This window comes from Acyrthosiphon pisum, chromosome A2 (assembly GCF_005508785.2).
Source record: "Acyrthosiphon pisum isolate AL4f chromosome A2, pea_aphid_22Mar2018_4r6ur, whole genome shotgun sequence".
Taxonomy (NCBI): Eukaryota; Metazoa; Arthropoda; class Insecta; order Hemiptera; family Aphididae; genus Acyrthosiphon; species Acyrthosiphon pisum.
In genome coordinates, this window is record NC_042495.1 from 45164197 (window position 1) to 45236285 (window position 72089).

Consider the following 72089-nt stretch of genomic DNA (forward strand, 5'->3'; position numbering starts at 1 on the left):
TCAATAATGGAATATTATGCATTGCGGTCTAGGCGCAGACGCGCAGTGGGCAGTGGAACTACACGGCAGCCATCATTCTACACCTACTGTACTGATCATGTCTAGACTCAGTGGCGTTTCGAAGTTATTATTTAGGAGCAATTGCTCCTTCAAAATTGTTGGTTGGTGGGTGGTCCCCCTGCCACAAAATCCCTTGTCACCTAGGTGACTAGGTATATCGTAGAAATATAAAACCAATTATAAAAACCGTTACAAATGTACGCATATTTTGTAAATTTGCCGTTTATTTGAGTTGGAAATGCCGTTATAAACATCAAGGGGGGTGGGTGGGTGGGTAGCTTGTATACATTTTTGCTCCTCACAAAAAATGAGTTCAACACGCCACTGTCTAGACTAGTATAGTTACCTACGTCTGGACGCTGTTGGAAAAGCTAATACGGCTTTTACGGTACTGAACAACTACCATGTGATCCGTTTTCTCGGTAACTATTTATTACACAATAATATTATGGTCTATTAAAATATATTATCAAAGTTTGATATTATATTAGTACAAGTTAGTGAGTTATAAGTATATGTATTGATAAATGGTAAGGTAAAATTAGTTTATAATATTAGACCTACCTAATAAATTAAACAAACTGGAATTAGATAAACGCAATATTTTAGGTAATTAAGAATAAAATAATTCAAGTTTTTTTATTTTTACTATTATTTTTTTGATTGATGGAATTATTTTTACTGATTATCATAAATGTCTTTGGTCAGCCACGGAGATTTACATAGATGCGGTCGTGGCTGTCTCTCTTGGAAACCAACAACTCTGGTTGACTTGGTAAATTCGATATAGTCTACCGAACCTTATTATTACCTATTTAAAATAAAATAGAATACAGAATTTTGAAATGTAGTAATAATTTCATCCTTAGATATTCAGTAGGACACAGCTTAGAATAATATAACTAACGGCGACGACCCGTCAAGCCTAATAATAACGATTACGGGCAATATCAATCACGACTCTCGGAAAATCTCCATAATATCGGTAATTAACTCTATCGTATCTTTTTCTGGTTATTTTTCGTATATAAAATATACGTGAACGTCATTAATCATTTTTTGAAGTAGATGGTATTGTATTTTTCATTTAATTTCATATTTTTATGCCAGGGTTTTTATAATCAATATTCTATTCTCTTTAATATTATATTAATATATTATTATAATAAGAAATTTCAGAGGTGTTCGACCAAAACAATATTATTTTAGAAGTTTGATTATGTATGAAAACTATTTTACGTAGCATTTGATTTTGATTTCCTACAAAAATGTAATTAAAATATTTTTCTCATTGATAGTTTGCTCGTGTTTAAAAAATTCATATAACCTTAATACACTTGTAACTATTTAATCTAAACATTTTTTGTTCAGTAAACCGTAAGACTAATTTTAATTACATAATAATTTACTATACGCACCGCTAGATTCAATACCTTTAATTTGCTGGTTATATTTTAGAAGCAATATGTTAGCATTTTTTTACATACTAGAAAGTGTAAAGAGTCAAACTTTAGTGCTAGAGTGCTTTAAGTTTTGACCAAAAAATTTAAATTGTTATGAGAATGGGTTTCTTCACAAAATAATAAAATATAATTATAATATATTCTCAATATTTTGATACAACACAACAGGAGATTTAATCTTCTTACAATTTTCACGATGGATTGCAAGTAATACTCTGAACACTTCGAGCTGCACGATTTTCGGCCAAAATGCGTTATCGAAAAAATAAGACAGTATCCAATCATAGTCCACTGTCTCCGAATCCAAGTCAACATAATATTATGTTAGTTTTTACTCGCTACACAAGTTATATAACATAGTACCTACTACCTAGGGTCCTAATATTATTATAAAATATAAAACGTTCGAAACTATTTTATTATATACCTAATATTATATAATAATTAATAATTGACAAGCTTGCGATAATAATAATATTCTTAAAAATTCTAGTTACAAGTATTAGCAGTTCGAGTGTGATGTATAGGTACTTAGAATTAAACCTTTGGCGTGCCTATATATATTTAAATAAATGTATTTACTATACACTCAGTTGTTCACGACTTTTACCAAATACATGTACTTATATTATAGGCACATACATGTATAATATATTATGTATTGTTATATGTGTTGACGGGTATTGATAATAATGAGAAGAGTTTATCAGCGTTCAGTCCATTATCGTTTACATTCGGCAAAATGTTTATCAAGTTCCCATAGATAATAGAAAATTCTTCTATTATCTATGCAAGTTCCAATAAAATATTTGTGTTAATATTGTATTATTTTATATTATTTACATAATCATAGTTAATATTGTTTTTTTTTATATCCCTCATTTGGATAGGAGGAGATGTGGCGGAGGTTATACTATTTTTCAATGGTAAGAGTGATGAAAACAAAAAAACTACGAAACATTTATCTCGCTAGATGAATATGCGGCCGCAACACTAAAAGTCTCGTTTAATGCGGCTTCCTCTGAAACGAACACACTTATTGGTCTATAACAAAGACAAAGTCAATCATTTATTCCAATAAGTTTTCGTGGAGCGGTGCGGTGTACAGAGATAAATAAAATCAGTGCACCGGGTTCGTAATCAGTCAGTCGTGTTTCGTCGACCGTATGATTACGATCAAACTTTGATTATTATCATTACATAATATTATATAGGTACTATACATAAACATCTTTCCGCTGATTTCATTATTTATATTGATATTTAAATTTAAAATAAAGCTCAAACGCTTATGACGTTCTTTCGATCTCATTAATCTATATAAACGAACAATTTGAGTCTAAACTTTTAAATATCTGTGTACGAAGATGCTGCCCTTGAAGATTAATCTAATCTCCCATTATTGTAGTATACATAATATACGTAATAAATGATATATTGTATAGGTATAGTCACGATTGAAAATCTATATACCTAAATAAATATGAAAACAAGTTTTTACAGAGACCCAGAAATAAATCTTAATCCTTAATGTTAAATAGTTTCAAAATTATAGTTTTTATTTTCAACTTTTTAATAATCTAAATTCAAGTTGGTGAGCAAAAACTAATAAATGTCTACCAAGGTGAAATTAACTAGCAGTGGGATTAAGTCCATTAAAACTCTGGTAAAGACACTCAAGAAACGTCCGACAAATGTATTGGTTGGATTTAAAAGTTCACCGTTAACATTTTTCTGGTGACTTAACATTAAATAAGTCGATAATGTCTTATGTGTGTTGAAAATTGTTCAGTCAACTGATAAAGGGAAAAGCCGATTTGGCGAACATTCAGTCAGCACCATATATATGTTTTCAAAACACGAAGAATGTCGTTGTCGATTTGTAATTATAGTGTATTATTTTAAAATTGATATCAATCAGAGTTAACTTAAGGGTAAATAACTTAACTATCGTGGTAGTGACATTAACTATCATAAAAACACAGAATTTATTTATTTGCTATTCAAATATTATATTATGGCCTATTAGAGATAATTATTTTTTTAAATAAATGCTATAGCTAGGTGTAGTAATTCGAAGTTAACTTCTTGCCTATATATTCTCATCGATTTATTTACTCAACTACTATACATTGGATAGTAGGATACGATATGACTATTAACTATACCTATTACCTATGATCTATATTATTCAACGCAAGTGCGTCCTCATACGCGTCTATCGGTACGCACTTACCGTATAGGATCGGCTTGAAATCTCACGCAGTCGAGAGTAAAAATTTAATAACACTGCAGAACCACAATACCCTGCGTATAGATTTTTATCATTATTATCATGGTGGACATCACATGCGTTGAAAGACCGGTCAACAATAACACTATTATTATTATACTACAGCAGTTGTAGGTCTGTACACGAAATAATACATTATATTGTAAAGGCGTCGCGTGCTTCCATTACTATTATTATTATTTTTTTGTTGTTATAATATATAATACTGTATGTCTGTCCAACATAATATTGTACACACCAATTAAGTCTGCACTCACAGACATAAAAGTAAACGGACACAAGTGCGGATTCGTTTGAAATCACCGTCGATCCGTTAAATATAGGACCATTGTTGGTTACACAGGAAAATAGGACGAATATGTGTTCCTCCAAGAATAAAAATATCACGAAATCTTCTCAGTAAGTTAGCACTTTGCATGTCATTACAGTTTTAGGCGTACTTACAACATTTTTACTAAGGCCTAGACATTTAATAGTCACGTTTAACGTACAGTAAGTGGATTAATTTCCAAAACTTTTAATTTATAAAACCACTCACTTGAGTGATATTGATTTGATTTCAACGAGGGTATTACCATTACAGTACCTATGTACCTAGTATATTATAATATATTAGCTGCCCGACCTTCCTCCGGAAGAAATTATTTTTTTATAATTTAATTTAGAAACATATGACTATTTTTTGGCTATACAAATAATATAATATAATTAAATATTGTAGTTTTTGTTATTGCTAATTTCTGAAAATTATATACCCTACATTTTGAATTCAACCACTTGAGTGGTAAATTGTATTCTTTTTATTATAGTACAGAGACAAGGTTAGGTTAGGTTGTGGAGACGTCCATAACAGTAGAAAAAAATTTAACAATAAATTATTTGTTGAATAAATAATATATATTTCAAATGGAAAAATGCAAGTGCAAACAAATAAATAAATTAATAATAGTAATAATGACTAATAATAATAAATAAACAAACAAACCTTCGTCTCCTTCGTCTCCAAAATCAAGTTAGATTCTTATATACCTATATAGATTATTATAATCTTGATGTCATAGATATTGCTAAACAACATTGACGTAGGTACATCTTTAATAGTTTAATCCCGAAGTTTGAATATGTCTGAGTTTCCGACCACGGTGAATACAGCCATAATAATATGTTAAATATTATTATTCCACAATGCTGTGCAAATATTTCGAGATTCCAGTAGATTGATCAACGTGCGTAATGGTTACAAATGATTGACATTAATATAACTTATGTGTATCGTGTGTACTTACGTAATATTATGTAATAATATACCATCACGTTTATTATAATTTATAATGGTATAATATTATAATACATACGTACTGTAAACGCGTTTCGATATCAATATAATTATTATTATCACACTATCTTATATAATGTGTACAACAATATACGAGTTTAGATTATATTATAGTAAATAAAAAACTAGAAATTATACATACTGTACTATATTGATTAGTGTTTGTATTGAAAGAATTTAGTATACTTTATTATTATAGTGATTAGTGGGTATTATTATTTATTAATATTTTTATCTTATTAATACGGCATACTGTAGTTGTTGTTCAATACAAAATACGGGCGATTATTCCATTTTCCGCACTTAACCGTTCTTCTTGACGTAATTATAATATTATACCTAGTTATTTCGCAGCTATATGCAGAGCTGCATTTAGGGGGGGGGGGGTCCTGGGTACAACCACCCCGGGCGCCAGTATTTTAGGGGCGCCAAAATGTTGTAGCCAGAAATATTTTTTCTTGTGAATTATTAAAATTGTATAATTTTAATTATTTTAATAACAGTATTATGTATAAAGTTTATTAGTATTATGCTGTTTGGCATTTTTTTTAATTAATATTAATTTGCATAGTTTTATATAATTTTATTTTATTTATTCATGAAATACCTACAACCTACTTAAATATGTTGAAAAAAAACAATTTATATGATGAATTATAAGCAAGGTTTAGGTGACATAAATTCAAATGTATCTTTGCGGAGAGAGAATCAAGCAATTACTAAACAATATTTTTAAAAAAAGCACACACTGTAAAACAAATATTCTTTTCTGTGCTCAAAATCTAAAAGGTTAATGAGGATCTAGCTCCCATATTTTCCGTGGGTAGGCCTCTTAGGGGGAAGCAATTTTTTTTCACCGGAGCTTAGGGGCGCCAATTTTTTTTTTTGCACCAGGGCGCAAAATGTCTAAATGCGGCACTGGCTATATGTAGCATCTCCACGACTCCACTGATTGGTATACAGCGAGTAAATAAACAACGCAATATTAATTATTCTGTATGATGTATAATATTATGCTGTGGTAAAAAACTTTGTATATGGATCACGCTATTAACTAGTAAAGTATACCTGTATATCAATTCGCGAACCAGAAATTATTATAGTTATTATCGTTCAAGTGTTTTTAGAATCCATATTATAATTATTATATAAAATTGAATTTGATAAAAACTACTCATATTATTATATTGCATTAAATCTCTGGAATCTATTAAGTATTAATTTAAATACCTAGTATCAAAAATTGATTTCTTGTCAGGTTACACTGCTGGGAGCCTTCCTACTCTACAATTAATGTTTCTATGTCAAATATTATTTTATATCACCACACTTACATATTATACCTTGTATAGATTGTATATAAGTATATATTTTTAATAAAAAAAAGTATAAAAATACCTATAGTATCAACAATGTTAATATATTATACAAAAAATATATTAATTATATGAAATTAATCGAATGACGGTCAACCAGCGAAGGTTTAGCCGTCGATCTATTATTTTTCTCTAGAACAGGTCGCCATATGAAAAAAAAAATTAATTATATAGTAAGACGGCAATACGAATCTATCTATATTATTTAACTATCATAGATTGTTTAGGTTATAGCACTGCCTGTACTCTTTTTTTCTACATCAATAATTAATTACAATTTATATACCTATTATATACCAAGTCAATATTATTTTATAATTATTATAATTATTATTTTGTTTTATATTAAATCGTTCTTTTTAGTTAATCCTAAATTTATTGTGCACATGTTTGATATTTATAGGTATTCATATGTATTATGCAATATGCTACGTAATCTAGGATGCATTTATATATTAAGTTAAGTAACTACAACTATCTCTTCCGTTAGCCGAAATTTTAGGAGACAAATCATTTCACTAATATTGTTAATTTACATTATATATTTTTTGAAATAATTTATATAGCTAATAAAAAATAAATGCTGTCCATTGGTTCCTGCAATCACGGCTGGACCGATTTGCGTAATTTTTTTTATATACGTGGTGGTCCGAATGAGGCTTTTAGGGAAATAATAATAGGAAGAGTTGCACGGAAAATTGGAGAATTTGGGAAAAAATGAAAGCCCTGAAAATCCTTTATTCTATAAGATTTTTTTAAACATTTTTTTTTGTTGTTTATAAATGGTTACCAGTGGTTAAATGTTAGTAGTAGTCGAAATTAATATTTTTTTTCTATATAAATAGTTGGCACTGATTACATATAAATATATAATATAACTGTAATTTTAATTGGATATAATAATTTTCACTTATAATTTGATATTTGGTCACTATATTCTTATAACCCACGTTGGTTCATCCGAAGTTAATAGACTCGAAAACTACTGGACTGTATTCAATAAAATGTATTTCAATAGATCCCTTGATACTTGGAGAGTGTTTATAGTATAGTATATTATAGTATATTATTATATCTCAATTCCTATACATAGGTACCTAAATGCATTGATTATATTATAATCAATGCTAAAAGGTACCTAGCTCACACATGCATTTTTTTTCAGCTCACGAAAATAGAAAATGTTTTTTAATTTATTTATAGGGTAGTCATTAGGCTTTAGTTACATATTATTATACTAATTTTAGGTATAATTATTAATATTTATTTTAAAATTTAAATTATTTAAAAAGTACTACTAAAATTCATATTGTGATAATTACGTCCACAGTTATTTGGATAATTTAATAATGTTCTAATATAATAGATTTATTACAATAATTTTTTTTTGATTTTTTGACTACTATTTTAGTGATATTTTTTTAGGTTTAAACTTTATTTAATTTCGTATTCTAAAGCAAAATAACTGACTAAAACCATGCTAACTGTTATTACAGAAAATAAATAGTAGTAGTACAAGTGGGAGAGGGGAAATTTGGTACTTCAATCCCCATACTTTCTTAAGTAGGCGTCGAGAACAAGTTGTCGTTTATAATCACAATTCTGGGACATTATGGGACTTAATGCTATTACTGTTGTATTTAGCGAAACAGTTTGGACATTTTCGATGGGTTCTGCGACTTGTTGTAAGCTGTAGAGGGTGACCCGACAGGACTAACAACTAGCCAAAATATTATAATATATTATAATCCCGTACAGGACCACGCAGGACGCCTTCATACGAAAAAAAATCTTAGAGTGATAATTCAATTCAACGATGGTCATGAATCTAGACAGTGGAAGTTATTGTTCCCCCGAGGCCGAACGAATTATAATATTACTATCCGTCATCGGGTCATCGTACTTAGTATTTTTTTATAATATCGAGGCTAATGCGTATAAATAATTCCATCCACAAGCAGAGCGATTATTATCACCGTACACGCACGAAATGGGTATTTAAACGGTCGTAATGTTTTATATAAAAACCTTCGGTACCTATTGCATAACGCCACGTTGCATCTTCATCAACACTTTGACGAATGTATCATAGTTTTAATGTACAAAAAATGTAAACTCGTCTGTACACATTTTGCTAATGTACTGGGAAATATTATTTATATAATAGACCGTGGGTAATTCGATGATTATTGTCGACAACGAAGTCCCATTATAATTCGGGTTTGAACATTCAACCAGCTCGGCTCCTTGCGATGTACAATAATAATTTATTACTATACATTATTCTATCTTTTAAATATCTTTACTTATCAGCTTATATTACTTTTGATGTATACTGTTTATGCATTTTTATCAATAAATTAAATTAAATTTATGATATAACAATATTGTAAGTCGTTAACTTACACACATAGATTGTCTATTGCACAATTTTTGTTTGTTTTTTCCGATTATTTTGAAAATAATTAGAATTTTCCATTTTTACTTCTCAAAAGTACCAACTACATCCAATTTACTGCCAGAAATTACCTCCCCCAATGTTTAAAATCTAAGCCTTTTTTCTACTATAATTTATGTGGGTACACACAAAAAAGATCACACATCATTGTATAATCAATAAAGTAAATAAATGTGCATAATTATTGTTTTCAATACTGTAGACCTATAAATAAAGAAAATTACTGACACTCAATAAAAAAAAAAGCACATTCCAGTTAAAAAATATTGTTGTTTAATAAATACAATTGGTACATTTACATGCCAATCTAGACTGTAAATAAATAGGATACTCACTATTTATTTTGTACCTATTTCATAACATCTAAGTTGTTGTACCTATATAATAAATATTATTATTATTCTATAAATAATACCATATTTACAGTGATATCCGATTGATACATAAGCGTTAAGTTGTATTTCGTTTATTTAAAAAATTGAGTTTTATCTGCGTTCATTTGCCTATTATAATATACGAGTATATAATATTACAAATAAATATAAGTGTGCAAAGATATATAATCCATGAAATATGGCCGCTCATATTAAGACTTGCAGCGATGTATTCAATACAACAGCGATTTGTACATTGGCGGACGTGATCGAATACGATCCCCGAAAGTCCAATATTTACACCGATAAAAGGCGAGTTACCTTATATAATAGTATGATCATAATAATACGAGTTATTATTGTTCATCGTCTATATTATATTTACATAGTATATTATATATATATATTTTTTTGTACAACACAATATGCGCGATCTGCGTATTCATCACATTTATACAATAAGTGACGAGCGCTGTACCGCAGCGGGAATAATAATTATTTTCGTTATAAATAAAACGAACCGTTGCAGCTGTTCGAAGTTTAAATTATAATAATAACATGTACAATGTATAGGAGCTTTAACGAGGTAAGGGTATGTAATATATTACATTTAATCGAAATCACACAATCATTACAACTACATGGATCTTTGAACGTGTGGCAACCACGACAGATTATATACCTATCAATATTGTATTACACGAAAATATATATTATTATCGCGATGGCTCACGGTTGATAGCTCGAAGCGTTCTCCATATTATCACGCATGGACGAAATTATATAACTGCTATGATTATAATATTGACATATTGTTATGGTCATATAATATAAAAAAGTATATATTAATATGTATATAGGCAATGATTTGTAAGTAGGTAGTATAAAATATTGCGTTAAGTAATGGAAATCAATATTTTTAATCTATAATACACATAATTTGTATGAGTTCTGCTGAAAATTGAAAAGATAAATTTATATCTAGGATTTTTAAGAAACACAAAACTCAATTTCCTGGATTTTGAATATAGGTAAGCCAATAAACACTATGTATAATGACTGTGAATCTCTGACCTCTGGTATGCATTGACGATTTTTTTAAATATTAATTAAAACAATAATTATTCGCGGAACAATCCCTGCAGTGAAATATTTCATGTATATATTATATTATACATAAGCTGGACAGTCCGTCGTTGCCCGTGCTATAGATTTAGTCACATATCTACGATTTTATTTACTTGTACCGATAATATGATTTAAACTCAGGATAATCCTTTTATCGTAAATTTGAATACCTTAAGAAATAGGTTTTAATGAATTCTTAAATTAATTCATACTTTTTTAAAATAAGAACATGAAGTATGTATAAGTACGTAAAAGTATTAATTTACAATTATAAAATTAACAGTAATCCTACATAAAATTAAACTTAAAAAAATTGAATTCCTTGTATTTTCTATAATATTGCCAGGTTCACGGTAAAATAATCAACCTATATAGGTTTTGTAAAATATATCAAACATCTACACGACTTATTTATATTATATTATGTATTGTTTTCGAAACCGTTATCAGCTTAACGCCACGTCTTCGTCCTTATATACCTACTCGTATATTATATACTTCTATATGTCAGTACTTCGATGAACACGAATGGTTGACTCGTAATCCTATGCGTATAGTGTATATATATATATATAAGCCCGATGATATAATAATATAATATAATAATATATTCAAGAGAATCAATCGGCCTTTTACGTTCTCCCGTCACGTCCGTTGCTCCTGATCGTCGACGGTCCGCGCACGTAAAAAAACAAAGAGTAACATTAAACGATAATGATTGGAAAAAAAAATGACAAAAAGAACTCGTTTGTCAGATAAATCGTTCACGAATAAAGTGTGCACCGTCACGTGTCGACGGGAAAACCATTTCGAACTAAAGAAAAAAAATGGCATATGTATTTCATTACTTACGGCTCGTGGGAAACTGAAAAAATTATATAACTAAAAATCACACATTATAATGATTATAGTTGCTACCAAAAATGTTATAATGTGTGTATAACGAAAAAGAATTGTGTCTATTATATTTCCACGAATTGTGATAATTTGTGTTTGTTATGTATAGTCATTACAGTGATTTTAATAAATGTTATTCATATGAAGATCGGACGCTTAGTTTATGATACGCCAGAAAATAATTAATGAATGTTTAGTTATATTGCGGTTCATATATATTATAATGATAAATTAAAATAATAACTATTAAGATATAATTATAAATTCGTATGGATCCCTAGCTAAAAATATCGTTGTCAATTAAATGAATAAAAGTTTATTTGTTATGTATCGACAACCTTTAAAATTACTATATTTTATAATAAACTGTACGATAAAGTATAAAATATCTATTATTTTATATTTGATTTGAATTTTTTTAGCCTTGTAGGTATCTATCTATACATAATTTGTATATTATATCCTTTCTGTAGATTTTGTACATGTAATATTATATATTATAAATTATAATGAATAAGATAATCATCAATTTATTTGTTGCGACGTGAAAAATGTAATCAAATTTCAATAATAATAATTAAAAATATATTGGTACATATTATTGTATTATAATGTTCTAAAACCATATAAGCCTGGTGTAGGTATATACAGGGTGATTCACCAAGCATGCTCGCCACCATTTTTTTCCTTTAATAATAAATTTATTCAAATTCTGATTTTTGGAATTTTAAAATATACTCAAAAAAGACCAAATTTTCAAATTAATAAATTTTTTTAACTACCTACTTAAGGAGTATCCTGTGGCAATACAAACTTCTGTTTCAAAAATAATAACCCTCTTTTTAACTGTAAATTATTTAATGAATCATTTTTTTGATCATTCTGATGTGCCTAATTCAAAATTCGAATGAGTAGTTTCTTAGTTATTAAAATATTTGTATTAAGGATAATAAAATTATAGTAAAAATAGTTTTACTTAAATATAAAATAGACATAAAATTGGATTTATTATTTATCATATTTGGGCCATTTTTACAAATTATTTATATTCCTAGATTAATATTAATGTCTAATGACTACAATTTTAAAATCACCATAGCCTCCATATCTTACAAACACATTACCATCGGGAATTGACCTTATATCCTTAGAGCACAAAGTTAAATAACTCAAAAACTATACTCGTACGAGTTTAGATTTTGATACGTCAAAAATTCAGATTAATTATCTACTGTATAATTTATTGTTGAATAGGGAAATTCTCATTTGAAAAAAAGAAGTTTGTGTCTCCACAGAACACTTTTTAAATAGTAATAAAAAACCTCAAGAATTTGAAAACATAGTCTTAAAGTATATTTGAAAATTCAAAAAATCAGATTTTTAATAACTGCATTATTGAAGAAAAAAGGGGGTTAGCATGTTTGGTGAATCATTCTGTATACCTAACATTGCTTCTACAGTAAATCTTAATTGACTACGGTGTAATATTTTTAATTAACTCAAAATGCAAACAGACAATGGCTGTTCCGTTGGTACGGATTTAAGTAAAATATGCATAATATATATTTATATATGTGTGACGTATATGTACATACTGCAGTATTTCCACTCACTAATCAATATTAGGTATAATATGTGCATTGACTTCCTCTCGTCTGATTCTTTTGATTGTTAATATTTCAGTAAAGTGTAAACATATATAGCATCTTTATACCTACTGTAGTTATATATCTATGTAAGTATATGATATACATTATGTATGTTATATCTACACGGTATATGCTTACATTCAGTGTGTTCGTTTTCGAAAGTTTTTAGAACAAATATCTCGTCATGCAAACGAATATATGAATAACTGCAACACCCGGAATGTTTGTATGCATACGGATTTAAAAGTTTTCTACCAAAAAAAAATGATCTAATATAAAATACAATTCTATATAGGTGTATCTCAGTTTTATTGTGTACCTACCTCAGTCAATAAGGCAAATCGGCGTCAGTGTACCTATAGCTTGTTTTGTGAAATAATTTGACCTAGATGGACAACCGTAAATCGTGGTTTGTATTTAGCACTTAAGTATATTTTTAGCGTGGTTCAAACTACTTCCTAACCTTTTTCTGATATTTCTAAGAACAACCTCTTGAGATTTTTGTTAAAATCAGTTGAATAAATTTTTAGTATTTACTATTTAGTATTTTAATTCGAGTATTTTTATAAGCTACAAATATACATTTGGTTTTAAGCTATAGTTTCTTTAATCAAGGCCATATAAACGCGACAATTTGATACGTCATGTACCTGATCTTTCATAATGTTAAATACAACAAAATACTAATCTGTAATCAGTGGGGAATGGGGATAATTTATAAATAAAAAACCATAACACGCGACTCGATATTATTTTTCTACAAAGAAAATCTAATAATCATAAATATGTTTTTATTAATAAGTAACCATCACAACGAAAACCTAACGAAAAATCAGTCAGAAACATTTATCATGTACCTATCCAGCCCAAAAACATATTTGTGTTAAAAACATTTTCGATACCTTTATTAAATGCATATTTTACAAAACCCTTTCGTATACCCTTACATATGGGGATTAAAAAGCATCATGAACATATCAAGTCTCTAGCTATCACAGTTTTTGCTCTATGTTCGACCATATACTATTACTTGGGTGTTAAGTAGTGTTCGCTCAGCAAAACCCTCAGTAAGGGTCAAGATCGGGGGCCCAATGACTCATTTGCATCTAGAGATTTAATATTTGTAATTTAAAATATATGAAAGATGAAATAACTATCGTTCATTTATGTGGTTGCCGTGGAAATTATATTATGTGGAAGAAAAATTAATATACAAAACTTTTTAATATAATATAGAATATAGAATATAGATGTATAAACTGATTGCCTTTTTCGCGTCATTGAAATATGAAAAGTAATGGGGAAGCTAACTACTTAAGTAGCTTGGAATGCAATAAACTCAACAACTATAATGAATCACTTACTGTTTACATCACTATAGTCAATAATATACGCAGAGATATAGATACATATAGTGTATTAATGCATTAATTATCTATGGAACAATAGGTACTGAATGGAGAAAAGTTACGGAAAACCAATTAAGAGAAATATTGCACTCCATCAATATCAGGTCAAATGCTCAAATCTCATTAGTTTAAACCATTCGGAACAAGTCATTAAAGATGCTCAGAATCGGTAACATGAGAATTTATCTTGGGTATTCGAATATCCGATGGTAAGGACTGAATCTCCATTGTGCATCGTACAAAATATGAAAACATATATGGTCAATTTTTCAAATTTTAGATAGGCCAAAAATGAACTCTCAATACTAGAAAATCGGGCATCGCCGTTTTCGACCAAACAAGTACCCTTCCCTTTACGATCAAAACAAAAAGTTTAATAATAATTAATATTAAATACTTTAGATATTTATGTTATACGTCTTATAGAAAATTATTAAATATTTTTTCATTTTAATTTTTTTGAGATTAAGTCCGGCAACTGTCTATTAGCTGTTTTTTTTATTTGTATGTTGTTTGTAGGGGGGAACGGTTGGTTGAAACACGTTGGTATGTGTGGCAAGGATTTGTTGCCAAAAATTCCGGGTGGTTACCCATCCGGGAGCTAGTAACAATGGCCGATACCACTCAGAGCGTCTCCGCAGTTGAGTGTACAGACCGTGCCACACCTTGTCACTATTAAATATTGGTTGTATACCTATAGATTGTAAAACAGAATATAATATAAACATTAAACAATAATAATAATAATTATAATAGGTAATATGAAATTGTTATCAATAATTATTAAATATAATAATAATAATATGTGTTTAATATATTAAAACGTTAGACAAGTGGGTACCGCTCTGCTGTACAGTAGTTGTAATGGATGTGTTATATTTGAATACTATGATAAACCATTGTATACGAAAAATGATTCTGAGCTGTTAGCGTAGTCCTATTATATTTTTTTTTCGTTGCTATGGTGATAAACAAATCGTTAGAAAATTAAAATCCCAATTTTAAAGGTTTTTCGTAATTTGTCGGTAGTTTTTCTCGACGCTTTCTAAAATTACTTGGAATTTTTAATTTTGACCTCCCGAAAGTGCCAACTAGGTTCACTTTTCTATCAGAAAAGATGCTGATCTCAAAAATCGGAACATGCTTAATATCCGAAATGTTGCTGACAGACAAAAAAAAAAAAGCATCATTGTAAAACCGATACATTCTTTCACTCCACTCAGAATCTAAAAGTAAAATAATGTAATTAATATAATTATTGTAAAATTATCGCAAATATATTTTTGAAAATGATTAAAAGTATAAATTAGAAATTGACAATAATTATGTTTTATTTATATATTTTACAAATTGTATGCAACTTATACTTTTAATAATTTTTAAAATTATATTTGCAACTAGCTGATCTCGTGCACTTCATTGCCCATTAAAAAATCCAACTCTATATGAATAATATATTATTATTATTATTATAGCTTTAAAACTCGTGGCAACCATTTATAAACAAAAACTTCCATAGGAAATCTCAAAATCCCTTTTTGAGCACCTCCCGGAGTTAGTCTTCTCCCTTTTTAAATTATCCTATCTTCTGTCCAAAGATTTAATCTATCTCTGTACCAAATTTCATCAACATCGGTCCAGCCGTTTAGGAATGCATAAAGGACACACAAACAGACAGACAACCAGATCGTTTAACAAATATTATATAATATTTTATTGTTTAATATATTATACACATTACTATCATATTAATTTAGGACAATTTTTAGGACAACACAATATAAATTATTAACGACAATTTTATATTATAATAATAATAATAATTTATTTGTTTTTTTTTTTACACAACTTAGGTATAATATATAGTTAATAATTGTCTATAAGTAGGTATAACATAAAATCTTACGTATATAATATTAATGATTATTGAACTTTTTATTTTAGCCGAAAAGTGAATCGGCTGAAAAGGCCGAAAACGTCTTTGGTCGAAAATCGAATCGACCTAAAATGAAAGGGTACGTTTTTGGCCGAAAACTATCTCGCCCCAGAAAATCTATATGAAACAATCTGATCTTTTGCAAATTTTAACTAATATCCTCCTTGAAAAAATCAAAGTATATGAATTACTCTTACTAATATAAATAAATATAGTGTAAACTAGAGAGCCTAGATAATATATAAAGGCTCTGTAATGTAAATTATTAACCTTGTAGTAGTTGATGGTCAAAAAAGAAATTTGCATACCTATAAATCTATATTATATTACGTGAATGAAATTACGAGTATATGAATCTCGTATTATTTTCAGAAACAAAATGTCGAAACCATCGCAAACTAAGTTTTCGGTTCGTCGTGATTTCAACGGTGATAATACTACAAAGTCGTACATTAATTTTTTTTTTTTAATTCAGAAGATTTTGAAACTGCAGATGATGGATCACTATGGTTACATACTTACATTATAATTGTATTTATATTCAGACGAACAGCTGCAGTATTCGTGAATGTCACAACAACATAAAAAACGATGACGGCTCGTCGAGTGGTAATTTAATTCAGTGTGGTTATTTTTCAGGAGTATATGTGAAATCGTTTTCAGTGCAACTTGTCGGCAAAAACTACTACGCTTAATGTGCAAAAGAAAAAGAAAAAAGTTTCAAAATCAATCAAAAGTTTTTAAAATGTGTATTTCATATATATCTATAGTACTTACACAGAATGATCGAGTGCTTTTCCTGTATTATGAGGATTAAACATCGAAATCTTCGATTTCTACGAATCAATTTCTACAATTTCTGAACAACCTTTATGCCCTTTTATGCGTATGCGTGTATTCGAATTATTATTAATCTTTATTTCATCGAAACAATGTGGTTTACAGGTCATTAGATCCATTTCAATTAGAGCTGCAGATACGATACATTTTAATTATTATACGATTATAAATAATAATATTATTAGGCAAGTATCTAATGTCTATCTGTTCTGAACCACATGTATATGAATAATATTATTTACTCATCAATTATCATTTCATCACTTTTAGTTTAAACTGCTGTAAATTGATTAATGGAAATAAATAGTATTCTAGTCGGTTTCCAAGAGTTTATTACCTATTAATAACTACACATCTATTATGAAAAATAAGACCTTTTACTTTTTAGTAATAGGTCTAACCTACTTCAAAAACTGTTTTTTTTTTTAAATTTTATACATAATTTGTACTTGAGACTGATTTTCTCCATGATTGATGAATTTAAAAAAAAATGTATTTAAGTATTATATTAGCTAATAATATACTGCGCGACTAAAATACGAAATTTTAGGATCATTTCCCTGGCATACTCACTTCTAAATTTTGAATTCAAACCATTGGGCTTCCGTTTATATTGGATTGTGCTCGAAAATCATCATTTTTGCTGCAACCCTTCAGGAGTTATAAAGGATAACGATTATGGGGTGCCAGCAAAACAACTGCCCTTAAAACTTCTAAGGGTCGCAACACAAACGATGAAATTCGAGTAAAATCCAGCACAAACATAGCACAATCGAAAGTCCTTGGTTTGAATCCAAATTTCGGAAGTGGGGGTGCCAGGGAAATGCACCTCACAATTTGTAGCCAAAAAAATGGTTTACTCCGTATATTTATATATTTTAAATTGTATTGTTTTATTATGTGTAGACGGATTAGTTATTAGCTTTACTAATTATATGTTGTTGATGAGTTGTTGTTAAAAGTTAAAAACATATTGAATTATGATAGGATAACACAAAAACAACTATTTAGTTTGGAAAACACCAATAATTGAGAAATTTTAATGCACAAACAAAAAATAATTATAATAATTACAAATACATATAATAATCGTTAACAATAATAATAATGGTCCTTAAATATAAACACCCAAAGCCACTTAAAATTTAGTGACTAGAAAGAAAAAAACAATTACATGATGAGTGGTGGATTTTTTTTTAGGTGGGACACATAATATTTGGGCAAATTAATAACTAATACAAATTAAATACATTTTATGAAGTCACTGAAGCATGTGTGTCGTTAGAATATATAATAGTGTTGTATTATTTACATTTAAAAAATAATTATTTGTAAAGTCAATTTATTATTACCGATTCTCACACACACACACACACACACACACACACAAACACAGGCGTGCATTTATCATAGAAATGCCGACCAATTATTTTCTGAGTGTATAATATTACAAGTGTAGGTAAGTAAGTATAATATTATTTTGTTTAATATTTATACGCGATATAGACATGTATTTATGTGTAAGTGATAAAATATAATGTTCAATAACTAAAAATATAGCTACGTGTTATAACGAATCGTATTTTATGATTTTTATTATTATACAGTAGGTATACGTCATGTAGTGATATTATTATTAAAATTCAACAAGTATTCATTCATGAGTCGCTTATTATAATAATGATAGGTGTGGTTTGGTACAATATTTATTACAATATCTGAAGTTGAGCTCGACTTTGGGCTGCGTACCTGTGAGCAATGACGAAAATTAAAACCGAGCGCAGGGCACAGAAAAATGTAGAAAATGTCTATGTCATGTCCATGCAATTTCACGTCCCCTTTTATGACGTTTCTAAAAAATATAATACTGTAGGTATACGTATATGTAATACCGGTACAAGCGGCCAAAATCCAAAAGTAATAAAATATTAATATAGACGTATTCCGGATCCCCGAAGCTGATAAAAGGGTCGGGTGATAATATTTTATTGATTTAGGACTTTTTGTTTCGAATTATTTTTTGTTGGTCATTTTGAAAACAAAAATCTGTTGAAAAATAAAAATGTACCTACTCATTTTTATACCAATCCATTTTAATTTATTTTAAAAGCGTTATATTATAAATAAACATTTAATTATTTCATCAGTTGTTCGTTTTATCAAAACTAACGCTAATATTAAATTATTTCGTCTAAAATTATTGACCGACTAATTTATTATTGTACGTATAATGGTTGTTTTAGGAAAATGTACATTCGACGGGTCACCTGAAAAACTAATTAATACGTATGAATGTATGATTGTATAGAAGATCATCTATAACAGGAAACTGCGAGGGGATGGATAAAAATTAATCAATTGGAAAAACGCGTTTATCGCGAGGTTGGTAAGGCAAGCGGAACTGTTATGCAATAAATAATAACATTATTACCTATTATGGTTTGTCGGTTACCCGAACTCGAGTATGGACGGGAATCATACTATGCTAATGGTATAGAAAACCGTACGGAAATATAATAATAACGTCTGTCATACTTGTCCGGTAAAAATATTGCATTATCGCTGTATTACCGGCTTGCTAACACATTTTACATCATTGGTCACTATAGTATATTATTTAATTGTTTAGTATGTTAGTTAGTATTTAGTTATATATTATATTTTATAAATATGTTTAGGTCTGTCGGCTAGTTAAATAATGTACAACATGACGTCAACGGTCAACATTCAATTATTGTTATCATTGTTTCAGGGTAGGTATTGTATATTATTACAATCACACCACGGCGGTGGTGGCAGACAGCAGTGAATTGTATACTTATATATTATATTACACTCGGTAGATGAATTAATTAATAATACTGCATTATTGTAGGTACTTTAGTCCAAGGCGCAAGGATCAACATGCTGAAAGGGAAGCAGGAATTTGCAGGACGTTATGTTGTTTTGTTTGTTTGGAAAAATATGAAACGACTTTCTGTCATTTTATAATCTATATAAATCACGAATTCTAGAAGAAAAATTACTACAATTACCCTACAGTATAAAAAAAAAAAAAAAAACAGAACATTTAATTTTGCATTGTTGTGCTGGAGGATTATGATATTTTTCCTAGAGGTGGACATTTTACATTCATGCAAAAATACCAGTGGTGACAAGTGGGGGCCAGGAGGACAAGTTGGGATACCACTATAAATCAAAAAAAGTAGTAAATAAACCATTACACTTATAGAAAAGCGGTTAGTGAACACCCGTGTCACCTAGTATAAATTACTAAAATATGCAATAGTAAAATATTACAAATAATATATCGCACATAGTTTTGAAAATGTTGACGCAGCAACAATATTATATTCATAAATAGCTAGGTGTAATTATGTCTTCGTCTATCATAAATTCGATTATTACATGACTTAAATTTAACAGGTACGGTACAATACCGTTGACTATAATAATATTATACTATAGCTATAACTTATAAGGCGCCGTACGTAGAATGTAAATGTATAATATTATATTATAATTAAGTCAACCCGTCACGCGAGCGTAATATAACGAATGAAACGTCCAAACAGGTGTTGGCAATATTATACAAGACGTGTCTGCCTTTCCAACACGACTTAGTACTAACAAGCTGTACAATAATTATATACAGTGTTTCCTAATAGTCTTCTGATCGAAAAGGCGTCAGTAAAAATCATATTAGATACAGTATGCTAGCTGGCGCCTCGAGGCAATTATATTTGGCACCCCTATTAAACATAAGTATTAATAAAAATTGCCTTTTTTAAATGTTTCAACCTTTTCCACCCTAGGGAAAATTTGCTCCCCCTACCTTGGCATGGCTCTGGTACCTATACATACTTACATTAATCGTCAACCGATATAGGTACGCAACAACTAAGCAATATAATAATATTATACAATGCCACATGGAATTCGATTGGTTATATACGTCGGTTAATATATTATAATGAATATAAATGTATTATTACGACAGCTGAAGTGTTGAACTCGAGCGTTTGTAATTCACTTTCCACGCGTATCACCGCATAGGTACATTATTATATTCTATGATTTCTGTTGAGTTATATTGTGTATACTACATCGTAAACTGTAATATTATAATATATGACATTGCCAACCATGAGGTGGTTCTGTAGTCAATATCGCAAATTATTATTATAATAATAAGAAAAAAAATTAAACATACAGTTAATTTAATATTATGTATTATGAAATACAAAATAATATTTATTAACTATTATAATATATACATACGCGTTATGCAATAATAAATTAATAATCAACACATGATGAATAAACGCAAAAAAATAAATACCGTATAGTATATTATTAGTATATTATACTTCTATTATTTAGGTAGTATTAAAGTATAATCATAACAATATAATATATAGTATTGAAAGTATGTACATGGTGATTCACCAAGCATGTTCATCCTACTGTTTTCTTCATAATACAGTTATTCAAATATGAGTTTTACAATGTCTAAATAATATACTTATAAATACCACATTTTCGAATTATTGATATTTTTAGTACTACTTAAGTAGTTTCCTGTGAAGTTAACATCAACGTTTTTTAAACAATTATCCACCAAATAATTTACAGTAAAAATGGGGAGTTGTCATTTGAATAACAGAAATTTGTATCACCACAGGACACTCGTTGAGTAGTACAATAAATCTCAAGAGTTTGAACACATAGTCTTAAAGTAGGCACGTATATTTAAATTTTCCAAAAATTAGATTTTGACAAATTCATTATTAAGCGGAAAAATATGGGTGATTTTGTTTGGTGAATCACCCTGTATATAGTATAGAAAAACTCAAACATATTAAAAACTATATATTTGAAATCGTGGCAGAAGACCTGGATAAAATGTAAATACATATATTATATATATATATGCGTTGTATTCTCTAGGAAACAGCCGTCAGACTTTTATCAAGGGGATAGTTATATATTTAGGGGGAGGGGGAATGATAGTAGACCGCCGGACACGTGCGACTGGTATATATTATATTATATCGATAATTCCTAATGCACTCGCCAGCACGTATTTTTTTTTCTGTGCACACATATATAGAAACTCGTTGTCATATATAAATGGGCCTAAGTTGACCCCAAATCGTATTTTTATATATGATATATATATATATATATATATTATATAATATATATTATGTTTACACATACACACAAACACACACACACATACAATATAATATTATATATCGCCGAAGCCCAAAGTAAGAAGACTAAAAAAAATTTAAAAAGAAATATGTTGCCTCCGAGCGATAATAATGATATTTTTATATTATATAGTCTCGTCTCCGTCGTGTCACCATTATAGTATTATATTCACTGAATGTCTTCAGGCGATAGTCCAAAGCTCACGTTGTCTGCCTTCATCGTGGTCATCGTGAAACGGCAAATGTACGTGCCACTCCGGGACGTGTGTGCTCCTCGGCGCAGGCGATTCTGTCTGTTCGAGCCCCAGCAGAGGAACAAACGTTTGAATTCGTTACGGTACTTGCCTGCAAAATGGAAAAACGGATGATACGCCAGTTGATTATTATTTTTTATCCATTATAATTATTTGGATTCAGTTGTGGGGTGAGAAGCACCGTCTCGTCCAATATTCATCATCTACTCTCCTTACCACCTATATGATACTACGGATTGTGGCCTCCCAGGACCGTACGAGACCCCGGAATATATTTTATTATTATAATTTACGGAGTGATCCATTTAACAATGGACAAGATAATTTATTATTATTTTGAAAAGTTTCAACTTTTTTTTTTGGAATTGTGAAAATATAATATTATGATGAAATCTACAAATAATTTTTATATTCTTAAAATGTACATATTTTTTTTTCCTATTCCATACCTTTATTTAATACGAATAATTTATAAAACTTCGTTTAATTTTTTTATTTCCAATCAATAGTATTCTAGGTAAATAGTTAACCATGCCAAAACACAATTACAGCAGGGGAAGCTTTTTGTGTGTGTTTACACTTCCCCTTATTATTTCATGATCAATCAGCTTTACCTATATATGTATATAGTTTTACCAAGTTTGGAAATTTACCAAGTGTTAAAATGTCCGGGATTGGTAAAATGGGTCCCAAATGATCTTATCACGGTAAATTGGGTCCCGGCCAAAAAAAAAGTTATAGGTAAGTTAAGTCCCAGAAAAAAAAGGTACTAAATAAATTGAGTCTCGAAAATAAAATGTTAGCATGTTCATTCCATTCGTTTAATATCTAATCATCTTTATTAGAAGTAAACTTGTATAATTATATTAAAATATAATAGATATAGATATAAATATAGATTATATATTATATATTATTTTATATTACATAATATTATTATGTTCTCGGTATAAATTGTATAAATGGTATAAATTAAAATATAATCCTATGTATTATGTGTTTATTATAATAGTATGTTCTTGGTAAAAACTTGAATGATCGGGCCCAACAGGTAGGTATGTAAGTTTATGGCCAGGACCCAACTTACTTACTACTTTTTTTTTACCCGGGACTCAACTTACCGCTTTCAAAATTTACCCAAATTATCATGGACCCAATTTTATTTACCTAGCCCAAAAATGTCTTAAATTGAGTTACACTAAAACTGAAATACACCGATGTAACTCAGTATTTTATATTAATTGTTCATTTTTTCCCTAGCCAAATCGGGTTAAATATGTAGTATATAATATAATATGTAAATATGCTATATAAATAATAAATTATAATAAGTTACTTAATATATTATGTTAATTTCTGGATATTCTTAGCCTATAATATAATATAATGTTCTAAATATTTTAATATATTAACTGAATCTTGTATCACGTATTATATTTACTTTTTAATGTTAACCATTTCGTCTTTTTATTTTTTTAGAAATTCCTTTTTTACTATTTGTTCTACATTTGCTTATTACCTCTAAAAACGCATTTTCGACAACTTCATGTTCTGGGTCTTTAAACTTTTTATATACGTATTTCGAAGTTTATTTTCACTATTTATCCAAGCCAGTAGGAACTAAATATCATGTTCAATCATTCTATAAATTGTCAAATAGATACCTTTGGCAATTTTGGAAAAAAATATAAATTGAGCGGTTTCAATTGAATTACTTAAAATTCGGTTCTTAATCGTACTTTACCAATCACCGTGTTGAATAGGTATAGTTTATATGTTATGTACTTCACTTATATATACATACATACGTATTATACATCTACAGTATAAACTGAACTCGGTACTATTTCGTATTTCACAGCAAATATTTCGTATACCCTTTATACAGGGTATAGTGATTATCAGTTTTCCAGTGTTTGTAAACCTTAAAATGTTATAACGTGGTGGGTGGGCTACACTGCTCTACACTGTATATTATATTTGTTACTCAACTGATCAAGTACCTATATAATATTGTTTCTGTTTAAATAATATTTTTAAATTGTTTTTAAGCATAAGATTTTAACAATACTATTTATATAACGTATACAGAAACCTTATACAAATTTACGAACCCGTTAAGTTACAGGTATATTATAATATAATTTTGTAGATAAGTACTAGTGTACATCAGTGAGGATTCAATAGTTTTGAAACAAAATTATTTTTTTAAGTTTGAGAGTTTAGTGGTAAGTGTACTAAATTTTTATGATCAAATAATAAACATATATTAATTGGTATAATATTATAATATGTTGTTGACAAAATTATGAATGTATTTGTTTTATTTAATTTTTAAGGTATGCCACCTCACTGCTAGCTATCTTCCCGTATGACAGCAGGCTGTACTGATTGTACAACTTTGACTACCTATTTTTGTAGCTTCATAATATGCAAAAGCACCCACCCTCCTTGAATCACTTTATGGTCCACTACTGGTAGGTATATATTTAGAGTTTCATATTTATTATAGATTAAGTTTTAATAAAAAAAATAGGGATTCTATTTAAAAATGTAAAACCAGTACAGGTATTAAAGTAGGTTTCCGTTGGAAAATCAAAAGTAATAAACAAATAAAAGACAAGAAAACATGTTATACATTTTCAATATGAACTGTTAAAAACTATTTTTTAAAAAATAATTTTTTTTTGTTCAAGAATTTAACTTACCGCTCATGAAATTGTATATCAACGGATTCACCGCGCTGTTAGCGTAGCATAGCCAATGACTTAAATTTGAAACTAAAGCTGTTGCCTGCGACTGTTGAATGCCCACCGTAAATCTATTAATCGACAGAAATACGTTTGTTGTAAATTATTATTTAAGATGATATAAGCTTAATGCCTGTACTATGTTATCAAATAATTATCATATTTTTTGTATTAAGTAAATACGTAAGTATAGCGAGTATATATTTTGTAAATGGTAATGTAAAGAATAGTATTATTAGTTAACACCTGAAAATATATCTGCATATATGTATTTGTATGCAATATACATATTATTGCATACATACATACCTATTATATTTTAACAACTTAACACCAACATTTAACAGTAAATACAGTAAATAACAAAGCTTAATAAATTATAAAAGTATACTATTAGTATGTAATTTTTCTATAAGAAACACAAGTTTTATTTAAGTTTTTTAATGCAATAGTACTATTACTAGACTTATTTATAACAGATCTATAGTATAGCCCACTATTTTTTATGCAGCTTAAAATATATACTATCTTAAGTATGACAAAATTTAAAATCTAATAATTAAATATTTAGATTGGAAAAAAAATGCGTGTAGGTAATAGATATATTGTATATCACACAAAATTCAATTTTGTATATTAATTTTGTTTTAAGGTACAAACATGGAGCTACATGGAGCAAACATGACGTAGGGGGTTATAAACATGGACTAAGATAGGTTAGGTAACCTGGTTATAAGTCATGTAATTGGAGAGTCCTAGGATTTTAAATATCAGTATTTCTTATCGAAACAGCAAAGTGTCATATTGCCCTATAGTATTTCATATTAAGCCAGTCTATCCTAACGGTAACAACTTAATTTTCATATTTTATTATATCTTTTTTAAATAAATATCTTATATCAAAGCAATTCACAATACATGTACGTAAATGTATACAGAATACAGATTCACCGAACATCTGTCTTATTAAAGTAAATACCACGAAAGTAATGGTTATTTGATAAATATATTGTAAGAACTAATAGTTATGTAGATGGTATTGTATTATAAATAACCATGTCATACTCACTACTCATCAATATTGGTAGGTACTACTCGTAAATCGTATATTGTGTACCTAAGTATTAATCAACATTTTTATTACTCGTCAAAAAATATAATTAATAACATTTACTATATCAACTTTTAAATTATGTATTATTTTGTGTATCGTAATAGATATTTACAACATACCTATTCTTATAATTATATATTTATAAAATTATATACAATTGAGTATTAATAAATCGGATTTCGAGAGGAATAAAAATAAACTCAATTTATGCATTTTTGAGTTATTACTAATTAGTATACCTCAAAAACAAGTCACAACTTAAAACACTTCAAGTGGTAAGAATAAATTTGAGTTTTCGAGGTTTGAGTTATTTTTAAGAAATTTTTAAGAAATTAGCAGTTTATAGTTGATTATTAATGATTATAATAATGATCACAGTGGCACTCTTCAGTATTGGTAATGTTTGACCATATCATGAAAATCGTTAATGCAAAACATATTTTTGTATTTTCATGAATATTTTCATCATTACATCCAATTGACTTGTCAAACGACTGGGACCCATTATTTTTCGTCTAACACGCCCTTTTTCTTAGAAAGTGGGATTTAAATACACAATAGTATTAAACCTTTTCCACCGTATTATTTTCCGCAAGAAAATCTATTTCCATTTTAATGTAAAAGTACCATTTCCAATGTAAACAATATACATCATGTATAAATCCAATGCATAATGCACTAATGTGTTACAAATCTGGTATATTAAAACTTTCTAGACTGCGTATTAAGATGTTATAGGTCAGGGACATTGGGTGTATGTATATTATATAGTTTTACTGTCCAGAAATAAAATAAAACTAAGGGATTGATGCAGGGGATACTATAAAAAAAAACCAAAGTAATCTCGAAATCAAGGGTCCTCACTAGATTCTGAACTCTGAAGTCCCAGGACAGTTGTCGTCGTTTATATCCCAAATGGACAGTAATCTATATAATTCCAATATGTGGCCCCAAAAATATTTGCTTACCAGTTACCAAACACAACAAAATAATTACTGCTGCAATGGCTATAAATTATAATTAATTTTAAATTAGAATAATACTAAAACAAAATATATCAGAAAAATTTGGTACTTAAGTCGTATACAATACTAAAAGTATAATTAAATATCGAGCCTTAGATGGGTTATTGTTACTTGACATGATGTTATAATTTTTTTTTAACTAGACACCAGTTCATGATTGTTATGCCATAATAATGTTTTCGTATGTTATTTAAATGGTACATAGAAATAGTGAAATATATACTATAAAATATAGAATATAGATATAAGACTAATGTGTGGTGAAAAAAGGTAAGTTAAGCTATTTCATCGAAATTTTATTGAAAAATACACGCAAAGCATAATATTAAATATATTTCAATGTTATGTAATAACACTACTTATTATTATATGTTTATCGTAACACAAGGTTTTTTCATGTAACTATGAAAAAGTCATTTATTAAATTTCGTCATATAAGATGACATAATTTTTTAATATTTATAGGTGTTGGTACATTCATGATGTACACACACACATCAACATTGGACGAGCCCTTACTTTGAGAATAATAATATGTTGCACACGTTTTTCCGAAAAAGACCATATACATTATAATATTAAATTTTCTTCTCCCTGCTCTTACCGAAAACCAAACTCACATCAGCAGCATTTAATCTCGGATTAACTTGACGGCGTACATGCGTGTGTACATAAAAAAAAAAAGATCCGATGGGCGGGAAAACGACGTCATGCGAAATAAAAACACTCATCATCATCTAACCAATCATTACACGCAGTGAAATAGCGTCGTTTTATAACCGTCCTGAATATTTTATTCGTTGTTTTTATTAGTCGTATAATAATATATTAAGTCAATGGGCTCGTCAAATCGAAATGTCGTCGCTATAATTCTTCGACCTCGCCGCCGTCCATCCCTCTCGCAGACCTCGTCAAGAGTTATGTCACGCGAGCTACAGCGTAAGCTTATAAACATAACAGTTTATGTATATATAACACACGCACCCATCATAATGTATACTTTTATAGACATAAGTACATAACACATATATGATTATAAATATTATATTATGTACTATATACCATATACGCAATAAAGGGTATAACTACAACAACAACAATAACAACAACAAAAATCATGTGGTGGAGTATTATCGTGGTACGCTATTGGCTATTGCACGGTGTCCATGTACAATGAACATGTGTGTGGGTGTGTTGAGGGTGGGGTTGGATAATATGTTCCAAGCCCCCCCACCCCCCGTAGAAAATTTTATTTTGAGGGCCGAATTTTTTTGCAGGTATCATAATACACTTCTTGTCGGGCTCGTAAGAACTCATAAAAATGTTGTACTAATTGTTCGTGCAAAAAAATTGCGAAAATTTAAATAGTTGGAGCTGGGGACATGTGCGTAGTACTTATGGTGTCCAATATAGTATACACCGTATAAATGTGTAATGTGTATATTGTATATACGATGACTGTCCGCACGATATCATTTCGAGATTGAAATGTTTAATGTACTAAGATCGCAACGGATGGAGAGAGTGAGGGATGACCGAATCGCGTATTTTTCCACGCTGGAGGTGAAATGATTGGATCAATGAAGGATTTTAAAGGAAGTTGACCCCCTACCCTAAATGAAAAATAAAACTACTATATTATTCTAGATAAAAAAATAAAATAATTTGTACAATTTTATTTTACTATCAACGGTTAACCCTCAAAGGATTAGGTAGTCTAAATATTAATAGGTACATTCCCAATGCAATAATGCAAAACTTAATGTATTATTTCTATATCATAGATACATAGTTAGAAGTTTACACAGTTTACGTTGGGTATAATAGGCTTTTAATTAATATCCGGTTTAGATTTCTCAAAGTGGAATCCCCTCGCCTCTCTAATAATTGTTTCTAATGCCCGATTGTCCCAGTTTTCTTTGCCTCAATCCTGCCGACCACGTACATTAAACGTCTGATCCCTGCACCCTTGCTCTCTCGCAGAAACTGACATAATGTTATATATATGGCACTCGCCATTGATCTGTTCATAGGACGGGGTGGATATTCGCAGACGTTTCCGCTCTATATTATAATAACAATGTCCTGCTACCGTTGTTGACGTGAAATTAACCGAATTAAATTGGCAAAATGAAATAAATTATATGCGTATAAATATATACTATTATATCCATTAGCGAGGCGTTATATACACACTCTCTAATGTATGCCGAAATTCGCCAGGTTGGTTTTCCCGCTATTTAACCATTGCAGACAATACCAAAATATAATAACATAAACATATTTAACATAATATTAAACACTATCAAGCGATTATCCGTATACGTACACACTCATTTTGAAATCGTTCTAACATCGTGACACCACGACCACATAAACATTTATGGAAAAAAAAAATCATGGGTGCACCCCAAAATTTTAACCAATAACTTCAGTTAACGAAATCACAGTATAGTATATACCTATATTTATCGTTTACCTAACTATATATGATAATATTATGTAATGGAATGTTATTGAATTTTATTGAATTTTGAAAATCAATCACTGTTAGTATCGTCACAAGTAAGTACCTACATATATAGGTAAAGGTATCTAAATTGACTTTTTTGATAGCGAAATTCGATTACGTGGTCCAACATGATCACGGGAAATCGAGTTTTCGGCCGGCCATTTTTCCACTGGGTAAAATATTAAGAGTCCAGTCCAAGTTGATTGTTGGTCTGTCGATAACAGCAACAAATTATGTCAAATGCGCATACCTACTGCAGCCATATAATACTGATACACGTAGGTATACCTACAACATATATACTTTTACGTAAATCGTTTTTATCCCTCGATAATACGACAACACGTGTCCACAATAACTCAGGTATACTTAAATATAAATTTATTTATGAACGAAAACGGTAACTTTAAATCTGAATTGAAATGCAATGCACAACGATAACATTAATGGACATCTTAACAGTGTTGACATACATTTTCAGAGTGTGGAAGTACGTTACTCGAGTACTCTAGCGGTCTATAATCTTTACGAAAAATGGAAAATTGGTCGGAAAAACGGACAGAAATATATTTTATCCATACTATTATAAAGTGAATGATGCTAACTATTGTTTTTTATTTATTCGTAGTAAGTCATATATGAAATAAATTTAAAAATTGAAGTTCTCATAAAATATTCCCAGTAATATTAACATATAAATCAAATATTATATTATTATTATAATGATGTATATCATTTTCGTCTTTTTATGTAGATGTATTAGTTTATAGAACAAAATAAAGATTATATTATATTTCAGCTTATATATAGTTACGTGAATAACGGATTTTCTATGTTTTGTATGCATTATATTATAGGTACGTTACTGATAATATAATTGAATTTATCAGATAAAATATTTATATTTCATATTATAATGCTTCGAATACTCGAATAATAATAATATATAATATTAGGGCTAGGATTTATATGAATTACTGTGTTTTTTCTCTTAAGTCCAAATTTATTAGTTGTAAGACATGTTCATGATTTGGATTATTCTTGATATTTAATCAATAGAACCATTTTTTTTTCTTTTTGCATATTTTTTTATATTTGGAACATAATGCATAGTATAATTGCAAATTTAATAGATTTTTGAAAATCTTGTTAATTTTAAACTTTAATTTTTTAATTTTTATAATATTGTTAATTTTAAATGGTATTTATTTAGAACGTCTATAATTATTGGGTTATTGGTCGAATTGTAGTAAATATACTACCTATATAATATTATAATCCCATCTTGATCGGACGATAGATACAATTATCCTTCCGGGTAGTACAACATTTAAATACAAGCAAGCATACAAAACATATTAATTTAAAAGCTAAATCTAAACAGTCATTCATCAAAAATACATAAGAAAACCATAACAAACAATCAAATTTTCCTCTAGATTTATGTCAAGCAATGTTAAAATCTGATATACATTTATGGAAGTTAAATCATCCTTCGTTTAAAACTGTTTAGGAAAATATACTGGAAAATGTGTTCCTGACCTGTCTATAATTCGCATAATTGTAAGAAAAAAATGGGAAGGAACATTTTTTTTTCAAAGTTTGACGGGACTTACTATTAAAACATGCAAGACTCGATTAGTATTATATTTTCAATTTTACAGGACTCAGTTCATTGTATAACTTTTTATTGGGACTCAATTCATATGAATCCAAATGCTACCTACCATTTCAATTCCGATTCTTTGTGCCCGGCTATTTCCTTCATTCGTATATAACATATTATATAGGTACTGCTAGTCGTCCGTTACCTTGGAGACGTTCGTATATAACAATATTTAATCCCTATAGCGCGTATTGGTCTTTTGTTTTGTCAACAAATCGTTTTAAGCCTCGAGCACAAAAGCCAAACTTTATCACTCGTACAGCGTATAGTGCAAGTCAGCGTACGATTCTCCCGTGAGAAAAAAACAACATACATGCCAAATAAATGCTTACAAAGCACACCTTTATGAGTATTGTATCATACCTAATATATTATAATATTATGCAAATACTATTATCACGATGCTGTGTGCAGGTTTTTTGGTCAAAATATCGGAAGAGTTATAAATTATATTATAAGATATAGATAGGGCTGCGTCCGTCTTGCGTACCTATAATTATACACTATATATATGGAATTTATCGCCTTACCGGTGAAATGTATGTAAAATAAAAAAAAAAGTAGGAAGTAAGGGGAGTTGGTATGTATTTTAACTTAAATAGGAGGCCAGACACGGTCAAAAGCTTGAACAATGTCGAAGAACACTGTTGGGTATAATAGGTAAATATTTTCTAATGTGAAACAAATACATGCCATCAATTAATCAATGTAACCATAGATAGTTGAAAGGGAGTTACGGAATCCTTATTGAGTGTCAAATAATGTCTGTTCTTAGTTGATAATGGGAATCATGCGTTTGTGAAAAGTTAGGGTTTTGAGAAATATGGTAGTAAGCTGATAGGGCGATATGAGAAAGAATTTTCAACTGGTTTATCAAGTTTAGGGAATAAGACAATAACTATTTAAGTAACAATAAGTTTCCATTGTAAGAGGAAGTAAAAGAGCCTGCGTATATTTGAGTATATTATTATGTACATTGTGAGATTGCGAGGGGTTTTATGTAATTTGTAAGAAGTTGAAGTGCTATTTCAGTAATAATTAAATCAATGCAGGAGGATCTTACGAGTGTGTTTATCAATTTTTTTATTTTCATTTTTATTTCATATCCCTAAAAATTATTGTTCATTGGGAAACTTTAAAATACTCGTATAAACTCAATCATATAACATCTGAACATGTTATATATTCTAAGACTAAATTATATATTATATATTATATTAGTGCCTAAGTAAAATTTATTACTCTATTACTCGATTTATCAGTAAAATAAACAACTGTAAATATATGTAAATTTACGTTTACCCGAGTAAATTTACCGAACTCACATTTCCATACCTTTAATGTAGGTTCATATATATTGTCTTCGTGGCAAACACGTGGCGATTTACCGTGGAGGGAAAACGCGATCCGATCAAATTCAAAATAATTAACGGGAGATTTGCATAAAACTCCCCATAATTTGCATACTCACGTCCCACAGTACATACGTACAATATAACATAATATAAACACGAGAATTTCCACAGTCTTCGTGAAAAAAACGTTACACAGATCGCGTCGTGTGGTAATAAGTATAGACTATTATAATAGGTAGCAGGTACATACAGGATTTTTCAACTATGGATATGTTATTATTAAGACATTAACATTCAAGAAATTTTCACAATCGTTTAAATTCTATCACATTATAGGAACTTACAATTTTGTCCTTATTCGGCGGTATTCACTAATCACTTCTAGTCGATACCTTTTTGTAACATTCGTAGATAACTATCAATATTGGACAACATCACGATGATGTCTGCCACATTTATTATTATTGGTATCCATTTATTTATAATACTGCATGACGTGTAACGATATTTGTGAATACCAATTACAAATACTACAAAACTATATTATAATGCTAATATTTGTAAATAATTATTTATTTGGCATTTTTACTACATAAAACAATTATATAATATTATGTCTTTATGGTGTGTACGAAATTATTAAATCGATTTTTCTACCATTGGTTGCCATTTTATACATAGTCGGTAATCACTCTGTATACGTGTATGAATGCAGTATGTTGATGTACCTGTATACTATGTACCTACTCACTAAATTCTACAATTTAATTTAAGTTAAGCGTACCTATACTTTATATAGAATAAGAAAGGAACCAGGCGGCTGACTTGTGCGCGTGGCTTCGTTCCGAATACCGAACCAGGTGGTTGACTTGGTGGGGGAAGTATCAGCTGACCGCCGCTGGATGAAAACCAGTCGCCGCCCGGTACCTTTCTTATTCTGAATAGAGTATAATAATATATAGGTACTACATTTGAACACAATTTTTAACTAATGGACTTAGATGCTAATGTTATTTGAAATTTGAATTAATAAAAATATATATATAATAAGTATATTACAGTGTCACTAATTTTAAGATATTTTTTGGTTGAATCACATTCTAAGGACATGAAACTATACTAGGTATTCCACCATACGGATGCACAGGTACATTTAAAAAACAGCTTACATTATTGCATAAGGTAGGGTCCTTTAGTGAACTCTAACACAATATAATATTCTACACGCAACATTTGAATCCACGTAGAGTGGTGAATTTAATATTATACTTACCCATATAGTATTACTTTTCAAAACCAATCACATATGTTGTGCTCCTAGACTATAGATAGTTTGACACCATTTAATAACTGCAGAATCACTCTACGTAGTACGTGTATACTGAATTCGTATCTAACATAACTATATACTTATGCCTGTATATATTTATACTTATGTACAGTTCCCAAAATCCTAAAGTTTACCCCCACCGAATTCTTGAACCTCAATTAGTCAATTATAATTTAAGTGAGGACCTCTTTTAAATTTTTCCGACTTTAAACTTTGAAAAGCTTCAATTCATCTGACTAAAAAGAACATTTCATTATAAAATCAATATACTATGAAGTACCTATGTACCTAGTAATATGCTATAGCTCACTAAGAATCTAAAACTTTCAATTTCGAAATGTGTTGCTTTTGAATATACCTATAAGTACGTTATGTTTGCGTACCCTCAGACAATATGTATAAACAATTTAATTACATGAGTTCAACATTAATTTAAATGCTAATATAAATAATATACACAAAAGTTATATATTCAATTGAAAAATAAAATTAAAAATGTACACGCTAATCAAACTCTTGATTTTGTTTTTGTTACATAATATTATTATTATTACTATTACTATCGTTATTATTATGACCCCGTGGATAATGACGCCATCGCCATGACTTGTGCATGATGAGCTAGGTTCAAAACGCGGTTTTCGCCTCCAAACATATATATATATATTATACGATTTTGGGGACGATAAATACAATATGCGCGAGTCCTAATTAAACTTTAAAACACTGCGATAAATATTATAATGACATTAATAGTGCTGTTTACTTTCGCTTTTTCGTACATACAATATGTACGTTCATATTACGTGTGGGCGATGACGGATGTGTGCCCGCTGCAGCTAAACTTTTCGAATTATAATAATATCATGCCAGAAATGTATTTACGGGCATACCGCGGTATGCTGAAGGGACAACATCGCCCGCGCCGTATACGCTTCCACTGAATTCGTTAATACGAAATTCGTATAAAAAAATCAATTATATTATACGTTCTGCAGAAACGATTTATTCTGCGGTACGCTTTCCTGATCAAACATATAATATTATTTTGTTTTAAATGAATTCCTAGAACGGGAACAAATTTTTACAAATGAGCTACTTATTTATCGCCCCAAACCTGCCTTTGAAAATTGGATTTCTTTTTACGTTTTCACCTATATTTATAACATTGTGTCTAAAATTGTCAAGACGGCATTCAATAAAATAGAAAACCAATATTGCAACTGGTTAAACAAAGAATACAAAAATGTGATTAATGTGTAGTATAAAATACGTAGGTATAAAGAACTAAAGAAGTAATAATAAAACAATTATACTACTACACTTTTATGAGCTATGTTTTTTCAAAGATTTTTTTTTCGAAATTTTAAGTAAGTCAAATATTGCAATTTATATAATATTATCATAACTCGCTTTAAAACCATAGATATTAAAGAATGGATAGGCCATTTACGGGAACGAACATGAACATTTGTTGAGGTTATAGAGGTCTTATCACAAATAGATATATGTATAATTATTGTATATAATTTATGATAAGACCTCTGTCAGAATGAGATTCAATGATAAAAAACAGTCTTTCTCTCTCCCCGATCCCGGCCCCATGACCCTCTATTTTGTTAATATAGCCATGGCCTATCCATTCTTTAATATCTATGTTTAAAACTAAAATATCGTAAAAAAGTTCATAGAGAACATAGATAATGTATTTCCTTTTAAAGTTGATTATAATAATTAAATTCTAGACTAATAAAAAAAAACGTAGGTATATATAATATTCTTATTATATTATTTTAATTGTTTTCGTGCGTTTGTTTTCAAAATGTCATTAAACAAATAAATTGCTATGAAATATATAAATACATTAAATGCCGTTTCTTTAGGGTGGACGGGCCAACAAATCGTTATGACGTTACCTAAACGATAATAACGTATTTAACCTATTTGCGACGGAATTACCAAAAATGGTTTGATTCATCTACCGGAACAATAAAAACGTACGTGTTATGCCTATCACGCACACTACGCATGCACCTACGCCACAACAATATAGCTACCAACGACCACAGATTTCTATAATATATTACTAGATAGCGAATTCCCACCAGTTGAAGTCTCAAGTTTGGTAGGCAATTGTATGATATTTTGTTCTGTAAATATAAGATTGATATTATGATTTTATTATGTTGTATTGTATTTTATTATTTCTAAGCCTGTTATTGTTTTAAAAAAAAAAATATTTTACATTTATTATTTTATTTTATCATTAAAAACGATTATTCCTAATACATTTTGTATGATAAATTAAATGTTTTGCCAACCGACAAAAAGGCCGACGTCCACATTTGAAGAGTTCTTTATCTATGGTGTAACATTATAAAAGTATGTGCCTACGACGGAAGAAAATATATTCACGCGGCCCCGTCCGATATCGATAAATTACGAATGTACGAGGCCGCGGTTAATCCGGTAGATTAGGTTTTCGGGATCGACGGGCTCGTCACCGGTGGTGGTTTTTTTCCGTGTCCCGACCGGAAACTGGCGCGATTTATCTGTCGAATGTATTACGTCCCGATCCCCTCTATAGTGACTACATATTTTTTATTATAACACCGATTACATACGAACAGATACCGTAATACTACGTATTCGTATTTTACGTGTGATGGGATTTAGTGTTTGGAAGCCCCACGCGTGTGAATATCATATTTTTGTAACGTTATTTTATTTTTTTTTTTTTTTAAAAAACGTTATTCCTGTACCGATCCCCATATATCATCTGTATATCAATATATACTATGTATGTATGTATATTATATTATATATGTACATATAGTTGATATGGTGGCATTTCGAAGACGAATTCAGTTGATGATAATTGATACCACAGTTTTATATACAAACACGAGAGGGAATCACGCCAAGCATGCTCAATGCTCAAAACAATTTTTGCCTCAAATAATGAATTTGTTCAAATTTGGATTTTTGGAATTGTTAGTTATATTAAGGACCATTTTTTTTTAATTCTTACATGTTTTTAATATGTGCCCTAGCTGTGGCCATACAGGTAATATTTTGTTTCAAATAAAGAACTACTTTTTTTATTGTAAATAATAATTGTCAAGCGTATGATTTTTGAAATGATAGTATGTATACCTACATATAAATCGAAATTTGAACGAAAAGTTTCTGAGTTTTAGGATTTTTAATTTTAAGGATAATAATAGTTTATGTTAATAAGTTTAGAAGATATAGATGATAATTATGACGATTTAAAAATTACCTATTTAAAACATTAGGTAACAAGAATTAAATTTTTTTTTTAAATTGTCGAAGTAAGTATAATAGTTTACTATATATTAATATATTATATTATTATAAGTGTTAATACTAAACTAAACATTACATATATTTTCTATTTTATGTAAAACCGGACTAATATATTATGTATTTAAAGATTAAAGAAAGAAACTTAACGTTCGAAATTCGATTTAGACGCAATATGTCAACATTATTAACAAAATAAATTTAAAGTAAAGAAAAGAAGTAGGTAGGTATGTATCTTCGCAGCACATAGGATATTCCTTAAATTGTAAAAAAAAATAGTATCATAATTCGTGGGTATATATTATTATCAGGGACTTTGACTAGGGTGCAACTATTACATTACAATATTATTATAATATATTATTTGCGTAGTATATTATGTAATATGATAATTATCGTTACGATGTAGGTATATTGGCTATGTGTTTTGATTTGTTTCTGAAGAGTGCCCTATACTCTTTTGTAGTTTTTGTCCATCATGCAGTCTATAGTTCTAATTACTTCTAAACATATGCATAATGCATATAATAATATGCTGTATAATGGAAACTGTGATTTATGATTTTTGCATTAAATCGAACAAATGTAACAAGTAGCGACCGTTTTAATATAGTTTAAAGTTTTGATACATATTTTATATTATAATATTATGACGATAGTTCGTATACATACAAGTCTACAATGTAAGTTTGAAGTTTTAATGAACACTGCGTGGCACCTATATAATATTTTACGTTTAGCAAAAGGTAAAGTACGGTTCCATCATTGTAGCCGAATAGATATGTCTGTTGGAATAGCTCTCCGTAATAATAGGTAACTTTTAACTTTGTAAGTGGCGATTACACACACACACACACATAAAAATAAAGTAGTTTTAGGTAACTCTATAGTTAAATAACTCAAACAGTAAAATTACGATATTTAATGTCCGTTAAATCAACTGCATATCTATAGTAAAATATATCAATACCACAATAAAACGTTGACTCGAACAGTGTTGAGAAATAATGAATAGGAATTAATTTATAATAACACCCAAAATTAGTTGAATTTAGAAAGTTGTAGATATTCAATATAATAATAATTTATAATACCGGTAGTTTGATTAATTAAATAGATTATGTTTTTTTTTTACAATATGCGTTCAATTCATTAAGAACTCATTTTGTTGTTGTTTCCAAAATAATGTTGTCACGTTGAATTACTCATTCGGAGTGTTATTTTTTGCAAAGTATTCTTTTGTCATTTGTGAATAATTAAAATGTACCTAACCTTAAAATTAAAATTAAAATGTAATTTTAATTACGTTCATTTTGTTAAATTAATTTAAAAGCACAAGATTTTTAAGTGTTTGGAGAAAACAGTTATTACCCTAAAAAAAATGTATTACCTAGTATTACACTGAACCCTGGCCGTATAGATATAGGTAATACTTAAAATGTATGAATGTTTTTACTTTTTTCAAAAAACACAATGTGTAGGTACATTAGTTTTCCAACATTATATTACCTAATTGGTATACCTATTTTATCCCAATTCACACGCAGTCCCCTGTAGGTTAATGCGTTAAGTCAGTAATAAGAGGTTAGCTCAAAGATGGGCACTAACTATTTAGAAAATTACCTTTTAAGTAACTTTTTAACTTAACTAGTCAATTTTAATTCATATTAACTTTGTAACTTAACTAGTTGAATTTAATGTGTAAAATAATCTAATCTAACTCGTTAAAAATAATAAGTAACTAGTTACTTTTGTAGTTTCATTTAAAATTCAAATGTTCCGTAAAACTGCCAAGCACCTACTATTAGTATAATAGTACCTATAGCCGTGATAATAATGTATTAATAAATGTGAACATTGAGAATTTTAAATTATATGATAAAAATATTTTTCTTGTAATATTATTTCGTATTCATTTTTATATTAGTTTTATATCTTGTAATACAAGGTTACCCCAACTCATAATGATATAATATAGCCTATAAATATAAATAGTATCTATATAGGCGGTGTAAACCATGTGCAAGCGAAGCGGAGGTGGTATTTGGTAATGATGGTAAATTCGGAAAATTTTCGTGGTGTGTATTGAATATAATGTTATTTAATTTTTCATTAATCACCAATATTTGATTTAAATACCTACCTACATACGGTTAATATATTTAATACATTACATTAAAATTTTTTTTTTTTAATTTATATTTTAAACTAAAAGAAAAACTAACTTCTACTCTAACTTAAAGTTTAAACTACTATTTTCACCAAATTAACTTCTAATTGACTAGGTTAGAAATTTGATAAATTTCAGAAGCTAACCTATATTCTAACTTATTTGTTTTTATATTAAAGTAACTTAACTTTAACTAGTGGAAAAAAGTGACTAACTTGCCCAGCTTTGTGTTAGCCATAGTATACAGGTTCGATTCCTTGTAGACCGTAGTTTTTTTTATTTTTATACTTAATAATTACCTTGTGGCGTATATTGAGGTTAATTTTAACCACATCAAAGTCTCAATTCAAAACCATTTAAAAATCCCAATTGTCTAACTTTTTCTTGGAGTTATTTCGACTACAACGTCGTCTCAATTTGAAACCAATTCAATAACTCAATTATAAATATTATGAAAGTTAATCTTATTACGTTATAATATCTTAAAATATCACTTAACTCATAACTGTATTTGTCTTAACCATACATTTAGAGCGATTACTGACGTATAACCTGTTCTTTATAATCGTGAATCGGAGTAAATACTAAAAAAACTAAATATAGTATTTACTAAATAGTAAATACTAAAAATGATAAGAACAGGGCTGCCAATAAATTTTTTTTTTAAAAATGGCGGTAGATTTAAAAGTTTTGCACTTTATGGGACACCCTATAGTTGGTATGTAAACGAACTGAGAAAAGGTTTTATTGTTTCAAACAAATTTATCAACTTTCCTTTCTGCACAAGACATATTATACTGAGTGATAATTTAACACACTAGTCTTATCGAATCCATTTGTTTCGTTTTTGAACAAAAATAATTTGTGTACCACTCGAAACAAAACAATATACCACTTTTAAAAATTGCACATTTTTGCTATAGTAATATAATATAATACTAGTTGATCCTGCACGGCTGCCCGCGTATTGCCCCTTCTTAAACTCTATTATGTAAGCTACACAGATTTTAAGGACAGTGTTGTTTTGAAACTTGAGCAAATATAAAATACAGGTGAAATTATATCCAATCATAATAACTATTTCATTTACCAGGTTGGTAGGTAATATTACGAGTATAACAACAGACGGTCAAAATTGGTTCATTCATTTTAAAGTATTTCCTAGACATATAGTCAAATGAATCTGTGCAATGACTGTACAAATGTATGCAATATTTACATTTAATTTTGTACGTTTATATTAAATTTAATAACGGCCAATATACAATTTGAATACTTTTCATTTGTAATACGCGTATTTGAGAGAAGTATTTAGACTTTAGATTTATATTATATATTGTACACTTTTAAAATCTGAGTGGAACGATTGATAAACATTTAACAAATTTAAAATTTAAAAATGATTTTGTAGTTAAAAATTTATAAAATGTTCAACTTTTATAGCAAGGATTTAAAATTAAAACAACGTTCCGCGTAAGTAGGTTATTCTGTAACCAAAAAATCTCAAAAATATAAAAACACAATTTCTTTTTATAGTTATTATTTTATGTTCAGATTTGGACGAAATTACATATTAAATAATCAAGAATAACGATTTTAGTTATTTTGTTGTAATTTTATAATATTAATTCAACTTACCGGCTATCGTATTAATAATAAGTAATAACAATATAAATATTATAATATAAAATATCCTCACTGACAAACCGTCTCCGCATGGCGCACGGAATCGTTTTTCGTAAACAATGATATTATATTATCGTTGAATTAAAATTTTATACCATCCATTACTGTACAGCAGATCGACATCCACTTTTTCATATTTACCATAAAGTATGGATATATAGTTGATAATATTACAATAATTTATAAAAAATACTGATAGTTAAAGTAAAATATCTATAGGTATGTACGGTTTCTAAAATTCCCTACTTCATCTCTTAACATATTTAGTAGCTTTAAACAAATTCTTAAATTAATTAACTGATTTGAATTGTTAGGGAAGACGTTCTATATAGTACTCTATATAGTATTAAGAAGGATATTTTAATTAGGTATTGATTTTTCATAAAAACAACTCTAGAGAATAAAATTGAAACATTATACGATAATACCTTAAACTATTGAAAGTTGCAAATGTATACATTTCCGATGAACCAAAACGGAAATAACTTTTATATTCAACGGCCGCCTTTACGATTTGTTTTCTTTGCGGTGCATGACGTTTTTCTCTTTTCGAAATAAATTCCGCCGTTTCGATACGCGCATTTTATGCAAATTACATTATTTAAATATTTCTTAGTACTGTCACGGAAATATACATGGTTTTCTGCGAACAAGTGGCACTTTGACGAATCATTATTCGACGTCCCGAGAAAAGCATTTTAATTAGTCAAATCAGGACGGCCATCCTATGTGTTTCGCGAACGGCTTTTTCTAAAAAAAGACTCGTGTTCATAATAGTATGCCAGTATGGTAATAATATAATAATACATCGTCACGGCACGGTGTCACGTGGCTGACGAAACAATTAGCTGTACCCAATTTAAAATGACGTTGATTTTAATAGCATTTTGAAATCAATACTTATATATTATTATTAAGATGGTGATAGAGAATAACGTAGGTACAATTCGCTATAATAATTCAATTTTAAAGTAGAACCGACGACGAACAGTTTACTACGTACAACAATTCACGAGACTTCAACATTTAAATCACGCGAATCAAGAGGAAAATATTGTCATTTTTCGAACACCACGATTTAGACAGTTGGCTTGATCGTATGTGTAAAACAATGTATAGACTATAATTGTCTCAAAACCAAAAAGTGCTATTTCAAAATACCAAATTATTCAGGAGAGATATTTTAAATTTTAAATTTTAAACAAATATATTATATTATTGTCTTTTGTCGTAATGAATGATTATTAAATATTGTCAAATTTATTAGTTGTTGTACGCTGTCTCAAAATTTGTTTTTTGTTCTACGCAAAACTTAAAGTAAAAAAAAAACATGGCAACGTAAAAAATGTCAGTTACAAACCAAAAAGTTCTACAGATAGAACCTTTTTGTTGTTAATATTTTTTTTTACTTGAAACTTTTTTGTTTAGATTCAAATTGAATTAGGGCAAAACAAATTTCTGACGTGTTATGAAGTTGACACCAAAATAATATTATTTTGTTGTTAAATTTACAAAAATTAGTAATATTGTAGTATGATTAACACAATAAATATGAAATATAGAACTTTTTGGTTATCCTTGTCACCAATTAGTATTATCATGCAGATAGGTCTTATTGGTTTTAAGTTCAAACACTTCAGTTATGAACCAAAAAATTCTATTTAAAATTAAAATGTTATATCACTATTAAATAACAAATTTGCAATTAAATTACAAATTTGTATTTTGTATTGATTTAATCACCTTTGAGTTCCAGTCTCCAGATAACTCTTTGAAACGTTGATGAAAGGATGTCAACACAAGGTTTTTTTTAAAAAATAATCGTCATCAAAACTATACTTGACATGCGGTCTATATCAATAATAGTTTTTCCTGATACTTGGTATTTTCAAACAATCATTATATGAATTATATCGTTTAATTTAACACGTTTTTCGGGTTTTTCGCTTTAACTTTTAAGATAATATTTTTGGTTTTTCAATTGCTATTTACTAAACTAAATTGTATTTATAGTATGACTAAATTAATTTAATTTAATTTATTTTCTTGCAGTTTTTCAGAATGATACACAATTCGACATGGGGTCGTTCACCTGTTAAATAATGAGACAATACTACAATAGTCAATAATATGATTGTTTTCAAACTTGAATTATAGAACATTGATAACCAAACGACCAAACCTAAATAATAATATGTATAAATAAAAGTGGATTTTGAAATTAATTAATTTAGCATATTTTTGTTCTGAATCCGTGAATTGATCTATTATAATAGTGTTATAGAGTTAATAAAGTAAATATATAAACTTTTAGCTTTTAAATATTTCAAATACCACTTTATTTTTATTAACTAACCCTATAGAATTTATAGTACTTCAATATTAAAACAAGACAAACATAATTAAAGTAAGAATCAAAATTATATTTTATGAAATTCCTAAAGTCACCAACTTCACGATTTTAGTTTTAAGAACAATCTGAATTTTTAATTTAAATTAAATCCGAAAACCGATCTTTGTTTGTTGGTATACGATTGTCGGTGGCACTTAAACAAAGACCTTTGTATGCATTTATCATATAAAAATATAAAATAAATGAAATATTATTCAACTATATTATCTAATTATATACCTAGTACCTACGTATACAATAGAAATAAGTGGTCGTGGAACCAATTTATCGTTGACATACTTATATATATTATTACCTAGTATTAATTATGAATTAGTGTATTTTATATATTTATTGTGGTTTTGTTGTAAGTTCGCTAAATGTTTAGTGATAAATATATGTATAAATTATTAAGTTGTCTGACACGAGAAAAACAATGTATTATTTTCATATTTAAGCTTACCAATCGGTTATGGAATTTATTATTACAATATTATACCATTAAAAAATAACATTTAAAATCGATTTTTATAACTATTAATTATTATTGGTATTAGTAAAATTTTGTAGAGTGATAGTACATGTTAATACATTTCACATAAAGGTAAATAGACTAAACAATAATATATATTATATTATAACGCACGCCACAACAAAATAAAAGTTAAATATGCGTAAATCCTTTAGTAACCTAGTTTTTGTGTATAAGTAGATGACTGTTATTATACTTTATGTGTGTTATTCAAATATTATGTATTATAATAATATGATATTGTATAGGTAATGTAGTATTTTATAATTAATTTCACCTCAACAAGTTCATCAGGTGCACGGGAAAGAAGCACAGTGCGAACATGACCACAACTGCCACCAACATTTTCGCCGCTTTCCTCCTGGCTTTTATCTGAGCCATCGTGCTGGTACACCCCACCGTCGCCGTCCGGTTGAACCCTGTGAAATAAACTTTCTAGTGAGTAAATTCATACGCGTCTTGGCTCAGGTGGTTTTCCTAACTTGTTATAACTTATAGTTTTAATATTTTTTCTATGATATATTCACCATCGCTCACGCGCACAATTATTGCGATCTGCCAACATTTTGGGAAATTTACATTACCGTTTACAGTATTTCGCGATGCACGGCAACCACGTTGTATATCGTGATCAAATGCGTGGCGAAAGGACTGCGGTCTTAACAAATAAATAACAGCATTTTATAATGTAATGTGGCTTAGAGACTTAGAAATAAAACTGTCAATATTTTTTTCGTTGAAAATTGTGAGACTTTATAATATTTTCTGTTCTGAAAAAAGCTGCGAGTTGTACATTTTAAACAGTATTTTTTCTATTTTGGTAGTTTTTCACAATGCATTAAGAAATTTCGAAAAATACCCGCGTAAATCAGTAATTTTGTTAAATTAAATAAGCTATACTCAATTTTCCCGAGAGAATGAGGTTACTCCGCGCATAAAATTGGACTCTGGAGTGGGGATTTTAATGGTCGCGATGGTATATGACACGTGTTTTGGTTTGTACACAAACACTTTGTCTCGGTGAACAGAGTATATAATATATGAAACATTCTGAGTGTATCTATACAGAAAACCAATCAAATATGTTTTACTTAAATAGTTAAACATATTATCCTGATGACCAACAGTAGGTATATTGGTATAGGTAGTAAGTAGTTAGTATAATAAGAATAACGCAAAGACTGATGAATTTAAAATAAAATGACAACCATATACGACTGCAGCACACTTTAATTTGGACATCTATTTTCCGATTACCTAAACTACTGTTATCATTACACTTACACTCTTGAAACCTAAATTATCATTAATTATTATAAGGGTAAAAGATAATTGCATTCTATAAGTTCCTATAGTTTCTACGCCGAAGCGTATATCTACGATCCCTGTGGCTCGGGTCGTAGTCACGCTTTTAAAAAATATAATAATTATATTATAAAATACTTTATGCATTCGACCGTGTAAATATTATACATTGTTGTTTAGTATTACGATTGCGATAAATTGTTTTCCAGCCACGTTCATATTTTTTTTATTGAATACTTAATTATTTTTAATGTCAATAAATAAAACGAGTTCAGTGAAGTACCTATATTTAAAACTATAAATTTAGTGGTTATTTTTTTAAATTAATGTAGTGTTATAGTTTTATTTGTTATTACAATATTACAATAGCACAGTAATTGTTTTATGCAAAAATATCTCCTCTTCCACGATAAATAATAACGTATTCAAGTATTATAATAATTAAATAATTTAAGCACGTTTCAATATTTTCATAAAGCTGAAAGATGTTTTCATTACACGGTTTTGAAAACGATCACGACTGTAAACGTTCTAGGCGTATCAGTTATTAATTGATATCGTTAAAAAAGTCGATATTCTCAGTAAAGGGAAAAATGCTATCTAATTTTTATCCTGCAGAGTAAATAGGTTGCCATTAAATTTAACGAAGTAGAATGTATAATATTAATCAAGGTTATGATTTTTTTCTCGAAAATGACTTGCTATAAAAAAGATATTCAAATATTATGTTGATTTGAATGACAACGGAAACTATACATTGTACTATACGTATATAATATTATTATGATGTGTAGTTTGGGTTTTTACGATATAGGTAGGTACTCGCTTATTTAATATTATTATTGTAACGTAAAATCGGGTTAGTTTAAAATGATGAGCGATTTATAATAATATCAGTAATAGGGTAATTGGTACATTATACACTCCCCGAATAAATCGATCGGTTTTTCAATGGTCTATCGCTATATCTTTATGGGTACTCACCATATAGTAATATTACATCTCTATAAAATGTTGAATGTAAAACTCACCGTTGTAAGCATTCGCGTTGAACATTTGCACAGTTTCCGTGTGCCCGGGTATGTTGTCGGATTTCCATAGCACCCGGACAATCTGGTAGTAGGCGACCGACATGAGCAATAGGGGCAGGATGTAAAGCACGATGGTCTTGGCGATCTGGTAGGTGGTCTCAGACTCTTGGCTCCACAATGCTTCACACTGAGTCAGATAGATGGACGAAAAACGTTTCGTCTTTTCGATGGCTTCCAACACCAACAGCTCTGGAACGTCTGCGAGAAAAGCCCAGATTAATTAATAATTTTAAATTATAATCGTTGATAATATATTAATATGTATATTGTATATATATTAATGTAATAACAGGAACCTATACACAATGAATAAATATATATAATTTAAAAATGTACCTAGGTAAACATTATTTTATATCGGTATAAAATATTATTTTCAAAGAAAACTATTTTTGTATATTATGGACATATTTTATAATTGCATCTATGCGTATTGATGCGTAAATAATGAATATTAGATTTATCAGTTTCTATAAAAATAACACTAAGTATACGATAAAATATAATAGTAAAAAATTATATTATTTCTGTAAGTATCTCATGTTACACAAGTAGGCACTTCAATATAATATTATGTATTATATAATACTAATGATATGTTTCTCAAAAATGTACTGGGATAATAAGTGTGATGAGTAAAAAAAAAATTTCCCTATGCTGAGAGTATTTACAAACAATGACAAGTGTAATTTTTTATTGTTCCGATATTATATTGTACATTTGTAGGTCCGTTCACACGGCATTTCAAGTATATGGGCCCATTAGTCATTTGGTGTTCATAATGTATATAGGTACTCAAAGTGGTTACTGGTTATCAAACCTAACCTAACCAAATATATATAATTGAGTTATAATGTATCCATTACCGGAATAAATGTACGAACACGTGATATAATTACAAACATGAAAAAAACAAAATTAATAATTTGTTTATAATTAAACATAATAGATTATACATGCTGTTTGGTTTGGTGTGCTAACTAATTATATTTCAAAGTAAAAAAAATATTTTATTTGCATCCGTAATTTAGGGTGAATACAAGGACTGAATACAAATTAATTCAGTACATTAAAGTATAGTTGAAATGTTTCTGTTATACCTTGTGGTTACTTCTTATGATTTTCAAATTTAGTTTACACTATTGCCTATAATTATTGTTGGACCACTACATCCTGTCTACAATATAGTAGGTATTTGAATACACTGACGTAGGTAAGCTGTAACGGTGTTTAATTGAAAATTAAATTAAACGTTACTATAATTTTGTTAAGTATACGTTCATATACGTAAATGTCTACGGTACAAAAATTAATATTTTATTAACAATATAGAGTTTGAACTTGGAAAGGTACCTTTAATGGCACTATCTATCAAAAACGTCAGCGTAATTATCATTTCGTTATAAATTATTATCGATTACTTATAATTTTACGCTTGTAATTTGTATAACATCATACCTTGTTAATATCACAAATTTATTTCACGAACTGAAATTGAATTCTTAATTTATATACCTGTGTGTATTTTTTGTAAATTTTTATCTGCAGCAATACAAATAATATTAAAATTCAATAAATATCCTATTAAGTGATTATATTAGGTTCTTTATTAGGTCTTATTAGTATAAACACCTAACCTAACCATACATTGTTTTATATTAAAAGATTTAATTTTTAAATGTTTTTTATGACTTTTTGTGTTATAATGCACGCGATTTGTGCGTCTTACCGTGCACTCGATATGTTATACTTATACAGCAACTCTACCCTTTTAACTTGTTACCCCATTTCAGGTTTAAGCTGTTTAGTAAATATTTTCTCTCACTAGTCACTAAACAGTAAACATAACAAGTTTTTTCCAACAAAAAATAAAGCATAAATATTTATACGTATAATTTGTCATTATTTTATTAAAATAATATATATTTACCCATACCATAATACCCAAAACTTCATTATTTATGTAATAAGATATAATAATGTAATGAGTAATAACGTGAGTCCAATATTAACATATTGAATTGAATTTTTTTATAATATGTTTAAATGCAGTGTAGTATAATGAGTTTCGAGTGAGTTTATTTATAACAATCAATAACACCACACAATACATTAGGCATATTAACTATAACGACATGATGGTGGTTACAAATATATAAATATCGTTCAACTGTTTGGTATAGACTAAATTTCCATAAAGAAATTGCAAATTATTTTTATTTGAATAAATATAGTATTATGTTAATGTTAAAAATTGAGTTACTCAGTTACTTGCATAAATTATACATTTAAATGATCTTGTATTTATTATTTTATTATCTATAGGCATGTTCGGAGCTAGCGAATATTATTCCATCACCGCTGAATAAAAAAGTTTTCAATCGTGGTGTGGGAGAATACACTAAAACAGGCTCTGCGAAATAGAAAAGGCCTTGTTAACGTAGGTATTTATTATATAAGTGTATTGATTAATATTTATGTACCGTTCTGCGATGCTCAATGAAAACCTTTGATTGTTTTATTTCGTCAACTTTACGAAATCTGATGTTTAAAGCGTATTATTCTAGCAGTATTTTTTATAAATTACCAAAGTACAGTGTGCTTACATAATTAATTTTTTTGTATTATTCATTTAGGGACAAATTTACGAGCTTAAACTTGTCTTTGCAGCATATCGTTGTTGCCCGCTGTTCGTGCGGTTATAACCGTTAATACAGCGGTGCAAGTTTTGTCAAACTCTTGTGATTGTTTTGAATGATTATGTGTAGGTATACTGTGGGAACAATGTTGTAGATACCAGGCATCTCATTTGAGAACTTACTCCGGGTAAATCAATTATACAAATGACTCACGGGCAAACGAGGACACATAAAATAGATTTTATAGCGTAATTCACGTTATCTCGATCTAAAGTTATTACTTATTCCATGTTATATATCGTACTCCATTCGGAAATACATGTGCATCAGCATCTTGGATTACGTCTATATACCAGGCATCTGCGATGTATAAGAATAATACATATTTAGACACAATATTATCATACCTACATAAAATGCACTCGCAAATCGTTCAAACGAATTTAACATCATTCAATCATCTGCAACGTAATTAATTTAACAGATTATACAAAACGTGCGTTATTGCATGCGGATATAGTCCAACGATTAGTTTAATATTCATTATAATCACATGTTTCGGAAATTCATTAATACGATAAATATTTGCAGGTAGGTATATACGTGAATGTGCTGGAATAATATTAGAAGTACAAGGACGAACGTTTCTTTCTTCGAAATCATCATAATATTTTATGAATAGCTGACCGGTCGAAAACCGTATAGTTACGACCACGATTAAAGATATCTTTAATCGTGGTTACGACTTAACCGACAGCTCTATAATAGTAATAATATTATATTGATCTAAAAAGCGACATAGATCCCGTTATAATCAGACATTTTTTTCATCGGATTCCTATTAAAAAGCAATAATTATATCTAAACATGTGCAATATGATATTATAATATCAAAGTTATATTTTATCCATTTAGATTAAACGTACTGAGCACTTTTGTTGGTACTGAGCCCTTACAATTACGGTACCTACATACCACATACGTTATATACATCTATATAATGCAGTATAAATATGGTTAAAATAAGATAGTGCTTATATTAAACTTTTATAATATGTATACCTACATTGTAAGTTCTTAATTTAATTTAAATGGCGAAGGAAGGGTTCACATTGGAAATTTACATTAAATTGTTATAATTATATTAGCGTCTAGCTGTACCTATTACCTACCTGACTTCGACCAACTGGTTAAAATTAATCTATCTTTTTATAGTTTACCGTTTTGGTTCAATTGAAATAATATTATAACACAAACACAAAGATTAATTTTATGATTTTCCAATTCATAGTTCTGGACATATTTTTTATACAAACAAAAAATACTGGAGGCAGATTCAACGTATTCTCAGTTGACGTAAATCCAATTACTTACGAGTATTCTCTAAGTGTTTATATCAAAATATATCCAGAATTAACAGAGCAAATCAGGATTACAAATAATAAAAGTACCTAAACATTGTAATAAATTGTGTTTACAAGTATTTTATTTTGATATAATATAATTAAATATTATTTGTATACATTTTTATACGCCATATTTCTACTAATTATAATAATAAAATGTAATCTGAAAATAGTAGAAAAATATTCAATTTTTGTGTGCCGAAACAAAGTCTATGTGTGATCTACCCTATCTCAATCTATATGAGTTGAAAACATAAACTTAAAACTACAAACAACATTCGAGTACCAAAGAATATTTTGATATAAGATACAACATTTATTGAAAACGGTCCAGTAATTTCTGAGCCTATAGAGGACAAAAAAACAAAAAAAGCAAAGGAACAATATTTTTTATATTTATTGATTACATCTATGTGTACAGAATAGATACCTACTACAAATATCCAGTTCATGTGTTATTAATATTATATATTGTAGTAATGTGAAGTTAAAAAGTACGTGGCTACACACCGGTGCCTACATAATATAAAAATAACAATCGTAGGTGACACACTCTGTGAATGATTGCATTCGAAATGATGTACTATTAAATATTATTACCATACTATATTATGGTGATTTCATTACATTTACATTTAAAATATAGGTACGTTTTCTCCCATTATATTTTATCTTACTATGTGTACTAACGATGAAAAGAAGTATCGTATATTTGAAAGAAAAAAATAATCTAACATTCTATACACATGTTGTACTAAAAATATGCGATTCAGCTATTCAAGTACCTATAACGAATCTTTTTCAAGCTATTGATCGATTAACTTTAAAATGCAGCCATTGAAAATATTTTTAAATTTTTTGAGCTATAAAGTATGACGATTATCGAGTAGGGTAAATTTATCCAAGTCAAATTAATTAAGGAAACATTTGAAAATTGATTGATTTACAATTTACATACAAAAAATTTTACCACTGTTATTATTAATAATATTACGGTATCCACTAAATTTTCCTCTTTCATTACTTTCGAGACTACAGTAAATACCCACTGACAACGTATATCCACTGGATATTTTTTATAACTTGCTAATGGTAAATTATTGCTTTTTTTCTTTTATTAAATTTAAACTTTTAAAACAATAGAATATGAAGACGAAGCAAACCAACAAAAAAAGGTAGTTTTCTCGTTTACGTGGTCTGCCACCGTCACGGAATTATGCAGTCGATTTACTCACCATATATATACGCAGCAAGTAAAATCAAATCAGAAAAATTGATTTATACAAAAATGTAGGTACTTTATAAATAGGTACTACTTAAAATAATTACAGATATAAAAAAAAACTATTACGAATTAAATATGCCACCATAGGTAAAAAATAAATAAAAATAGAATATTGTAGGTAAATGTCACGCGTTTAAGGGTTGGAAATTTCCGGTAATCTCAGAAATGGCATCTTATATCGAACAATTCAAGAAAACAATTACTTTCTATTAATTATGAAGTTAATTAATTGCGTATTTCAATTATGTATCCTCATTTTATGATTAAATGCATTACGCGTAGTAAAATAAATTATAAGTGAAAAACCAATTCAATTTTAATTTTCTTTTAATCATTCAAAAACAATTAATAAAAATAAAACAATTAAAATCAAAAAAAAAATCGTGCATTGTGAGTTTACGAGCATTTACGTTGGAATTTTATATGTACAATTATCGTAGATAAAAAAATTAAATTGAATAATGTCAAATCAACCATGATTAATAATATGCCTGATGTGAAAATATGCACTCTGCACTTGGATGCGCAAGCATATAAATAGGTATTAAATTATTTAAAATATCTACTTTAATTTAATGTGTAAATAAATTACTAACAACAGATTAAGGCTGAACTTTTAAAATCAAAATTCTGTTTGGTGGAGGTATTTTCCAAAAATGTCTATTTGTTAAATACTTATATGTTTGGTAGGCAATATTAGTTGTATTTTTGTGGGTATACAGTATTTAGTCCACAAAGTTTACAATAACATACATTTTTTTTTTTTTTTTGGAGTTCTTATATATCAGTATGTATATTCAGTAATTTTATTAAACGCCAATATAAAATAATGGAAGATGTATCATGTATATAATCATAAGTTAAAATGTAAAAAAAATCGAAAGTATTAACATTCACGTCACTTATAACTTACACATTGGATATATCGTATATACCTCAGAATAATACTAATTCAGTGGTTATAAAATTGCGCAGCGTTTTAGTTATATCCCTACATAAAAATAAATTCAATTCCCATCTTTAAATCATTAAAATTCCAAATTTAAATTCATAAGACCCAAGATTCAACACATAATTTGTTCAGAACTGCTTTCCAAACAACATGAAAATCCGGTTGAAGATTAGTAATATTAAATTTTTAATATTGAAACAATTATATTTACTTTATTTACAGCTAATATTTATTTCGATACCATTGTTCTATAGTCTATTATAATAACATTATTTTTTAAAATATTATTTCAACTTAAAATGATAAAGTTCCTAATATATTATAAAAAAAGATAGAAAAATATACATTTTAATATTTTATATTCTTCGAAAAATCCGGTTCCCATAACTCTCTGGGAATTTTCAACCTTAACGTGCATTACAATAGCTCCATCTGCTGCATTATTTTATCGTGTTTTTATAATAAAGTGATACAATGTTGAATGGAATCAATGGCATGTTTTATTATGACTGTAAAGTACTTAAAATACATTAAAAATATTACTTTTTATTACAATATCGCGAAAGATTTTGTAGGTAATTGAGGATATATTTAAATATATATTTTTTTTAATTATGTATATTTGTTATTATTATTGTATAAGAAATTAAGTGTTGAACTAATCGTGAGTGAGTACTCTGATCATCTCTGTAGGTCTTATGGATTTAACGAAAACATATCAATCGTTTTTATTTCCATATTATTGTATTCGTTTGATTTTTAGGGTTCCGTAACCAAATAGCAAAAAACGGAACCCTTATGGATTCGTCATATCTGTCTGTCTGTTTGTCCGTCCGTATGTCACAGCCACTTATTTTCTATTATAACAATAAATGCTTACAATGACAGCATGGTGGATATCAATTAGTCCACATTGACAAAAATGTAATAAGCATAAAAATTATTTATGTAAGTACCTACCTATATAATATTCAAGGTGATTATTAGTTGTATAAATAAAACGCTAATATAAACTCTGGATAACGTATATTATATACATTTGGAAAGAAATTGAATTTCGACCACGCTTCTTCAACGTTACTCTACCACTAATTCAACACTACTCCATGATGATAAATATTATTCTTGCATCGTACCTAATACCATTGATTATACATGGTATATTATACTATGTATAATCAATGTTAATACCCATACGTCAAAACACTATTATTATAAAAATATACAATATAGGTGTGTAATATATCGGGTTATACATTTAACATAAGACGTTTGTTATTTCAAAAACTAGAAATGTTTTTGAAGACATTTTTTTTACATAATTTTAAGTTTTTAAAAATTAAAATTTTTAGAAAAAAAAATATTTTTAGTATTTTTTATCATTTATATTTTTGAATGTGTTTTCTTTTTTAGTGATAACATGATTTTTTAATTTCTTATTACAAAGAAGAATAGACTTCTATACCTAGACTACATATTTTTACAGAACTATGTATTTTTCAAATAATAACTGATTTTCTGTCAACTTTAGTGATTTTGAATTTTTTTACAACAATTTTTCTATATAACTTGTTGCCTAGTGTTAGTAACACACAAGTAATACAATATTTATATATTACTATGTGTACATATTACGTGTCGAAATGTTCAAAAAGTAAATATATTCTGCTTATAGAAATATTTGATAAAGATGGTCACATAGGTATAGTATATATTTATGTTTCAAATTAGAGTAGGTATAGTGCTGTCATCTGACATCCTTACCTAGCACCAAGTACGAATTGAGATTGTCCAGTTCTAGATTGTTATCATATTATGCCACTTTCAAATTTAATATTCCATCTCTACAACACGACTACACTTTATTTCCGGTCTTTTGAATTTACCTTCCCCGTCTTCAAGCCAGAAGGATTCGGACCATCGATTTATTTACGCTCTCCTCAACAGTTTATTAGTTACCACTGACCTTCTCTCTAATGTTTCTTTTAAAGTTCCTTCCTGCAAAACCAGAAATCTAACTCCTTTTTATATTCCATCTCACTTAACTTCCTATAGCCATAATCTTCCGCTACATAGAACGCTTAAATCGGTGAATCTGGAATGACCTGTTTCTACACCTTAAATGCTTACTATAATTCGACCTCATATTATATTACTCATTCAATTATTTTATGTTAACCGTTTATAAGCTACGACCCCCAACTTCTATAGTATTTACATATTTTACTTAAATTATTTATTTATTGTTATAACTGTTATATTTGTCATTGTTTCACTTTTTCTGTAATAAGTTAGTATTATTTTAGCCATTGTATTTTTTTATAGCCGTTTGGCGTTTAGGTATATACTAATAAATAAATAGAGTATTTTTTGGAGCATTTTATTTATTGGTTAGAATGTAAATTCCGAACGGCTATTAAAAATACTAGTGGTAATCCTTTTACGAAATCCAAGCTGCTGTGGAATAATCTTAGTCCTACGTGATTAAAGACAACGGATTCAAACATGTTAGCAATGTGAGGAGATATTGAAATATGTCTGTAATTGGTTACAGGTTGGAGCTCCCGATTTAAAGATTGGAGTGACGGAGGTGATTTTTTAAACTGAGGGAAAATACCTTCATCCATACACTTTGTGAACTAAATAAATAATGGTAAAAATAGTGCGAAGCGACATTGAAATAGTAGCCGAGCTGAGATTCCATCAGGGCCGTTGGACAAAACAGGTTTTAATTTATGAAGAGCCATATGAACGTCATCAGGAGAAAAATTACAGTTAGACAAAAGTGAGTAAGGTTGGCTAAAAGAGTTGTTAGTAACACTGGATGCATTAAGAGTTTTAAAACAGATGCAAAATATTTAGAAAAAAGAGTAGCTGCTTCAAAGTTGTTAGAAGCCTTGGATAAGACGTAATGGACTCTGGTAGGATTTAAGGTGTCCTGATTGAGATTATGGAAGTATTTCCAAAAATCACGATGTGAGTGAGAGACTTGGTTTTCAACATAATTAATGTGGGCATGATAGTAAAGTTTAGAAATGCGCTTGCACTTAGCTCTTAACTCTGAGAATTTATTGTAGTCACAGGTAAGAGATGATCTTTTAAATGTAATGTGTGCTTTTTTTTTCTAAACAATTACATCTTTGAGTTCGTTAAAGATTCTACGTGGAAACAAAGAGCATTTAATGGTTTTAAGAGGAATGAACCTATCTATACATTGTAGTAAGGCATCATTAACAACCGACGCAGAGTCGTTGGTATTGTGCTGAGAAAAAGTATCAACTATGCAGATTAATAAAGACGAAAAAACTTATTGATGTCAGAGTAGTCTACACTCTTAAAATCACCATACGAGAAGGATTCACATATTTTTAGTGATTCGGAGAGATAGAATTTTAGTATTAAGAGAAGGATGGTAAGAGTCGATAGGTACTAATGGGAAAGTAGTGCTACTAACTGAAAGATCTCTGAAATCAGCAAAAACAAGGTAGGGAAGGCTTCCAAATGAGTTATAGATTGTGTTAAATTGGAAAAAATAAGAAATGAGAAAGAAACAGTTAATAAGATGAAAGTTAAATAAATAAATCTGAGGTTGCCATTGGTCCAGTTGATTTTAGGTGAATTGTACACACCATAAATGATGATAAAGTACGAGGAGCACAAAGCGAGGATGTTCTCAACTGATTCATATAACTGAACGGGACTATTTGGGACTATTACCGAAAATAAATTGCATTGAACAAATGTTTACAAGAATAAAGATTTGTTCAACATTATTAATGCTTATACGGATTTTAATATATACATATTTCATTATGTCATTGTGTTTCATAGGAAACAAAACAAAGCAAATCATGACTGCGTGAGTACCTATACCTACCACATAACATGGAAATCGAATGCTAATCATTCGACTCGCTTCGTACAGAAATTGGAGTGGAGTATTGGAAAAATATTTAAAAGCAAAAACAAATTATCGTTATAGAAATTTCAATTCTGAGCTGGGATTTCGATTAATACTTAAAACATTTTTTTATACATATTGTCTGACTTTTGCCGAAACTTCTTTCTTCCGCTTAAGAAAAATAAAGATACCTAAATATCATTAGAAATACGCTTTATAGACTCAATTTCCGATCGTTATTATACATTGAAACTTTTGAGCACTCTTCCAAAATCAAATTGATTATGGTGATATTAAATATTTAAATGTGGACTAAAAAAAAGAAAATTAGAGTGTTTTTACAAAATCACGTGTCATAATTCATAATATAATTTTAATATAATATTGTACAACTATAGTTTTTTAATAATATACATTTTTTTTTAATCGACCGACAAAATCAGGATGTCATGACGTTATAAAAAAATCATCTCGTTTATACACCACTGTCGTATTATACGACGGGTCACCCCGATAAAACCTGCTACCATCGTCTCCCTTTTTATATCGAATAGAGTTTATTAATTTATTACCTGAGGCGAGTCCCAAGATCCATATGATAATAATGGCCGTTCTGGCACGGCTGGTGGTAGATTTGAACTTTAGAGGATGACAGATGGCGTACCAACGGTCGATGGAAATCGCCGTTAGCGTCATTACTGACACAGTGACGGAGACGGTCTGTGTAAAAAAACAAAAACGAAAAAAACAATATTACAAATCGAGAAATAAAATATAATGTACAAATAATAAGTCTTATTATTCCGAAAAATGGAAACCGTGCCGGAAACTACACCAGTCACCACTAACATTAAACAAATATAAGATTACATAATATATATTTAATATCATTCAATAATACATTGGCGTATTACTTCGATTTCGGTGACTTTTTGAATTTACATCACATAATGCATACAATATTCTTAGTCGAAATCGAAATCGGGAAAAAGCGATCACAGCCGTGATTGCAGAGCATATCAAATAATTTCTACTTTTGGTATATTATACGGAAGTTATAGTATTATTTGCATCTATTCCATCTAACTTGTTAACGGCGTTATATGTATAGTAGGTACAATATATTATAAACAACGATTAGTTGATAATATAATGTTATCATATTTTACCACTATTCATTATTTTTGTCAAATTATTCGCTTAGGTACTCGCAAGTTTATTAGAAAACCCATACACACACATACAACGATAAAAAAATTGTATCATAACCATCGTTTTTACGACGAATAAAATTCCACACACAATAAGGCGCGCGGCCGTCACAGCGTAAATAATGGAAATGCATTTAAAAATAAAAATCTTTCAAACAACTAGGTGGGTACCTCATAAATTTACATGATTTTTATAATGTTATCGTCATTATTATTTGCCACCTCCCTTCCCCAGTCTTTAAATATTGAAATGTGCATATATACTATTTTAATATTTGGTCCAAATAAAATATCGACCAACTTTACGCTTGTATATTTAATAATAATAATGTGTTGCATAAACGTCATTTATCAAATACTAGTTTCTTTAAAATATTTTTAATAAAATAACTAAGAGCACAAACCAAATTTAATATTACTCTTTCAGTCTTTCCCTTTTATATTTTCAGATAATAATATACGTCACACATATTATACATGCGGCGACTATTCGATTATTATCTATTATAAGAACTAAATAACATTCATGGTATATTATAAAGTTGCAGTACCTACGATTAAACTTTTTGGTTAATTATAATTATAGGTATTTTATATAAGTAAGTAACAGTGGTAGCCTGCTTTTAAACTTTAATGGTGATATATTACGATGAAATAAAAAAAAAGTTATTTGCGTAATCGCGTTGCTATATTATATTACAATATAACATTTTGCACAATTCTTTTATAATTTAAATGATATAAAAATATTTAAATTTGTTAAATTTTTCTTTTAAATTGAGTTCTAATATATACAGTGTTTTTTTAAGAATGATCGCCCTGTTTTATGCTTAAATTATACATACATTCAAATTTTTATCTTTGGAACTTTCAAATAAATCTGAAGACCATATTTTCAAATACTTCAGATTTTTTGTACAACTTAAGAACGATCCTGTGACAGTACAAACTTCTGTTTTTCAAATAGGAATCAAATCAAAATTCGAATTAGTAGTTATTGAGTTATATATACTTTATGTACTAATAGGATAATAATATGTCTATGGTAATGAGTTAAGTAGATAGTGGGTTTAGATGATTTGAAAATATTAGTAATTACTATTGATCTATCAATATAAATAATTTGTAAAAATCATCTAAATATAACGAGTACTAAACCTAATATTATTATTAAATATCTAATATTTAATTCCGTAGGGCTTCACATATTTAAAAATTATTATCCTTAGCATAAACATTTTAACAACTCAGGAACCAATTAAATATAATATTGATTTAGATACATCAAAATTTTCAAGAAAATCGCCCATTAAAACATCTATTGGAAAAAGTAGGGGGGGGGGGTCTTATTTGAAAAATAGAAGTTTGTGTTGCCACAGAATAGTCCATAAGTAGTACAAAAAAAATATCAAGAATTTGTAAATATGGTCTTTAGATATACTTAAAAATTCTAAAAATCATAATTTTAATAAAAGTATTATTTAAGAGAAACGTGGGGTGGATAATGGGCATGTTAAAAAATTCATCTTGTATACATATTTATATATATAGGCGATAATTATATTAATTATTGGTATTACCTAAAATGGCACGTTTGATGTTAGAATCGTTTTAATAGTTTTAAAATATAATATTACAGTTTGTTACAAATTGTGTATTAGTTATAAGGATATAAATATAGTTGTTAATGTTTTTTTATTCTAGACGGAATAAAATATGTGTCATTCGCACAAATACATTTCCCAGATTTTAAACTCTAAACACGTAATAGTAACCAATAAATGATAATATTCGTATAAGCCTATACTGCACAGTATTATACAGTAATTACAATCATCCATAGGAACAACGAAACCAGTGTGTTATCGTATCATATTATACTAAGTACAATATTGCAAGACAATTATTATTATTTTCACACGGCACTCCGTGTATGCAATTTAACTGCATGTTTATCGTGCATCAGTGATTTTGCTTTCTTCACACAGTATATAAATATAAGTTATGATACTAGCATAATATTATTATGAATATCGATATCCCTGCCAGACTTACAGTTATCAGATTATTTATTTCCAAATATTAACTTCTCCTAAATTCCCCTATATCATGGTACTTATAGCTACTTAAAATATATTTATCACAAAGTTATTTATCTTCAAAACTGGTTTTCTTGCATGTGAAAATATAAAATGTAATTCTTCTCGTGTATTCCGTATCATTTTTGTTATCTACTACTTAATCACAGTATTAATTTTTTTTTCTTAATAAAAATCATTATTTTCCATATCAATATAATATTATTTACTCGACTCGATCGTATAGCTCTTCAGTGTGTACTGTGTATACTACGTGTTATCGGTGAACGATAAATAACTCGACCGTAAAACTCTAACCCCCACGAATAAAGGTTGTATACACTATACACATATTATCTGATATAAGTATATAGACATTGAAAGCTAAGTGATTTGGGACGCGGATATAACCACCAAGTTTCGAACCCGTAAACACACATATTATACAACATACACTATACATACAAATATACAATGGCTTTATATTCAATACTAAACTTTATCGTTCTCAGCGTGTGACTATTTCATTTACGACTTGACAGCTAAGCCGCTTCATTGTAGGTCGTTGCGGAAAACAACAATGCATCGCGAATACATGCCTACAATGCACGTTATATGAATCCAATACAAGTTAATAGTGCGATGCACAAGTGCATACATCATCTATGATCTAATACAATAATATGTACAGTATGTATAATACAGATAAGCTCAAATCAGTGTATACAATGATTATTGTGCAATAAATATAACGACCTAGCTGTAATAATATTACCTATGTATAAATATATCTATACAGCATTTTTCAAAGGTGGGCAAGTAAATAAAAATAATTAACTCAAGTTAAGTTAAGAGGACACAAAATCGATGAGTTAAAAGTTAACAGTTAACAAATTATAAATTTAACTCGATAAGTTAAAAATTAATATAGACAAAATATGAACTTAACTCAGTTTAAAAAAAGTAAATTTATTTTTTTTAATTAGTATGTAAATCACATAAAGAGTGGATGTGTCTTTCTAGTTTCTAAATTTAAAAAAATATATTTTTTTATATCGTATAGCAATTAAATGTCATAATACGTGAAGATGACCTTCATGTGTAATATAAATATTTACGTATAAATGAAAAATTTCAAAATGTTTTTAACTTGATGGTTTTTTTTTAAACCAACTGAGAAAAGCTAAGTTATTTCAACTGTAAATTAAACTAGTTAAGTTCATAAGTTGATTAGAAAATATACTAACTAGTTAATGCCCATCTTTGGAATTTTGTAATGATAATATTATAGTGTTATTATTAAAACGTTATACTTACTAATATTATTAATATTATACTTAAGAAAAATATAAGTATAAAGTTATCATTATATTTTTAGACTACAAATTGCAGTTTTTATAACGTGCATACGCGTATGGAAAGATTATACTTTGATTTCGTCGAGTAAATACCTATAACCAACAATTTTGCCCTTACGCTTGACATGCCGCATAATATAATAATATTATATTAAAATATTTTTATATTTATTAATTTTACTTTATTTCGTTGCAAAGAAGTATTAACTGGACCTCAATGAGAAAAACTCATAATATAACAATAATATTATTAATATTAATATTTAATACAGATAGCCATGCGACTATGCGAGTGCACTCATATTATTAATTTAATAATATAATATAATGGTGTTATAATTACCACCTTGATTGTAAAATTAATTTTATTAAATTCAATTGTCAAGAAGAGAGGTTACACTTTGAAATGGTTGACATTTTCCAGGAAAACGAAATTGAATTATTAAATTATTAGGCGGGTCCTGCACTCCTGCGTATAAGTATGTACCTACATATTATTTTCAACCGGACTTTAAGGATTACCAGAGAACAATAATTAATAAGTACCTAATACAACTACGTTAAGCGCTGCGTTTTGGTACGTGCAATGAAAACGACTACATGCACGGATTATAATAACTCTAAATTATTATTATTATTAAATTAACTCGACGTCTTTATGCCTCGAAACCGTTTTTGTACCACTCATGCATATTTTGGTGGATTTACACGGGACCGATTCGTCCCGAGCGACCAGGCAAAAGGTCTTTGAACACTATATTGTCGTTCTGTATAATAATAATATAAACATTTTACCGTCAAATGTTTGCTGCATACATGCACTCCCGCACCTATTCTACCCCACGTTGGCGTATATTTGATATTATATTTTGGTGAATTATACGCGTTCTGCGTGTACGGTAATATATATTTTGTATATACCTATATTTTATGCGTGTTAGCCTATATATGTACACATATATATGTGGGGACGACGGTTATATTGTATTATATTGGGCGAGTTTGTGTAGATTACCACCGCAGAAAAAGGGTAGTCGCCGGCCTTTTTGCGCGCAACACGTGACCGTAAATCACCTCACCGCCACCGCCGCCGAAAATAAAATGCCTTTTCGATCGCATATAATATGTGGTTAAAACATAATATAATATTTTATACGTACACACACTAAAAAAAAATCTTTTCATCCACCTACACGACTACTGTGCACCTCGCGGTGGCCTTTATCCAGCATAATAGTATATTATAATTTTTAGGACTGGGTCTTATATTTTGAGATGTTTTTTTACGACGTATGGCTTATATTGTATAAAAAAATAAAATACAAAACAAAAACCCAGACCGGACACGAGGACCTGCATAAATCATCGCGTTCAAAAAACGATTCCAAGCGGACCGTAACAGCAGTTTAAACCACGCTTATTGCCACAGAAATTTCTTCAACGTTTCCTATGGTCATTGGAACAGTTTTTACTCGATCTCAAACTATCGAGAAACCGACCCTCTTCAAAGTATTCTCTAGACACATTTTTCGATCTATGAACATACTTTTGTTTACATATATATATATTAAAGGAAAACAAACTACTATTGTTGTTTTGTTTTAAACTATAGTTATCAAAGTAAATTTATATATACTGATGGATTGCGGAAGTGAGAACTCAGAAATCAAATTTTTCTTAATCTGAATGTGAAACTGCCCACAATGCTCTTTATGCATACGAAAAATCGCTTAAACATAACATAATATGATATATTATTTGATTATAATCTGATACTCGTAAAATTATTTTTTCATCCGCTAAGTATGCGATTTACATATACATTTTAAGTTGTAGATTTGTGTATTACTTTTAAAACCATACCAAAGATTAGCTAACAATTACCATGTTTGTTTTTATGTATTGAATACACCGAAAAATTCGTCTATCACTGTCTCCCTGTTGATAACGCTTATTTCTCCTACAGCTGTTTTATTTCCAACCAAAATTCTATAGGGCTTTTAATATATGTGTGTTGGTATCTGATTCCAGATTCGCAAACCATTAATGATGATTTACTGCCCAACAATCGTTTCCTATACTTATCGTCATCCAATGAATACAGCATCTATGCATCGTCATGCGCATAATCTCAAATCAATGTTTACTTCTGTTTTTTACTATTGGGAGTTTAGTAGACAGTAGTTAAGTAAATAGTTTTGAAACAATAAAAATCTGAGTTCTAAATAGCAGTATCTTTTCAACAACACAGTCCATTGTTATGATGAATATATAGGTCGGGTGCTTTTGTTTTAAACGTATAAGCTGGTCATTTATTTGCGGTTCCTACGGGCTACGGCCTACGACGCATACTCCATAGAAGATATAATTAAATTTATTCAATCATTTTAAAAATTAATACATATTTTTTTTGTTATTTGGCATATTAGAATTTGTAGAAGAGACAATTTTTCGTTGCGATGCACTTAAACCATGATTGGCACGCAATTAATTATGATATGATATCGATATGCATAGGCGCAAATAGGGGGGGGCTTTAGGGGCTAAGCCCTTCCAAAAATGTCCATAGCCCCCCAAACATTTCCTACATTTTGTCTTAAGCTTATTCAATATTATCAAAATAAGCCTCCCCCCCCAAATCCCAAACACTATTTGCGCCTATGGTGATATGATAATAATATGTATGTAGTATGTACAGTGTATAATGTATATAGTATTATTTAATTGTTATTTACAGTTGAAATGCCAATTGAAATGTTTCGAAACAGTTACCACATTTATATAAAACAGCAACTGCACAGAAAATGTAACTTCTATCGCGTTTCAAAATATTTCGAAGAATTGAATACGATTGTTTCGTCTAAGTAAACATTGTAAATTTATAAAACGCTTTTAAGTATTTACATAGCAATTTATTATTAATGTTATGCTTATCGTGTTTGTATTTAGTTTGATAAATATTTGTTTCATGATTTTCTAACAACTACTAACTTTTTTTTTTTACTTATCACACAGTTCGCAACAATCAATGCACGTAAATGTTCATAACTTACATCTACTTACATAGTACGTACGTAGGTAGTTACATACGACAATATTTTATGTGTGAAGTACCTACTTAAATATACACATAGGTGTACACTTGTGAGCAACAAATAACAATAGAGAAATAAATTATCTGGAAAACCACAAGCGCCGTTATTGTAATACGATCCGAAACGATATATTACAAACCTATTATTATGTTTTACGTCCGCATTAACGTGGAGAATTAAAATTATTCGCGCGTATGTTTTATATCGAAAACAATACAATAATATATGTAACGAACGGAATGAAAAAAAAAAAGAAATAAAACAGTTTGCCGATTTGATAAATTAGTGAAATATATATACAATAGGTATATATTATAACACGCTCGCACGTGATGATAATAATAATTATCGTTGTACATGGTAGGTATTATTATATATATTATCATTTTGTAACGCTTTTTACAAAAGGCGCACTGTAACAGTTTCCAGACAATTGTGCACGATGTCCGTGTGGTTGGGCGAGTGAGGGATAGAACCCGCGAAAGGGTAGGTGCGACGTCCATAGCGATTATTATGTACGCGTTTAAATTATTTGTGTGCGCTAATGGACATCCGTTTCGATATATAACACGTATTTATTCTACACCACCCGTCTGTTTATTATAAATTATTTTGGATAACAAACCGTGTGACGAAAAAACGAGATTTATATTACTAAAAAAAAAAAAAAAAAAATCCCATTCTTATAAATACTACACCATTTGTGTGTGCTGTTGTTGATCGATATTTTTGTTAAAATATAAATCTCTAAATTAAAGGGATGCAAACACAAGGAAGTGGTTATAAGTTCTAAGTGGTTCGAAGTGATTTCTAAAATGGTCATAAAAAAATATGCGTGTGAATAAAAGTATAAGTTTATTTAGTTTATTTGTTTTTTCGTCTGTCTTGTAATGTATTATTCTGATCTGAATATCTATTAAAAAATAAAAATTGTGAGTTTGTGCGTGTATAAAGGGATTTGAAAAATATGCTCGTGACTCGTATATGTGTATATGTATACCCACCAAAGTTTTCGTATAACATAATAATGCCATTTTTTGCTTTTCATCGCTGGTAATTAACTACGGTATTGTTATTATAATAAAATAGTGTTAATGCGTTTAAATTAAATCGGTTGTAGACAAGAATTTAATATTGTTTAAAAATACAAAAATAATTAAATGCCTACCAAGTGCAGAGTGATTCTCTAACGCGACGGACAATTATTTTGAAATAATTAATAACTCAATTTTTCGACACAACATATTATATTATATTGTAATTTTGAGAAATGTAATAATAATGAAATATCATTGGTATATAAATATAATATATTCAATGTTAACATGTATATGCCAACACATTATATAGATACATATTTATAAATTGATTAAATAATATTTATTATATTCAATTAGGGGGATTTGAAGGGACTTAGCCCCACCAATATGAAAAGTAGCCCTTCGAAAATTTATATTTTAATTGAAGTATTAAATCTTTCATTAATTATCTAATCTACTAGGTATTACAATTAAACGTTGTTTAAAGAAATATTTTATAAAGTTTAAACCACGATTCATTATTCACGTGATTTCCATAGTAGATGTCGACTATCGGATCCACCCACAGAATATAATGAAATTACGAACTAGTCATTACTATATACATTACTAATAATATTTCATTTTATTTAGATCTCTAGAATATAATCGATAGGCACTAGATAGAAGTGTTTTTTTTTGTATATTTGCAATTTCAAATCTACGGTTATAATTATAATTATAATATATAATATATTATACTAAAATTATATTAATTATATATTATAAGAAGGTAGGTTAAATGTTGTAATTTATTTTAATAAAAATATTTTTCATTTTAGTAATAGGTAGGTGTATAATATTGTAATATATTAAATTTAAGAAACTGGGTGAGATATAAATATATTACTACATAAAGTAGGTAATGTAGTGGTAGAGTAGTGGCGTAACTATCATAGGTCAAAATTCGGCAGTGCCCTGGGGCCCTTCAATATTACGTGTATATTTGAATTTTCACAAAGATAATATTTGTGAAGGGGGGGCTAGTTTATTTACTGCCTCGGGGCCCTTTCTCATTCAACTACGCCTCTGTGGCAGAGCCACCCACGGGTCTGTTTAATTTAAATATGTAAAGCCCCTCAAAGTCAAAAACTGAATTTATTGCGCCTATGTGCCTATTCAATCAAATAAACGTTAAGAAACTCCTATACTTTGATATGTACTGGCGTACTGCAATGTATATACATTTTATATATATTATACTTCAATTAGGTTTTGAGTTTTAATGAAAAATTAATTTAAGAATCAAGTCATCACGAAGATGGAACAAAGCATTTCACAATACTACTAGGAATAAGGAAACCTAGCTAATGATATTATAATGAATTATATAATACTCATCACGGTCGTTAATAGTTATTATACTTTTTTAACGTAATTGCTGATCCTAGATTATAACAACATATAAAAATTTTGACGAAAATAATTAATTTATATGCTTAAAATTAAAATACGTTTCCACTGATTAATATTTATCAGTGGCTTACACTTAACATATTATATAACATAAAATGATTCACAAAATGTATTGTTGTGAAATATATGAACAATGGTAGGTATAATAAATAATTATATCTTATACATATACATATATACAGCATAACAGTCCCCCATACTGTATGGGCCATACATTAATATGATGATCGATTAATAGTTCATAAAGAAAGGATTTGATAATTTATTTATTCATATTATATTATATAGATAATTGAAAAATTTTAATGTTAATATATTAGGTATAAATTGTGTTGACATTTTTCATCTGTGGGCTTATCGATATAACTAGCTTACCTCGTGCACTTCGGTGCTCGTAAAAATGTCCAACTATTGTATGATTCAAACCTTGTTTAATTTAACATGGGCGAACGATCATGGATTGGTTTTGTTTTTTTTTTCAATTAAATTTCATTAAAATGTTTACGTATAACAGCAGTATTTACCAGGTTTTGGATTTCACGTACCTAACTATGACATGTATTATAGGCATAAGCATCACGGGGCTTGGCCTGACATTTTTTATGGGCATGGTGAAATTTGAGTATATATTTTATTATAATGATTAACAATATGTTCGTGGAGATCATGGAAATTATATTTGTCGTGAAAGTGTAATAACATTTAAAATATTTGTGTCTACTACAATGGTTTACGGGTGTTCACACCAATTTTATTAATCCAACAAAAACATTGTTTAATACAATAAATGTTGTAGACATCAATGGGTTAATAGATACATATATATGACTCAACGTGTTATTTAATATTACAAGATTATATAAATTATCAAATGAAAGACTGTGAAGTACTGTCCCCTCAATAAAATCGGTAGTTTACTATTTAGTATTTACTGTGCTTATTATTATTTAGATTTTTGATGCGCACTGTGCCGTGAAATTTTATGAAATATTATTCTTATTAGTTTTGTTCTTACCAATAACGCGGTTACTTTATAATTTACAATAATTATAATGCATGTTGATGTGTTAAAAAATAGATTAGGGGGCACTGTCTGAGTATTAGGGCACTAGTAGGGTTCTAGGCTCGACCGGAAATGGAAGTCTGCGCACACCTATGTGTAAGTATAGGTCACTGAAGATCGTAATCCATTCATGATCGTCATTTCATATAGATAGAGACCAAACCACTCTATCGTTTTCAAACCCCACTTATATAATTCAAAGCGAATGTGCTCTATCACTAGAATAGTAGAGTACTTGTACATCATTCGGTTTAAAATCGTTTTATGACATTTCACCACTGTACATTTATATATATAATATATTATATCCATCGTCTGTTTTGTGGTTTTATGAGTGCAATATAGAATTGATTATCTCACAGGCCCAACTTTTGAGAAATGCGGGAAATATAGGTAACTACGAAATGTCTGCAATATACGGTGCCTACATATATTATATGTCTGTATAATTATATATATTTTTTTTGACCGATCAACAAGATAGTTATTAGTAATAAATAATAATATGCACAAGTGTTATGGCTAATGTAACTAATATAATATGTAAAATATAACTATATCACATTCAACTACATCCATTTCACATATTTTATTAATGTTATATCATAATTATCTTCATCTATTATTTAGTATTTATTTCAGTATGTATGTAAAATGTCAATTGCCGTTTATACCTACAAAATTAAATAAAAATATATTAAATAATGATATACATACCTACCGAAAAAAACTACATTTTTAATATTTTCGTGTTAAGTCGAGATTTTTATATTGATATATCTGCAATAGTATACATACAGTTAATATTTTAAAAAGAAAGTAATAAAACTCTACAAAAAAAAATATTTAATTGTATGCCTATAATATATTATATAAGCATGATTTGAATTTATTTTGACGTGTTTGGAAAAAAACATTTTATATTTGAAAATTATTTACAATTTATATTTTGTTACAATAAAGTAACAAAAGGCATTGATAAAAATCATGAATATTAATTAAATGTAAGTTATTGAAAAATATAACTATTCAACAATAATAAATTAAAGTGTAATTTTAAAATGAGTTACCCTATTCTACGAGACATTTTATATTCTGAGAGAAAAGATAAGTGTTTTGATTTTATAATGTGTTTTTTTTATTTTGGAAAAATTCATCAAAATTACGAAAATTTTAAAATTTTGTAAGTACAAATGTATAAAATGTTCAGCTTTTATAACTAAGTCTAAAATTTAATACTCGGTTCCCATATTATAAGTAGTTCTTACTGAAACACAAAAATCTATTTTATATTACCAAATGTGTATATAAACATTTCAAGTTCAAAATTTGACGAAATTGGATTCTTAAACTATGATTAAGATTTTCGTTATTTTTTTGTAATATTCACAAATATTCTTATGGAATAGATATAATTTGTATATTTATTAGTTATTATTATATTTTACTACACTTACCTAAACAATTAAATGTTCAAAACATTTAAATTTATATAAAGCTATTGCTAATTTATACTGTATGACGTCACCATAATACTAATGTATAATAGTAAAATAAATATTTATAATAGGTATATACATATTTAATAAAATATACTTATAGGATACGGTATGTCAGCATCTTCGATCATAATCATATTTTTTATGCAAGATTTATCGTTGAATTAAATTGTGACATAGTGATGGTACAATAGTGAAGTACCATAGTTGCAGTACTATTAATGACAAGGTACATTCAATACCAGGTCAGGTTCCTTGATCATTTTTTTTTTTATGAAATTTAAATTATTTTTTGAATGTATACATTAACAACTAAAGCAAACAATCTAATGCCACATCCAGAGTGAAGTGGAACCATTTGCAATATAAAATATTTCCAGAATATATTTCAATAAAAACACACGATAATTAATTACTATATGACCATTGTTATATGAGATATAAAATAACATATTATATTAAATTAGACGCGCACTTACATTCAACCTTTCCAAGGTTCTACGGGACTCCGCAAATATTCTATGGTCCTGAACGCAGTTCTAAAATGCACACTCAAATATTCAGGTATTAATGGCGTAATTTAGTCATATTTGTTGGGGAGGGGGAGAGTTGAAACATTAACCCCTCCCACCACCAAACTTAAAAAAAATCTTGGTTTATTTCATAAGCACACTTCTCAGTACAACTGTTGTGATCTATATAATGTATTTCATGTATAAATGCGTCATAAATAATTACATATTTTTAATAAAATTATGTAGATTTGTAGAATAATCTGCGTAGGTACCTAGGCGTAAAATAATCAAAATAACTTCAAAATGTTATAACTATTTGAAACTAAGTCCAATTCTGCTTGCGCCGTCGTTCTTAACTTGGTGAAATACATAATGAAAAAATAATTTACAAAAATCGCTTATGAGCTAAAATGCATTGTTATGCGATACTTTATTATATGTGTGCAATAGTGATTATTACGAAATCATATTATTTTAGTTATATACAGCTAGCATTAGGAAGTCGGTTTTTTTCTATTATTTATTTAAAGTATACTATAGGCTATAGTAGGTACCTAATACCTATATTTATAGTTAAATAAGTAGTAAGTACATACTTAAATATGATTTACCAGTATTTAAAAAAAAAGTCAAGGTGGGATACGACAGCCAAATCCACCACTGTAATTACGCCACTGACAAGCGTATCGTATGGGCTAAACGTTTCATTCAACTGATACTCAGAAAAAATAGAAGGGATAACACTGAAATAATCTCATAATATAAGGGTTAGGTGAAAACAACTCAGCAACAATGTCTCTCAGTATAATCTCAAGACACATCTTCCACGCCAGTATGCACTATGATATATTTTTGCCCTTCAAACGAGTATACCTACCTATACTTTCCGCCGTATGTTCACTCATAAATATTACATATATAATATTGGGTTATTCAGATATGGTCATAGAGTTAACTGTTTTATATTAGTACTCATAAAATCATTGATTGCTTTATTTCATTGTCAAGCTAATCCTATCTAGTTATACATTTGTCTTTGAAATAACACTATCTAGCATTATCTAACAATCTAGTACCAGCTATGAACCAATGACGTTATTTAAATCAATTAATTTAAGTTACTACATTATTGTTTTTTTTTTTTTTTTTATTGGGTTGAAAAGGCTTAAACTTCTGAGGTCATTTACCTGTAATAATTACATATTGGTCTAAAAACTATAGGGATACATTATGTTTAACAGCAGTTGTGGGAGTTTGTGAAATATATTTTTATTTTATTTTATACTGAATTACCTGGCGTTGCCAGGATAACAATTCTGAGATTATAATAATACCTTAAGATTATAATGTCTTACTATATTACGCATTACGCTACATTGAGATTTCATTTGTACTTTAAGGGACTTTCTTTACTATTCCAAAAGTTCTCAAGTCCAAAGTATACGCTTCTAATCAGGGATCGAAACCGTTTCAAATTTTAACGGTTACGGTTTTAGTTCTTGAGAACGGTTTTCTAAATTTTATGGTTTTGGTTTAGGTATTAAGATCGGTTTTTAAAATTTTTTGGTTTTGGTTTCGGTTTCAAAAAAGGTTTTTTAAATATTTTATCGGTTTAAAGAACGGTTTTAGAAAATTTTCAGTTTTG

The 72089-nt window shown here is 28.6% G+C and overlaps 1 protein-coding gene across 1 annotated transcript; it reads right to left on the reverse strand.

Moving 5' to 3' along the window:
- Window positions 1-22503: 22503 nt before the first annotated feature.
- LOC100568898 (orexin receptor type 2-like) lies at window positions 22504-57968 on the reverse strand. The gene is made up of 5 exons (XM_003245173.4): window positions 57703-57968; window positions 46888-47145; window positions 44829-44970; window positions 25401-25513; window positions 22504-22783 (listed from the first exon to the last, which is right to left on the reverse strand). The coding sequence occupies exons 1-5, from the start codon at window positions 57824-57826 to the stop codon at window positions 22608-22610; spliced, it is 813 nt and encodes a 270-aa protein (XP_003245221.3). The 5' UTR covers window positions 57827-57968; the 3' UTR covers window positions 22504-22607.
- Window positions 57969-72089: the final 14121 nt, after the last annotated feature.

Coding starts and splice junctions, on each gene's coding strand:
- LOC100568898 (XM_003245173.4), bottom strand. CDS start 57,826: ATGACGCTAACGGCGATTTCCATCGACCGTTGGTACGCCATCTGTCAT. Junction 47,146..57,702: donor GATCTTGGGACTCGCCTCAG/GTAATAAATTAA, acceptor CTTTTCTCGCAG/ACGTTCCAGAGCTGTTGGTG. Junction 25,514..44,828: donor CACCTGATGAACTTGTTGAG/GTGAAATTAATT, acceptor GTCGATTAATAG/ATTTACGGTGGGCATTCAAC.